The sequence below is a fragment of the Carica papaya genome, chromosome 2 (genome assembly GCF_054855325.1).
Source record: "Carica papaya isolate Zhongbai chromosome 2, ASM5485532v1, whole genome shotgun sequence".
In the NCBI taxonomy this organism is placed as follows: domain Eukaryota; kingdom Viridiplantae; phylum Streptophyta; class Magnoliopsida; order Brassicales; family Caricaceae; genus Carica; species Carica papaya.
Window position 1 is genome coordinate 9,513,067 of NC_142310.1, and position 70,011 is coordinate 9,583,077.

At 37.9% G+C, this 70,011-nt stretch overlaps 7 protein-coding genes across 8 annotated transcripts in view; 5 read left to right on the forward strand and 2 right to left on the reverse strand.

Annotated features, from left to right (window-relative positions):
- The first annotated feature begins 1,602 nt into the window (after positions 1-1,602).
- Positions 1,603-14,402, forward strand: GN (sec7 domain-containing protein). The gene is made up of 3 exons (XM_088213230.1): positions 1,603-1,758; positions 8,673-9,499; positions 10,048-14,402. The coding sequence occupies exons 2-3, from the start codon at positions 8,765-8,767 to the stop codon at positions 13,717-13,719; spliced, it is 4,407 nt and encodes a 1,468-aa protein (XP_088069356.1). The 5' UTR covers positions 1,603-1,758; positions 8,673-8,764; the 3' UTR covers positions 13,720-14,402.
- A 3,360-nt stretch (positions 14,403-17,762) lies between these two features.
- Positions 17,763-20,486, forward strand: VTI1B (Vesicle transport v-SNARE family protein). Its single transcript, XM_088213232.1, has 5 exons — positions 17,763-18,006; positions 18,602-18,657; positions 18,766-18,954; positions 19,572-19,742; positions 20,022-20,486. The coding sequence occupies exons 1-5, from the start codon at positions 17,910-17,912 to the stop codon at positions 20,169-20,171; spliced, it is 663 nt and encodes a 220-aa protein (XP_088069358.1). The 5' UTR covers positions 17,763-17,909; the 3' UTR covers positions 20,172-20,486.
- Positions 20,487-21,255: 769 nt separating this feature from the next.
- LOC110823938 (plant/protein) lies at positions 21,256-26,279 on the forward strand. Its single transcript, XM_022054443.2, has 5 exons — positions 21,256-21,828; positions 25,069-25,168; positions 25,253-25,385; positions 25,811-25,906; positions 25,996-26,279. Exons 1-5 carry the CDS (start codon positions 21,453-21,455, stop codon positions 26,116-26,118), a joined length of 828 nt encoding a protein of 275 aa, XP_021910135.1. The 5' UTR covers positions 21,256-21,452; the 3' UTR covers positions 26,119-26,279.
- A 586-nt stretch (positions 26,280-26,865) lies between these two features.
- VIK (VH1-interacting kinase) lies at positions 26,866-33,192 on the forward strand. The gene is made up of 11 exons (XM_088213231.1): positions 26,866-27,318; positions 27,658-27,732; positions 28,425-28,541; positions 28,758-28,852; positions 29,174-29,294; positions 29,407-29,486; positions 30,672-30,731; positions 30,921-31,042; positions 31,138-31,223; positions 31,307-31,422; positions 32,883-33,192. The coding sequence occupies exons 1-11, from the start codon at positions 27,010-27,012 to the stop codon at positions 33,007-33,009; spliced, it is 1,308 nt and encodes a 435-aa protein (XP_088069357.1). The 5' UTR covers positions 26,866-27,009; the 3' UTR covers positions 33,010-33,192.
- A 617-nt stretch (positions 33,193-33,809) lies between these two features.
- On the reverse strand, positions 33,810-38,643 carry LOC110824232 (transmembrane emp24 domain-containing protein p24delta9-like). Its single transcript, XM_022054808.2, has 4 exons — positions 38,329-38,643; positions 38,033-38,242; positions 34,298-34,374; positions 33,810-34,157 (listed from the first exon to the last, which is right to left on the reverse strand). The coding sequence occupies exons 1-4, from the start codon at positions 38,539-38,541 to the stop codon at positions 34,013-34,015; spliced, it is 645 nt and encodes a 214-aa protein (XP_021910500.1). The 5' UTR covers positions 38,542-38,643; the 3' UTR covers positions 33,810-34,012.
- Positions 38,644-62,582: 23,939 nt separating this feature from the next.
- On the forward strand, positions 62,583-68,388 carry LOC110814541 (O-fucosyltransferase family protein). Of its 2 annotated transcripts, XM_022042037.2 has the most exons (8): positions 62,586-63,499; positions 65,361-65,428; positions 65,511-65,599; positions 65,684-65,846; positions 66,135-66,424; positions 66,915-67,119; positions 67,552-67,709; positions 67,839-68,388. In XM_022042037.2, exons 1-8 carry the CDS (start codon positions 63,244-63,246, stop codon positions 68,122-68,124), a joined length of 1,515 nt encoding a protein of 504 aa, XP_021897729.1. In that variant the 5' UTR covers positions 62,586-63,243; the 3' UTR covers positions 68,125-68,388. The 2 variants fall into 2 exon arrangements, with proteins under 2 accessions (XP_021897721.1, XP_021897729.1); XM_022042029.2 differs by having other exon boundaries at positions 62,583-63,499; positions 65,511-65,846.
- Positions 68,389-68,446: 58 nt separating this feature from the next.
- LSMT-L (Rubisco methyltransferase family protein) overlaps positions 68,447-70,011 on the reverse strand; it is a 3,642-nt gene continuing 2,077 nt past the window's right edge. Inside the window, exons 5-6 of the mRNA XM_022042048.2 lie at positions 69,371-69,775; positions 68,447-68,937 (exon numbers count right to left, since the gene is read on the reverse strand). Of these exons, the coding sequence (XP_021897740.1) occupies positions 68,722-68,937; positions 69,371-69,775 (621 nt within the window). The 3' untranslated portion in view covers positions 68,447-68,721. The remainder of the gene's footprint in view (positions 68,938-69,370; positions 69,776-70,011) is intronic.

Consider the following 70,011-nt stretch of genomic DNA (forward strand, 5'->3'; position numbering starts at 1 on the left):
GAAAAACAAGCCAAGGGGAAAATTTTACCTCGTTTGGCAGCCGAAAAGTCCTCCGGTGCGGCGGCGGGTGGCGGCAGCCGGTTCCTCCGGTGGTTGGGTCGTCTTCTCCGGCGAGGGTTCTGGCTGCTAGGGTTTGGGGTTGGGTGTGGATGTGATTATTTGTAACCCTCCCTTTTTAATCTGAGCCGTCCATCATGATTTAATATGGGCCGTTCGATCGCGATTAAATTAGAAATAAATCTGGGCTGTCCATCGCGATGCGATCTGGACCGTCCGTGCGTGATCAAATCTGCACCGTCCGCACGCGTGAGATCTGGGCCATCCATGCGCGCCTTTGATTTGGGCCGTCCGTGCGCGCGAGAACGGATCTGGGCCGTCCGTGCGCGCGGGAACGGATATGGGCCGTCCGATCGCGCGCACGCAGATCGCCCATGTGTCTCCGTCCCGCGTGGCTTCCCGCGTTAGCGTCCCTGCCACGCGGCGTGTCCTGGTTTGTCAGTGCTGCTGATCGGGCTGCTGATGTGGCACTATTTTTTTAAATTACGTTTTGACCCCCAGTTTTTGATTTTCTTTTTAAAAATACCCCCAGAATCCAAAATTTCACCTATTTTTCTCAAAATCAATTTTAATTAAATCTCAAAAATAATTTTACCTTATTTTATTATTATTATTATTTTTATTTCTATTAAATTAAATTAAATTAAAACTTTATAAATTAAATATTAAAATAGAATAAAATTAAACAAAATTTCAATAAAAATTAAAATAAAATAAAAATAAAAATAAAATAAAAATTTTGGTTGTTACATTATGACTTTATAAAGACTTGTGTTTTTGGTAAATAGTCGTTTGGTCTTGGTCATTGCGATCCCTTTTGTGAGGAAGCACCCATTCTTCCAAAGTTACGATACTATTTTATCGAGTTTTTTTTTTAAAAAACTTGTCTTATGTATTTGGATATTCTTTATCTACCCACTTGTGTCGGTTTTGGGTAGAGATACCATTTGTTGAAGGTGGTTTCAGTTTTTTTTGAGAATATAGCATGAGTTACTTCAGCGTTGATGCATTTATACTCGAATATTATCTCAAAGCATTTTTTCTATCTCTTCTTACCATGAAAAGATATTGACACCTTACTTTTTTGAATCAATAATAATCTTTTGACTAATCTAACCAACTCTACTGTGAGAAAAAAAAAAGTTAATTTAGTACAATATTTTATTTATCATCTAAAAAATCAAATAACCAAAAATTATCCATACAGTTATTATTCTTATTTTTTTAGAAATAATTTTGGTAATGCTTATAACAATCAGGAATTTGCATTTTCAATTTTTCTATTTGAACTTGAACCGATCAATAATTACATGGTTAAACGAAAGGGTCCAATTCACTAGACATGCGCAAGTCCAATCAACGTTTCATGTGATGTGGCCTGCGCTCTGCAGGGACCAACGTTTAAACATTATTAGTTTACTGGGGTAGATCTGTAATATATAAAAATAAAATGCCTTTCTGGAAATAGCAAAAACCTTTTTTTGCCGCGTATTTGTGAATTGCGATTAAAATACACAATTTTGTAGGGGTTCTTTTGTAAATTCTCTTCTGCGTTTAATTTCTTTCCTCTGCCTCCGTCTCGCGACTCCCTTTTGCTTTCCTCGCTCAGGCTCTCTCTCTCTCTCTCTCTCCTCTCTCTTTCTCTCTCTCTCTCTCATGTGAAGAAATTCTGAATAGATCTTCCAATCTGGATCCTCAAAGGTGAGTAATGCATTTCTCACGATCCCATCCCCACACTTCTCTCTTATCAATTTCGTTCTCTACGTTTAATGCGCTACTTTATCATTCTCTTTTTCAAATTCGTGTCTCCTAGATTTTGTTATAGACATTGCAAGTCCGTATTTTTTCCGGGAAATTTATGGAAAGAAAATATGGAAGAAAAAACAACTTGATTCTTGTGATTTTTGTATTATTTCCTCTGATTCTCAAAAAGTTGACCTGAACAAAGTCAAGAGCTGCACAGGGTTTAGTGCTTGTTTACAAGTTTGCTCCCCTTGGTATCGGCTAATGATATCCGTATATCCAATGTTTTAGTCAGTTTTTTTCTTCTTATGTTTCCGTAGCAATAAAATGATTGGTTAAATCTGATTTAGTTTGTATGTTAAATGTGCTCCGATCTTGTGTTTACGATGGGGTCGTAGTACTCATCCTGTGTTCAATTCATGGACTTAATACTATTAATCTTTTTGCGTTGCAGCTAGCATTACAGTTAAATGAAATGTAGCATGAAATGATAATGTAGAACTATGTCCTGCGAAACTGTTAAGTGTACTCTTGTTGACTTAATACTCCATTCCCATATGATGATTTTGAGTCTCTCATAGCATGAGATTACTATGAAGTTAAACTGATGGCCTTGTGGTTCTGGATTCTAGTACTCATTGACTGTTGTCCAGGGATGTTCAAATGAAATTACACTTGTTTCCACCCTAGTGCTCGAACCTTGTTATTGGTCTCTTTGGAACTCCAAAGATCTTTTAGTTTCTAAATTTACAACTGTATCAGCACTGGTGAATTGGGAAACTATTAGCAGCTTCATATATGTACTCTGCTGTGGACTTGTGTGACATAGTGAAAGAGAGAGAAGGTTCTAGAGAGGACTAGAGATAAGAGAAAAGAGAGATTTTTAGTGTTAGAATGAGAGAGGAGAAGAAGAGAGAAGGTGAGAAGAGAGCATTTAGAAATATTCTGGAGTCTGCTGATTAATTCAGGAAAAAGATGTAGGCAAATTACAGTATACTCATTACATGACTACTTTCTCTTAAATTCTCACTCTAGTATGGAAATGCAGAAAACTCTAGCAAGCAGAAAGGAAATCCTAATAGTACTACCTACAGCTGTAAAACTACCAGCCACGATAACAGAATTATTCCATTTCTGAATACCCAAACTTGGTATGCAAACTTAGCTCAGCATATACTTTTTCTTCTTTTTTTTCCGATAATAAACCTGGAGTTCCTGCCACCTTCTTCAGTGGTCTTTTTGCCATTTTGATCCAAGTCTTTTAGAGTCTTAACAACTCTCCCTTGGAAACTTCCTTGTCCTCGAGGAAAAATTTATGGAAATTGCTTATTTAGAAAATTGATGTCTTTCCAGGTAGTCTCTTCGGGTTCCCAGTTAGCCCACTGCATCAGACCTTGCTCTGTTTTCTGTTCTCCTTTCTGGATTGTTCTCTTTTGCAAAATTTGGAAGTTCCATTATGTCCAGTGCAGACAATTCATCACATTGAACATTGCTTTAGGGAATATATTTTTTCAAAAGAGAAACATGGAACATAGGTTGTATTCTAGCATGGTCAGGTAATTTCAGTTTGCGTGCAGTTGGGATGAGGGAGTGTCAATTCTGTGGTGTCCATGAAATGGGGAGGTGTCATACCCTAGAGAGCCTGAAAAGGGGGTTGTTCCCAAACTAGAATGATGACTGGTGTTATACCACCATTCTGCCAAACTTAATCATTTTGCCCACTGCTGCGGTTTTCAAAAAGACATGCAACAGGGATAGGATCCTAGACATTGATTCAGCCTCTCCATTTGACCATCTTTCTGGAGATGGTAAGCGGAGCTCAAAGGGAGTGTAGTGCCCCTAATCCTCGTAATTCTTGTCAAAACAAACTTGTGAATATATTGTCTCTATTGGTGACAAGAATCTTGGGTGTCCCATGCAGCTTGTGAACCTTATCAGTGTATGCTTTGGCTATTGGATATGCGGAGAGGGGGTGTCTAAGGGCAATGAAATGCCCATATTTTGTGAATTGATCCACTACCACCAGCATGGTATCTTTATTTCCTGATCTGGTTAGCTGCTTTATGAAGTTCATAGAGGCATGAGTCCAGGCTTGGTGAGGTATGGGCAGGGGCTGTTGGAAATCCTGGAGTTGCCACCCTTTTAGATTTTCAGTTTTGGTGTACTTCACATTCTTTAATCAATTCGGCTACCCCTTGTTTGTTATTAGGCTAGTAGAAATGCTGCTTAACTTTCTCATAGGTGCCTCTAACCCTGGAGTGACCTCCCACGGCTGAGCTGTGGCATTCTTAAAGTATTTTCTGTCTAAGATCAGCTTGTTCTTCGATGTAGGTTCTTCCATTATATCTTAAAATTCCCTGCTTAAGTCGATGAGGAGGATGGAAACTGGTGCTATCATCAATTCCTCTACTAACCGGGCAGCCCCCTTTTCTATCTTGTAACTAGTCATCATTTCAGTCAACCAAGCAGGAGTAACCTGTGTGGCTACTGCCTTTAATTCTGCCGCCTCCTGGCTGCTGTCCGCTTTGTCCAGCTCCTGCTTTGGCAGTTTATGCATGACAATGCATCGACCACCTTAATTTCTACACCTTTCTTGGACTGGATTGTGTAATCAAGCCCAACAACGTAACAACCCCATTATCATTGTACCATGTAATTACTCATTGTCTGGGAAATCTCTTGTGCGTTTTTTAAAAAAATCTATCTTGATGATAATGGAGCTCCTTCGAGATAGTGCCTCCATTTTGAGATGACATAGATTATGGCCAAAGCTCCTTCTCATAGATGGGGAGGGGACAAATTATGTTAGGCATAAGGCGCTTGTTGACAAAGGCAATAGGTCTGCCTTCATGCATCAGAATTACTTCCAATCCTTTCCACTTGCAGCTGCCTCCGACACAAAGGATTGGTTAAAATCAAGAAGTCTAAACACCGGGGCTGTGGTTGTTAGCTTGAGGTGGTCGAAAGCCTCCTCCCCCACATCAGACCACTGGAACCTGTTATTTTTTAGCATGTCAGTAAAGGGTCCGCAAATGGACCCATAATTTCACTCGAACTTATAGTAAATACTGTAAACCTGAGGAATCCCCTCAAGGCCTTAAGTGTCTTGGGCTGTGGCCATAAAGCAATTGTCTCTGTCTTCTAAGAGTCTATCCTCATCTCTTGGCCGGATATAATATGACCCAAACAGTCCACCTCTCCCATGCGAAATTTACACTTTGAATGCTTGGCAAAAAGCTGATTTTCTCTCAATGTCTTCACAACAATTTCAAGGTATTGATGATCCTCCATTGACTTACTATATACTAGTATGTGATTTTAAAAAAAAAATCAACACGAACTGCCTTAAATAATTCCAAAACAAATGGTTCGTTATAGCCTGCAAGGTGCGTGAGTATTGATCAAGCCAAGAGGTATGACCTTGAATACATAATGGCTTTGGTATGTTCAGAAGGCCATCTTGTGAACATCCTCCGCCTTCACTCATATTTGGTGGTGACCTACTCTCAACTCGATCTTGGAAAAGATAGTAGCCCCATTCAACTCATCTAACAAATCATCGATTATCAGGGTTGGAAACTTGTCTTTAATTGTAATTGTATTCAGTTCCTTATAATCCACACAGAATCGCCAAGTCCTATCATTCTTCTTTACCAAAGAACTAGGGATGCAAAGGGGTTACGACTGGTGCGGATGATTGAAATATCCATCATTTGCTTGACTTGTCATTCAATCTCCTTCTTTTGGAAATGTGGATATCAGCAGGCATGGGATGATTAAGGTCTCTCGCTGGTGGTAGGACCCTGTGGCTGTGTGAACACATTAGAAAACTGTTCAGCAGGTCAGTTAACCCCACGTTTTGCTACCTCTGTAGGCTGTTGGCTTCTGAATTCTCAACATTTTCTCCTTCTTCCAGACTGTTATCTCCCAACACAAAAAATTGCAGCTACATTTGACTTCCATTTCTTCCTTATCATTTTGTTCAGCCCGTTGCAACTTACCCTTCTTAGTTTGTTACTCTTGGCCTGACCCATCATTTTAATCTCTCTCCCATCCATAGTAAATGATATACAAGGCAGTGTAAAATCAAAGATAATGAGGCTGAACTCTCTCATCCTGCCTACTTCAAGTATCATATCATAACAATGAAGCTGTAAGATTCTCAAGTTGTAACTGAATATATAGCTCTGCATTTTCCAGTAAACTCCTGGCACATTCACCTTCACTAGTGACCTTTTGTCTATTGGTCACAACAACAGTAAGAATCTTCTGATTTACCATTTTGTTCATTTGGTGTTTAGCCACACTTGATCCAAGAAGGAATGTGTGCTGGTGCTATCTAGTAATATGACATTTTGCTTCTTCTGCAGCATCCCTTGTTTTCTTACCACCCGCAACCACCCCTTGAATAGCCTGCAAAGATATGGGTCCTGTGTCTTCTGCCTTTTCTGTCTCCACTCCCTCTTCCTTTTGCTCCTCCTTACACCCCTCAAAGGCCAAGACAGGCCTGTGTTTTACATTGGTCGCCTGGGAAGAATCTCTTCTCACATTTGAAGCGGGAAAGGATCTTTGTGGTCATTCAGGTTGGCTTTTTGGTGATGGTAGGGCCCAGTTTTCTGGTATGTTTGGCTTTTGGTGGCTGCGTCTGATGCAGGTAGGTATATGATGAGCTTGTTTTGGTTGAGTTATGGGGTTGTGGATTGGGTTTATGGTTGATTTTGAAGGATAGCTAGTGGATATTTTTGGATAAATTTTCTTGCATTGGGACCTTACTTCTGCAGCTTGTTCTTGAACTAAGGCCAGTTTGAAAGCTTGGTTTAAATTTCTATGTTTAAGGAGTTTGATCAATTGTTTAAGTTCATCCAATCTGTTTATAAACTGGAAAATGAAGTATTTTTCACTAAGGGTTGGGGTCTTCCTCGATACCAATGAGCATAGCTCTTCAAATCGTGCTTGGTATTCTAAAACAATCCCCTCTTGAGTGAGTTTGTAAAACTCTTCCAGAACATCAATATAGATTGCTTTTCCATACCTTCTACTAAGTTCTTAAACAAACTCTTTCTGACATTGAGGCTGATTCTGAGCTTGCCACCCTTGATACCAGACATCAGCCATTTCACCCAAAAACAGAGTCAGTAGCTTAACTTTCTGCTCTTCCGCAACCCCATGCACCTGAAATAATCCAGGCACCTCCTAATCCATTACTGCAGGTTTACACCATCAAAGATGGGTACTTGTATCCTTAGAAATGCTCTGTTTGAGTGACTCTGACTGGACTCTGGACCATTACCAGTCCTCCCTGCTCCCTTGTCCTTGGAGTGGGTACAATACCCTTGTGAGGCTGACTAAGTAAAGGGGAAGAAGATACCTGGGCTGGTGTTTCAAGGGGTTATAGCATGGTGCACACCATTTCCACTAAGCTTCAAAACATGCTTCCAGCCTCACCTGGTTCTGTTTTTGTGATTCTTTGAGCTCATCAGCATTCTGCTGCATAGTGTTATAAACTTTTTCCATGAAGTCCTTCAATTTCTGATCAAATCCTCGAAGAAGTCTTCCAATAGTTGGATTTGTTGATGCCCATCATGGCAGCCTTTCAGCTCTAGATGTCAAGGTGTCCTCAGAATCGGGAGGCTCTAGTACCAGGGTTTTAGGAGCTGCAGACATGTACTCCGCTGTGGACTTGTTTGAGATAGTGAAAGAGAGATAGAAGGTTTAGCGATGAGTAGAGAAGAGAGAAAAGAGATTTTTAGGGTTAGAATGAGAGAGGAGAAGAGAGAAGGTAAGAAGAGAGAATTTAGAAGGATTCTGGAGTCTGCTGATTAATCCAGAAAAAAGGTTGCAGGCAAATTGTGGTATTCCCATTACATGGCTACATCCTCTTAAATTCTCACTCTAGTACGGAAATACAGAAAAATCTAACATAGCATAACAGTAAGAATCCTAATAGTAAAGTTGTAAAACTCTACCAGCCACAATAATAGAATCGATCCTTTTATTTTTATTTTTTTGAAATAAAGAATCATTCCTTTTTTAAATACCCAAACCTGGTATGCCAGCTCAGCTCAGCAGATATTTTTCTCTCTTTTTTTTTTTCCTGATAATAAACCTGGAGTGCCTTGCCACCTCCCTCAGTAGTCTTTTTACCATCTGCATCCAAGTCTTTTAGGGTCTTAACAGAAACATGTAGCTTTTGGGGAGGGGGCAATAGAGAAAATGGTAGTTGCGGAACTTCTAAGTAATGGAAAAGTTCCGAGTTGGAAGGTAACAAGTGGCTTAGAGGGCAGTGTTATTGTTGGTAGGGTCTCGTAGTGTCCTGATAATGGATGACTGTTTTTTGCTACTTGGCCTTCTTGGCATTTGCAAGATGGTGTTGGGATCTTTCGCAGTTTCACTCCTTTGCATTTCTGACATGTTTCTTGTTGTACTCAACGAATCTTATTGGCTTAAGCATTGTTTACTAAGTTCTGAATGTTAAGTACAGTCATTATTGGGAGAAGAAAGATCCTTGAAAAGAAGTTGGAAAATAAAGATGACTTCAGATAAGTGACCTGTCATTTCTTGGAAAGAGCACATTTTTTGACCTAGGGTCTGACATGGGATACAGATCTCAAAGGAGAGAGAAAAGGTTTCTCTTAGTAATGTGCTTGCATTAGTATGAATATGCTTGTGGATAGGCATCATCACTCAGACATGTATTTGCTGCGTTACACTTCCATCTTTAGTTGCCTATCCTGTTTCTGTATGAATTAGAGGCAGTGTCTCAGGTTGCTCGTAATGTAGTTGTTCTTATTTACTAATGTTTTCTGTTGAGACTCAATTAGCTGTTTCTATATTCAAATTGCTGTTGATTATGTCTTTTTCCCACTGTTAAGGTTATGTTTCAGCCAGGTCTCTCTTACCCCAGGGGGTGACAGTTTGTAACTACATAAAGACCTTAGGCTTGATTCATAGAACATTATACAAGATGGGGCGTCTGAAGTTGCAATCTGGAATCAAGGCAATTGAGGAAGAGCCTGAGGACTTTGATGATACTAATTCTAACAGAGCTACTTTAGCATGCATGATCAATACAGAAGTTGGTGCTGTATTGGCAGTGATGAGGAGAAATGTAAGGTGGGGAGGACGTTACATGTCAGGTGATGATCAGCTAGAACACTCGTTGATTCAGTCTCTGAAGGTGTTACGGAAGCAAATTTTCTCATGGCAACATCAGTGGCATGCCATAAATCCAGCCTTGTACCTCCAGCCATTTCTAGATGTGATTCGATCAGATGAAACTGGTGCACCAATTACTGGTGTTGCTCTTTCATCCGTTTACAAGATTTTAACTCTTGATGTGATTGATCAAAATACTGTTAATGTGGAAGCTGCTATGCATCTGGTAGTTGATGCTGTGACTAGCTGCCGATTTGAGGTGACAGATCCTGCATCAGAAGAAGTTGTGCTGATGAAGATACTTCAGGTTCTACTGGCTTGTATGAAAAGTAAAGCGTCAGCTATGCTAAGTAATCAGCATGTCTGCACCATTGTGAACACTTGCTTCCGTATAGTCCATCAAGCAGGGAGTAAAGGTGAGTTGTTGCAGCGTCTAGCTCGCCATACAATGCATGAACTTGTTAGGTGTATTTTTCTGCACCTCGCTGATATCGACAATACAGAATGCGCATTGGTTAATAGAACTACTACTGTCAAACAAGAGGTATAGCTGATCTTCCTTTCCTCTTCAGCTTCTTTTTGGTTGCAACATCAACTGTTTTTGTCTTGATTATTTCTCTTAATATCTATGTAAGAAACAAAGTAGAGGTAGAAATATTGTTCTACATCCTGGCTTGGCATTCTCAGAAATTTGAATGAAGAGCTTCTTCATAATTAAATTTGCACTAGTTTTCTTTTTGTTTTTTTTTTAACTGAATAAAATCCCTCGATATGTATATTTTTTTCAATTTCATTTTCTGCTCTTGTTTATTGGGCAAGGTAATAGAGCATCCTTGAAACGGTTGCAGTGGCTTTAAACTTGAAGTCATCAATGATGGTGATATTGATGCTATTCGTAGAATGAATCTGACCTTGCCTACATGCCATCATATATTAACATTATTTGAATTTAAAAGTTAGTTTCTGATAATTAGCCATATTGATATATCTATGGGTGAAAGACCAGAAAGTTCAGAAACATATGCATGGACTGCTGGCAGCCAGCACAATTTTATTTATGTCTATTCTTAAAACAAATTGTTTCTTGTGCAGATTGGTGGGATTGATAACGATTATGCTTTTGGGAGTAAACAAATAGAGAATGGTAATGCTAACTCTGAATATGATGGTCAAAATTCCTCTGCAAACTTTGCATCTAATACTTCTTTGAGTCTGGCAGCCACTATGGTAGAAGATGGTACTATTGGGGCTGGAAGTGGACAGGAGGCTGTTTCGTTTGATTTGCATCTCATGACAGAACCTTATGGGGTTCCTTGTATGGTGGAGATATTTCACTTTTTGTGCTCTCTGCTTAATGTGGTTGAGCATATGGGAATGGGTCCTCGATCAAATACTGTAGCATTTGATGAAGATGTGCCACTTTTTGCTTTGGGCTTAATTAACTCGGCCATAGAGTTAGGTGGGCCCTCCATTCGACATCATCCAAGGTTATTGAATTTGATTCAAGATGAATTATTTCATAATTTGATGCAATTTGGCTTGTCAATGAGCCCACTTATTCTTTCAATGGTTTGTAGCATAGTTCTCAATTTATATCACCATCTGCGCACTGAACTTAAACTCCAGCTTGAGGCATTCTTTTCATGCGTAATTTTAAGGCTTGCCCAAGGCAGATATGGGGCTTCATATCAGCAGCAAGAAGTTGCAATGGAAGCTCTTGTTGACTTCTGCAGGCAGAAAACTTTTATGGTCGAGATGTATGCTAACTTAGATTGTGACATAACTTGCAGTAATGTGTTTGAAGACCTAGCTAATCTCTTATCCAAGAGTGCATTTCCAGTTAACTGCCCGTTGTCTGCAATGCACATACTTGCTTTGGATGGTCTGATTGCTGTAATTCAGGGAATGGCTGAGAGGATAGGCAATGGATCAGTGAGTTTGGAGCAAGTTCCAGTTAACCTTGAGGAGTATACACCATTCTGGATGGTGAAATGTGACAACTATAATGATCCTAGTCATTGGGTTCCATTTGTCCGACGAAGGAAGTATATCAAAAGAAGATTAATGATTGGAGCTGATCACTTCAATCGTGATCCCAAAAAAGGATTAGAGTTTCTCCAAGGAACACATCTTTTGCCTGACAAACTTGATCCCCAAAGTGTGGCTTGCTTTTTCAGGTACACTGCTGGTTTAGATAAGAACCTTGTCGGGGATTTCCTTGGAAACCATGATGAGTTCTGCGTTCAGGTTCTTCATGAATTTGCTGGGACATTTGATTTCCAAGACATGAATCTGGATACAGCACTTCGGTTATTCTTGGAAACATTTCGGTTGCCAGGAGAATCACAAAAAATACAAAGAGTTCTTGAGGCATTCTCCGAAAGATACTATGAGCAGTCACCGCAGATTCTGGCGAACAAAGACGCTGCTCTTTTGTTATCCTACTCACTTATAATGCTTAACACCGATCAACACAACATTCAAGTTAAAAAAAAGATGACAGAGGAGGATTTTATCCGGAATAATAGGCACATAAATGGAGGTAACGATCTACCTCGAGAATTCTTGTCAGAGCTTTACCACTCAATTTGCAAGAATGAGATCCGCACGACTCCAGAGCAGGGTGCTGGTTACCCTGAAATGACCCCCAGCCGATGGATTGATCTGATGCACAAATCTAAGAAAACTGCGCCATATATCATATCCAATTCTAGAGCCTACCTTGATCATGACATGTTTGCTATAATGTCAGGTCCAACAATTGCAGCCATTTCTGTTGTATTTGATCATGCTGAACATGAAGATGTTTACCAGACATGTATTGATGGATTCTTAGCTGTCGCAAAGATTTCAGCCTGCCATCATCTAGAAGATGTCCTGGATGACTTGGTTGTCTCTCTCTGTAAGTTCACAACCCTTTTGAACCCATCATCTGTTGAGGAGCCTGTGCTAGCCTTTGGTGATGACACGAAAGCTAGGATGGCAACTGTCACTGTCTTTACAATTGCAAATAGATATGGTGATTATATTCGTACGGGTTGGAGAAATATTTTGGACTGTATATTACGGTTGCATAAGCTTGGTCTTCTTCCAGCTCGTGTGGCCAGTGATGCAGCAGATGAATCTGAGCTCTCTGCTGATATTGGACATGGAAAGCCTATTACAAATTCTTTGTCTGCAGCTCATATGCCATCAATGGGAACTCCAAGGAGATCTTCTGGATTGATGGGCCGATTCAGTCAACTGTTATCACTGGACACAGAGGAGCCAAGATCACAACCTACTGAACAACAACTTGCTGCTCATCAACGAACTCTTCAGACAATTCAAAAATGTCATATTGATAGTATATTTACTGAAAGTAAGTTTCTGCAAGCTGAATCTTTATTGCAGCTTGCACGTGCACTCATTTGGGCTGCAGGGCGACCACAAAAAGGGAGTAGCACTCCGGAGGATGAGGATACTGCAGTTTTCTGCCTGGAATTGCTTATTGCAATTACCCTAAACAACCGAGATAGAATTGTGCTTCTGTGGCAGGGTGTTTATGAGCATATAGCTAATATTGTTCAGTCCACTGTCATGCCTTGTGCACTGGTAGAGAAGGCCGTTTTTGGTCTCCTCCGAATCTGCCAGAGGCTGCTTCCATATAAAGAGAATCTTGCTGATGAACTTTTGAGGTCACTGCAGCTTGTCTCAAAGCTGGATGCTCGTGTAGCTGATGCATACTGTGAACAAATTACTCTGGAAGTAAGTCGCCTAGTGAAAGCAAATGCTGCTCACATCAGGTCCCAAATGGGGTGGAGAACAATCACGTCTCTACTTTCTTTCACAGCTCGGCACCCTGAAGCTTCTGAAGCTGGATTTGATGCTTTGTTGTTCATCATGTTAGATGGAGCTCACTTGTTACCAGCCAATTATATTCTCTGCACAGATGCTGCAAGGCAGTTTGCTGAGTCTCGTGTTGGACAAGCAGAGCGGTCCGTCCGTGCCCTAGATCTTATGGCCGGTTCTGTTAACAGTTTGGAAAGGTGGGCCTGTGAAACAAAGGAAACAATGGGAGAGGAGGAAGTTGTTAAAATGTCGCAGGATATTGGGGAGATGTGGCTGAGGCTTGTACAAGGATTGAGAAAAGTTTGTTTGGACCAGAGAGAGGAGGTCAGGAACCATGCTCTTCTCTCATTGCAGAAGTGTTTGACAGGAGTTGATGGTATCCAACTTGCTCATGGTTTGTGGTTACAATGTTTTGATCTTGTTATCTTCACGGTGCTTGATGACTTGCTTGAAATTGCCCAGGGCCACTCTCAAAAAGATTACCGAAACATGGAAGGTACTCTTACCCTCGCTGTGAAGTTACTTTCAAAAGTGTTCTTGCAGTTACTCCCTGAACTGTCACAGTTAACAACCTTCTGCAAGCTATGGTTGGGTGTTCTCAGCCGAATGGAGAAATATATGAAGGTAAAGGTTAGAGGCAAAAAAAGTGAGAAACTTCAGGAGACAGTACCTGAGCTTCTTAAGAACATCTTGCTTGTGATGAAGACAAAGGGAGTGCTTGTACAAAGGAGTGCCCTCGGTGGAGATAGCTTGTGGGAACTGACATGGCTCCATGTGAATAATATCGCTCCATCTTTACAGGCTGAGGTGTTTCCTGACCAAGATATGGGGCAGTCACAGGTCAAGCTGGGTGAAACAGCTGGAAGTTTGGTGTCTGATTCTGGCCATTCAAGTGAAACAGTGGCCTCTGAAGGAGCTGGTTCAGCAGGTTAGGCTTCTGTAGAGTAATTCTGTTATTCAGAATCAGTTTGTTATGGCATGTTGTAATGAGAGTGTAGCCCGGAGTATCAGACTGCTCTTTCAAGGTATTTTATGCCCAGAAATTGGAGAAATAATGGCGTTCATGGTTGAGATTCATTAGATCCGGATATAGGTTGGAACAGCTAGGTGCAGATTGGCACAATTAAAGGAAGCTGAGAGATTGGGATTTTCCTGATGTTGGTGAAAGTTTCTAGATACTCCATTTTCATATTTTGGTTACCGTAGTTTTGCTGTGGAACCTTGTCGATGTGTATAGTAGTATTGTTAATGCCTGAGGAAAGGGGACGCCAATGGTTTTGTGGTCCTCCACGATCTCACGCAGTCTCAGCAGAGAAGGAATTAAAACTTTACTATTTTGAATATGCGAAAAGGGATAAATCATCAAAATCCCTGGAATTTAAGGCTATAAATTTGTATTTGCTTCTCAAATGATGTAAAGGACTCTGGAAGTGGAGGTTTGGAAAAGAAAGTTTCTCTGTGATTCTATTGATTCAAATGTTAAGTGTGTAACTAATTTTTCCAAGGTTTCATGACCTGGAACCTTAGGTGGAATTGAGCTCTTCCTGTCTCTCTTCTTGGAAGGACTGTAAATGCCTCGAAGAAATACAGCGGATTTTCAATTTTGTTGGGGGGAACATGGACTCTGCTGAGCTCTAACATATTACATCATTGTAATAGTCAAATCATAATTGATGATACTTTCTAAAATTCAAATATCAGCTTAATAATGATTTTCTAGTTGCAGTAATTCATTTTCACCTGCAAGTAAGTGGAGTTCACTAGTGAATTCGACTAGGAGACATACTATAAACTTATTAAAGCGAAGAGAGAGCACCCCCACGTTAGCGAAACCAATTTTGTGTTTCAATAGAGAATTTATAATTCATAATAATGAGTTACAGTTTTTTCTCTGTCAACAGAAGTTTCACTGATGCTCGATTCCTACAACATTAGCTTTTTTATGATCTTTGAGTAACACCATATTGAATTTCATTATTGTTTTTCAAAGGGAGAGAAATATATCAAAATTTATCTTGCGAGTAGAATCACAAAAAACAAATCTCTCTCATTAAATTATAATAAAGTTATGGACTTCACACTTATTAGAACCAATTTGAATCTTATTTATTGTTTTAGTGGATCAGTTCCTAAACTTGATGAGGGAAAATGTACAAATTTACAAAGGACGTTTAGAAAACATAACACCGTTATACTAGTTATTTGTGAAAATTACTCTTAACAAATTATTAGATTTCGAGAACTATATTGAAGTCCTATTTATTAGTGGTGGTTCTTTTAGGAGTCTGTTGATATTGATTTTAGGGTATACTCTTAATGGTTGATGTTTTAGATATATATGAAATATTATCCTTATAGATAGATAACTTGAGAGCTCAAGTGAGTTGAAAGATTGTAATGTTCCGATTGTAGGTTGCTAAATGAAGAAGTGATGAAAATAGAAGTCATGAAGAAGAAAGATGAGCATGTATTATTATTATTAGACGGGTCTTTGCCTAGAACCAACACGGAAATGCAATTTCCACTTTAAGGAGAAGAAAAGGAAATTAAAATTTATTAGGTTGTTTATGGTTAATTAACAATTATCTAAGTTATAATTTTTAATTGTTCATTATTTAAGACACATAAATGAAATTTAAGTTCATTTTCTTTCAAATCTTTCTATACATTCTCCATTTTTCTTCAAACCGTTCATTTTTCTTTCATTTTTTTCTTTTTTTTATGAAATCAAAATCTAGGAAAGTTAGGAAGAGAAAAAGGAAAATTAAATAATGATTTTTTAGAAAATGAGAAGACAAGAAAATTAAATTTAAGTTGTACTCTTGATGTGTATTCTATGGTTGCAACATTATTTTTTTATAAATGGTAATTAGGTGATAATTATAAAATAATCTTAATTAAAATTCAATGTAATTAATTATAAAAGAATCTTAATTAAAGAATAAGCAAATAATTGAATGTTTAATTTTAAAATTAAAAAATAAAATATCAATTCTAAAAATTATGGTACTGTATTCTATCCATAAACCAAATTAGGTTATTTACACAAGCAAAAGTATGCTTCTTGGAGCATATATTCTCTTATTAATATTTTGAAAGTCATAAATGATAATTTAATATTTTGTCTTCTAATAAATAATTTTTTAAAATATAAATATAAATATAGTCTATGTACTATTTATTTGTCTTTAGTTTAATCTCTATTTTAAATTTTTATTAATTTAGTTCCTATACTTTTCGAATAATATTCGAGTTGATCTCTTTTTTTTATTAATATCAAAAGTTGTTAACTTCAAGTTCTACATGTAGAATTTATGGATTCCTGAAATTTTTTGATGTGCTATTAGGTCTGTCAAATAAACACCTAATATTTTCTAATATGTTTTTAAGTCTCGTCAAATGTACATAACATTTGATATGGTAGAAAAAAATTTATGTGAACTGGTTCAAATGATTTCATATTACAAAAAAAACTCAAATAAATTGAAATGAGCAATACTACTCCATAGTTCTAAAACTGCTCTTTCAGCTTCATCTATATCTATTCTTGAAATTTCTAATTAATATTCTTTTTATACTACATCACTGGTTTGAACAAATTAATCTTATAATTCCTACTGAAGTGATGGTCAAGATCATAAATCACACTAACTAATTGAATTTTGGGCTTAGCAGAAAAGGCTCGAGCTTGTAAATCGGGGTAGTTGATAAACTAACCGATGACCAACTTGAGAAGGAATGCACCGCTGGTGATGGAGGAGCAAGAGAAACCCTAGTTCTTGCGAATGTAATGATTACTGGCTTGACTTGGTACAAGAGCCGTTGGATGGTCTTGTTGTCAACTTTCAAGTTGAGCTCTTGAGTGAGCCAGAAATTGTTGGTGATGCATGCCGATGGAAGTAAGATTCTCCATTTCGTACCCTCCACCTTTGCATTGCAGTCTTTGGGCTTTGAAATTAAAAGACGATGGTGTTTTAAGACAATGTTCGATTATTTTTTTTTTTAAGTGGGTTGATCTGCTCCATTTAGATCGGTTGTAGACATTTTGAAATTACCACTCATCTTGCTTGAATTTATGGTAGAACAAGATCTGAGATTTTGAACTTAGTTTTACAGAATCTCTATACATGGGAGAGAGGAGAAAAAAGGAATTAAAGATTAGAGATGTGACTAGTTTTTTTTAGATGAATAAATATGAACTGCTTAATGTGTAATTTTTTTTAATAGATTAGATATCATGTGACGTCTAATGTGGTTTAATAGTTTAGGAAAAGATGTCACATGTAAAAAAATATTACACATATTATTTAGAGTTAATAATATTAGATATTAATAATGAAAAAATATTAATTCAAATATTATTTGAAAGGACATGGACTAATTAATGCAAAATTAACGTAAATACCAAATAAAAAAAATAATATTATAAGAATTAAATTTGTATTTTAGTATGTTTTTTTTAAAATTTTGTAAATTTATTACATATAGACTAATAATATAATAAAAAATAATATACAAATAAAAATATGAAGGATCATAATTTAAATAAAATTCATAAATTTTTTGTAGAGAAAAAGATATAGTAATTATTGAATTATGTAATTTTTAGTAGTACAGTAAACAAGTTGATTAGTGATTCCATAGTAATTATTATTACCACAAATTCACAATTTACCCGTTATGACTATATAGAAGTTATTACTAAAATTTTAATTCACAATAATTAGGGACTTAAAACGCACCGTTTTATCTGCTACTGTTTCCCGGCTTTACCGACAAGTTACCGAACGGATGAAATCTATGTAGGATGTACGGACGTTCCTTTTGCTCTCTTTCCGCGAAGCTCACAGCAATTCTTCATCTTCCTCTTCTGCAACTCCCTTCTCTCTCTCTCTCTCTCTCTCTCTCTCTCAATCAATTCTGACCTAACTTTCACCCGCCTGCAATGCTTTTTTAAGAACCTTCCTTTTCCTTATTAACCATCTGCTTCTACGGACGGCCCCTACTCTTCTCCTTCATCAATCTTCAGTATTAACTAGAGCCCGCTGCCCGATTCCGTTTTCAGATCCTCTTCATATTGCTTTACTCTGTTTGGTGGCCGCCGATTCTACATCTCTAAGAAGATGAGCGATGTCTTCGAAGGTTACGAACGTCAGTACTGCGAGCTCTCCGCTAATCTCTCTAGAAAATGTAACTCGGCTTCCCTCCTTCCAGATGCAGGTGGAATTTCTCATAGTCCTTCTCTCTCTCTCTCTCTTACTTTCCTTTTTCGTATCTGGAAGATGTCTTTTGACTTCCTTTCCTTGTCACGCGATTCGTGGGTTTCATTTAGATTTCCTTCAGCTTGTTGCTTTTTCATCAAAAGTAATTTTCTTCTGTTGCGTGATTTAAGAGTCTGATGTAAATCTGGCAGTAATTCGTGACTGGTGATTTCGATTGCCGGTTCATGGAAGAATTTGTATCGGGGAAATCAGAATGAAGTCAAGTAAATACGACGCGTCAGTCAGGAGATTTGGGTATAATACAACTATTGAGTAGAAATTAGCAATCAGGGTGGGAGTCTATGTAAGCTGTCGGTTTTGCTCATAAAGTTGCTAGTACTGTTTCAATCTAGTATGGTTTCTTGAGTTTGTTTATATGGTTGGAATGGTGTTCTTGCTTTAAGAGTAACAACATTACCTGGGAGCTCTGTGCCTTCGTTAAGTACTTGGTTGTGATGGTGTTACGGGGCTTGCTTGTTTGTGGTTTTTATGCTTCTGAATGTTTAAGTAATGATTCTAACGGAATGGGATTATGTTTTGTTGTGATTTTGCAGAGAAGAAGGAGAAGGTTTCTGAAATAAAGTCAGGAATAGATGAGGCTGATGTTTTGGTATTATTCACAAACTTTCTTGCTTCTTTTGTGCAACGATTTTTTTCTTTGGATTTGTTGGATGGGATTTGTAAGATGATATCTAATTTTCTATTCGGGTCTTGACAGATTCGAAAAATGGACCTTGAGGCAAGAAGTTTGCAGCCAAGTGTAAAGGCCATGCTTCTTGCTAAATTACGGGAGTATAAGTCTGACCTGAATCAGTTGAAGAGGGAATTCAAAAGAGTTTCATCACCTAATACTAACCAGGTTACACGGGAGGAGTTGCTAGAGGCCGGCATGGCGGATCCACATGCGGTATGTCTGGATTGTACTAATTTCTCTTTTTCTGAATAGAAGTTTATTTAATGAGGCACTGATACTTTGGATTTCCTTTATTCTGGCGTCTGGTTATTTCTACTGTTGTTTGATTTGTCCCTTTTATATCAGAATATGCTTACACAAGCCTCTCTTTGCAGTTTGATTTTCCTGCTGCTTTACTTATGTTAGCTTTACTTATTTCTTGGTAGCTTAGAAAGGAAAACAAATTCTTTTCTTTTAATTTCAAATGGTAACTAAGGTACTTGGAAGGATAACTTAATGGTCAAAAGCCATTTGATATTGTTCATCTTGTACTCTAAATAGGATCATACAACCATCTTCTCTCTGGTGCAGCACGTCCTGCTGATTTTATTCATATTATTATATTTTTGATGGTTTTGAAAGAAACTATAATTCTTCTCTTCTGTTTTAATTTGAAGTGACTGGCTAAGGTATTGTTAGAAATTAGTTTCTTTCTCACTTCCACCTAAATGATGAATTTGTGAACCACTTAAATGTGATGCTATTTGAATATTCACACAGCAGACACCATGCAGGTTGTCTCTTGTTTAATTTCTTCAAAAGGTTTTAGTGACTGGTAGAAGTTGGTATAGGTTTCTGCTGATCAAAGAGAAAGATTGACCATGTCAGTAGAGAGACTGAATCAGTCAGGTGATAGGATAAAGGAGAGTAGAAGAACCATGCTGGAGACAGAAGAACTTGGTGTCTCAATCCTGGAAGATCTACACCAACAGCGGCAAACTCTCTTACATGCCCATAACAAGGTAAACTTAAATAATTTAGTTTAATTTATTTGGGGTTGGAAAATTATGTAAGCATTTACTTGATGGTTACCTAGTGTTACTTTGGTCAGTACCCTTTTTCCCTGAAGACATAAAACGTGAGATGAGGTTGCTGTTGAAAAGGGGCTCTAGTGGATATCATTTTCATATTCCAGTGGACAATCTTATCTAAAGTCCTTAGAGAAGAGAGTAATGAATCTAAGCAATATTTGGGATGTTAACATATTGTTTTGTCTTACATCTTTCTTTCTTGTTCTACAGCTTCATGGGGTGGATGATGCCATTGACAAGAGTAAAAAAATCTTAAGTACCATGTCCCGGAGGATTACTAGGAACAAATGGATTGTTGCTTCAGTCATTGCGGCTCTTGTTTTTGCAATCATTCTCATCTTATTTTTCAAGCTTAAGTGACACACGGATTCATCTGGATATCAAACTAGTGATTCTTTCCCCTCTTTTCTCTTTACTATTTTCTTGATGTCCATGTTCTTGTATATAGGGTGATTAACATTGTGATGGGCATGTCCCCCATTTTAGGCCATATACGGTGTATCTGCACCCCTTGCTTGTTCTGTTGTAGCATCGTTCTAGAGATAGACGTTGGCCTGTATTTCTGTTACTGCATGTAGAACCATCTTATATGTCTACCCCACTTGATGGTGGCAAAAGTCGTGGGCAATGTATTGAAGCAAGTGAGAAATAAATGATTGGATTCATTGCATCAAATTTCATGTGGATCCCTGTATTCAATATTTGGATTTATTTCATTCCTTTTTATATCAATTTTTCATCTAAGAGGTCATGTTGGATTATTTGTTCAGGTTTTATACCACAGCAGAATAGAGAACGTTCTGTGGCATAGAAAAACAGAGATAGAAAAATGGTACAGAGCTCGTACTTATCTTCACGTATTTCTATATGTTTTTCCCCTATGATTGAAATCTATGAGTAGCACATGCAACACGTTTAAAACACACACTGATAAAGATTTATCTCGAAACAAGTTTTTTTTTTTTTTAATAAAAGTTTCCAAATAAAGCTTCCCATATTTACAATTAAGTCTTTTCATTAACATTAACATATGAGTAGCACTAAAAATATACGGCTAAACATTTGATAATTGATAATTTTTAAAAGTCTACAACCAAACTTGATAAGCATGAGTTTCAAACGAGATGGTTCAATGCACTTATTAATTTAATTTATCCCATAAATAGAAGTAAAGGAAAAAAAAACATTGCAAATTAATATAAGATAATAATTAAATTTTTATACAAAGAATTAAGGGTTTAAGTTAAAAAATAATTAAATTGAAATAGTCTTATTTTGTATTTTTCTAAGTTTTGTTCTTTAGACCGAACACAAACTGAACATTTTGTTAATTGTATTTAATTAATTATTTATGAGAGAAAAAAAAAAAAAAAAAAAAAAAAAATTTAAGAGGCTGCTGTGTTTGACCTGAACTCTTGAGGTCCCACCGCATGCAAAAAAAAAAAAAAAAATCCGAGATTCACATTCCAGATTCACAAAGCCATTTTTCCTTCTTCTTCCTTTGCTTGCTTGTTACCGCCCGGGCCCTGTTACACACTTCTTCACGCCTTCCCAAACAAACACCTTCTTCTTCTTCTGCATATTCAGTTGGGTGATCAAGACGAGGAAGCTACTATTACTGTTTACCTACAGTTGATAATCATGGATTCCTTGCCATCAGTCTCACCTTCCATAGTCCTGCCTCGCAGTACCCACCTCTTCTCTTCGCGACGCCGCCATCTCTCCCTCTCTTCTTCCCGTTCCATCACTGCTCTCTTCCTTCCCCGCTACTCCTCCTTGTTTCGCTCGCCTACTAGGAGGGTATCCCCGCAAGTCGTTAATTGCAAATTTAGCGGCCAGGAAGATGCCAGACAAGACGACGGAGAAGATGATAATGGAAATGAGGATATGGAAAGGGCTCTCCACTTGGACGGTACCATTCCGGGGACTCCTGATGAGTTCGTGAAGAGGGTCTCCTCCCGTGCTTACGATATGCGCAGGCATCTGCAACAGAGCTTCGATTCCAGCAGCTATGACGGTATCTATAAGTTTCCATTCTTGTTGCGATCGCTTCTTTATGTTGTACTGAATTTAATCTGCTGAATGCTAAGTAAGTGATATTCTCCTAGTTTTGTGGATAAATTACATGTTCTTATGAAATTTTTATAGGGTCTGGCCAACATCTTCAGTTGAAACCTAGTTTTTTTTCATCTTCAGTGTTATGCTCACTTAGATTTTGCAAATATTTCTGGTTTTAGATAATTTATTTGGGGATCATTAATATCCCAACTGGAACTGATTCATGTGATCTGGCTCATTTTCTCTTTCCACTCATGGATGCTATGGTGTAGTTTAAAGTCATGCTTTTCATGTTTTAGCTGTGATTGAATCTTGATCTTCACAGCTGTAGCACTAAGTTCTACATATTTCTCAACATTCACTTGAGGGCTCGTCTTCAGTATTATATAAGTAATAAATCAGGTTTTTTTCTATCAGCTTAAATTTTGGAACAGTTGATCATCCAATTCATTAATTTCACATAGTACAGTAGCTGGAAAGTCTGGGGATTAAACTTTAGGAGTCTCATGTAACAGCCCCGGAAATTCATAATGGAATGTATATTAAAAATATCAAATGCGAAAGCGAAGTCAAAAATTCGATTAACATCCCTTACACTAAAATAAAAAACGTGCTCACAATATAAAAGATCAAACTATCTAAAGGAGAAACTTGAAAGTAAAAGCTACAAATATGGCTATGGAGTCTTTAGGCGTCCCCTTCGTCGTCCTCCTGCGGAACTGGCTCGGGAACAAGATCTTCCTGATCTGAAATGATTAAATAAGAAATGAGCTACACTAGCCTAGTAAAGACATCACGATATCTCACCGTCACGGAGGTAAAGGTGGGTAGAAAACACAAAAAGACCAATGCAGCATAATTTACAACAAAACCTTTTATCAATAATAAATCCTTCACCATCCACTTATTTCGATAGAATCCATAAAATAGTGTACGAAAGCAATAACATTATCATCATCATGAAATCATATATAAACTGTATAACGTAATACTTATCAAGTCTTTCGAAATTCAATCGTTACACAATATATTTTCCTCATTTACCAGCCCACTAGTATCCATGGGGATCCATAGGGGTCCCGCTACCCGTTAACCCTTAACACTTGAAATCGTATTTCAGGGCCGTCCCCATACCCCGTCCGGTATGGGCGTCAAAACACATAAGATCTCCATACCCCGTCCGGTATGGGAGACCACAATCCCGGTAGGGTTCCCTACGGACCCGGTCCGTCCACCATCTCCCAGGATATCTAGTCAGACTGACCACATTATACAATTACCCATTTACATAATCTTTCATTCTTTTTTTTTTTCCTCAGTCAGTATCATCAATCACATACAAATAAGTAAAACGGTAATTTATGTCAAACAAACAACATACAGCATCAATATCCCAGTCATTCAATCCATAATCAATAAAACAGTAAAATATGCACACGAAACTATAAAATGAAAACATCAAATCTCATACTGCATTTAAAACTGTAAACAGGCCAAATAACAGTTAACCGACAAACACACTAGACTCGGGCTCCATTAGCGATCTTAAGCAATTTCACACATTCGTTGATTCATGAAATACTGTTTTATCATTTATTGAACTTTAAGACCGTGATAGGAAATAGAGTGAAGGGTCCTTACACGTTTCGGGGTCCGAACACGGCTTCACAGTGCGCCTACAGGCTGTCCCCAATTTTTCCTGAAATTTTCCCGGGGAATTGAAACGCATTACTGGTACCTGCACGTGTTCCAAAAAATCTCAAATTAGGCCCAGGGCCCCTTTCGGCCAATATCGCAACTCCGGCACGGCGGCTCCGCCGTGCTCCGGCGACGACGACGCCGCTTGCGGCGGCGGTTCGCCTCGAGTTGGCCGTTTTTGGCCGAATTCGGCCACACTCGCATTGGTTCCTGCGATAAAACAACCCTACGACCCTCGGGGGGCCGAAAATTTACAGAAAACCGAAGCTTACCGGTGGCGGTGCTCTCGGGTGCGGTGGCTCTCCGGTGAAGTTTGTGTTTTGGTGATTCGGCTCCGATCAACCTGTAGAGAAAAGAATGGTGATCACGGTGATATAAAAATTGCATTAAACGGAGGCCGGGAAGGGCCTCATCGGAGGCAAAAACCGAGGAGGGGCGCGGCGGCGCCGCTGGCTTTCGGCCGTGTTTTCCGGCCGTTTGGTCGGGATTTTGGCTCCGATTTGGCCACTGGGGAAATCAGCGTGGAAAAACGAGTCGGGGTATGAAATTTACCTCGATCGGCGGTCGGAAATCCCTCCGGTGCGGCGGCGGGTGGCGGCAGCTGGCTTCTGGTTCGTCTTCTCCGGCGAGGGCAGGCGACTAGGGTTTGGGGTCTGGTGTGGGGGTCTTATTTATACCTTTTTGCCTTTTGATCTCAGCCGTCCATTTTGATTTAATCTGAGCCGTCCGTACAATTAAATCTGGGCCGTCCGTGCGCGCGATTGATCTGGGCCGTCCGATAGCGCATGCGGATCGCCAACGTGGCCCGTCCCCGGTCGACATGGTTTTGCCACGTGGCAGGTCCTGGTTGGCCAGAACTGCTGACTGGGTCTGCTGACGTGGCGCGCGCGTTTTTTTTTTTTTTTTTTTTTTTCTTTCTTCTTCTTCTTCTTCCATTTCCCGGGCGCTACATCTCATCTCTATGTTTCTACTCACCCTTTTGTGTTCTTAATTATATATAATGCTTTGTAGATTTATTGATCGTGCGTTAAGCTTCTGTCCAACTTTCACATGTAATAGTATTTTGGAACATAATAAAAATTAAGTTCATATTTAGCTTGAATGTAATAAAATTTAACTTCATATATAGCTTTCTTGTGAGGTTATATGTTCAATAAGTTACAAACACTTTGGGATCTTATTAGCTAAAAACTTTTAGGGTAGTTGGTCTTGCCCGCTAATTTCATGAATGGGCAAGTAGAGGAAGCTATGAAAATTCTAAAGTAGAGAGATTGCACAGTTCTCTTTTCCCCTTTCTTTTTCTTCATTCACTTTAGCAGGGAGCACTCTAATGCTAGTATCTGTTTCTATTCCTTGGCATGTTGAACTATTTCTGGGTTCGGTTTGTTTGATGATATTGTATGATATGTTAATCTTAAGGCATAGGATTCTAGAGATAAATCGTATCATATTTATTTTCCTCCATAAAAAGCTTCACAAATTTCTTCTATTGTAATTTCAGTATTGGACGCCAACCCATGGAGAGAAGCTTCCAAGCCTGTATATGTACTAACTCAAAGAGAGAACCAGTTGTGCACAATGAAAACACGAAGAAATCGCAGGTCTGATTTGCATCTGATTTTTCCCCTCCTTAACTTAGGCTGTTTTTACCATCACTTGGACCTAAGGTTTGGGTTTTTTTATAGTGAAGTTGAAAGGGAGCTTGGGTTACTGTTTTCTAAAGGAGGGAAGCGAAGATCTGAATATGGCAACCAGGCTAAACAGTCTAGAGGAACGAAGTTCCAAATGCTTGTGGAGGACATTAGGGATGGAGTACTTGTAAGTATTTACTTGTTTGCCAGCAAAACCATTATTTGTTGAGATTTCAGCTGTGAGATAGTTCCACTTCTGCATGCACTATTTGTTAAAAATTCCTTAGGATAGAACAATTTCTCCTGAGCAAAAGTGTTGAACTTTATTGCTAGTGGATTAATTGTACCACCTTTCAATTTCTATATCAGATACTTTTACTACATCACCACGTCTTAACCACCCAAAAAAGGGTGGTATAGTGGTAGGAAGCCGCTAGAGCTGCTTGTGCTCTGGTGTTTTCCTGCCATTATGCTTTGGTTATGGTGACCTTGAGATGATCACACCAATGAGTCCCTCCAATAAGGAGTTGCCTATTACTCTCTTTACAAGGTTAATTCTGGACCTAATTGAACCACAATAGATCTCCTGAAACCATCTCTCTCTTGCTGCAGGTATTTGAAGACGAGAAGGAAGCTGCACGATACTGTGACTTACTGCAGGGAGGAGGTCAAGGTTGTGAGGGTGTCGCAGAGATTGAAGCTTCATCAGTAAGCTACCAAGTTATATGTCATTAAAATGATGCTTTTGATATTGAATTGAAGAAATGGGTGTGACTATATAATTTGTTTTGGCGCAGGTGTTTGATCTTTGCCAGAAGATGAGGGCACTTGCAGTGCTGTTTCGTAGGGGAAGGACACCTCCATTGCCTCGGAGTCTAGAGCTCAGCTTGAGAGCCCGTAAGCGGTCTCTCGAAGACTAAATGAAGCTGACTTATATCTAACACAGGAAAGAAAGATGAAAAGAAAGAAAGAAAGAAAAGAGATGCATTTGCTTCAAATTGGATCCCATTATTAGTGTAATTTATAAATTCATTTCAGACAAACTAATAAATATCTAAAAAGAAGAAAGAAATTGCAGCAATTGATTTAAGTATATTTACACGTCCTATTATTTTTATCATGTTCATTTGCCATTTGCCATTTGCCTTTTGTTTTAATTCATTATTAGAAATACAATTATTTATTCCGATTTTATAGTTATCTTGTAATTATGTTCAAATTTAATCACGCATTAGAATATAATATTTGGTGTTATTCTTAAATGACAGTTGATTTAATTTATTATTTAAATTTTAAAATAGGAGTGTAATATTCCAAAATGCTAGTGGATGATTTTAGAAGGCAATTATATTTTTATTCACAAGAAAAACAAGTTGGGTTTGCTTGCTACCCAGCGGGTCCCACGCTGGACCCCACAATCTTGACAATATCATGGAGGAACTAAGTATTAGATAATCTTGATTTTAGATATTTGTATGACTAGATCCATATAATACGGCCCCACAACGTCACACGTCATACTTGCACCAAATTAAAAATCTGAAAAAGAAAAAAAAATAGGAAACTAGTTTAGGCGCATCCATCACGGGCGAGGAGAGTAGACAAAAAATCAGATGAAGAATCTGATTCAGTTTAAAAAGTAACCGGAAGTTAACAAACACGCCAAGCTTCCATTACCTCTCTCCCTTCTTCCTTTTCCATTTCTTACTCCCAACTGTCCATAACCTATCCCCAACCAGAATCTTCTCTCTGCAGCTTCTTACGGATAATTTTGGATTCAATTTGCTACGGATCCGATCATTTTTTCATCCATGAGCTCGGGTTCCTCACCGTGCAGAGGAGGGGATTCGGGGCCCCCTTCCAAGGGATCCTCCGCCTCTGATAAGCAGAAAGAGAAGGCTAGGGTCAGCAGGACTTCTCTCATACTCTGGCACGCTCATCAAAACGACGCCGCCGCCGTCCGCAAGCTCCTCGAGGAAGATCGCTCCCTTGTTCAAGCTAGGGACTATGATATGCGCACTTCCCTCCATGTCGCCTCTCTCCATGGCTGGATCGATGTTGCAAAGTGCTTGCTCGAATACGGCGCCGATGTCAACGCCCAAGATCGCTGGAAGAATACGGTATTTCATCATCTTTCTTTAATTGATTCATCTCCTTTATTCCTCACTAAATTTCTCCTTTGTCCTCTATATGCAATAGCTAAATCTATCTCCTCTGTGTCTGTATTTTCCCATTCCATTGCTTGCTGTACCTTTACCTTTCTTCTTTGCTGTGGTTGGATTTTGGAAATAAGCGAGCAATTTATTGGATTGGCTATTCCGCTCTACGCCTAATTTGCATTTTTAGTTATTTCAAGTGCAAATTCTACTTCGATCACTAGACTTTCCCTCTCTCTTTTATCTGGAAAATTCAATCAGATAGCTTACTGCGACCATTTGCATTTCCGCCTTTCATGACAGCCGCTTGCTGATGCTGAAGGAGCCAAGAAACACGCCATGATTGAGTTGTTGAAATCATATGGTGGCTTATCTTTTGTAAGTCTGCTTCTTGATTTACTTCTCTTCGTTCTATATCTGAAAAATTATATATCTTGCAAGTTATGTGACTTAGAAATTGGGGCTTCTGTTGCTTTTGGTTTGTCCTTTCTTTCTTTACACAATTTCTTCTGTCATTATATGCTTCCTATATAGCTTCCTTGACTCTTAACATGCTAAAACATTTCACCGATCAATGTAAATGAAAGTTCAGAATCCTTTTGATCTAGTATTCATTTTGCTCCTTCACAGAGGATGTTGCACACTGAACATATATTGTGTCCTAATAACTCATTATATTATTTCTAGCATCTTTTATATGGACACGTCACCTGGTAATTAGCAGTTTTGCTGAGCAACTAACTTCTGTGGTGCCACTTCTTAGTAACTTAATCTTGTGTTCATTGTAGTTGCCATCGTTGTCTGGAAGATGTGATACTAGAGTGGGTTACCATATCAAAATGTTGATAATTGTTGATACACGTTAACATGATGGCACTTTTATTTGCAATTTTCGCTACTTCCCTTAAGAACAGAACTGTAGACTCATTTTTAGGTGTTAACAGTCATGTCACTTGTTGTGTTCTTTTATTGTTTGTACAGCCTAGGCTATATGACTATGCATTTTTGTGAAGATCCTTTTGTACCTTCTGAATTTTGCATTCTAAATTTCTAGCTGATTGCTGTTGCAGGGGCAAAATGGAAGCCATTTTGAACCAAAGCCTGTTCCGCCCCCTCTTCCAAACAAGTGTGACTGGGAAATTGACCCTTCTGAACTTGATTTCTCGAACTCAAATATTATTGGGAAGGTTTACCACTAAGTCTTTCATTCTCAATCTCAGTAAATAAAGAGCAAGCTTAGTTTTTTGGAATATCTTTATTAAATTGAACCAGGGTTTAGACAAATGCTTTTCTTTTCTTTTCTTTTTTTTTAATCTGCGATTGGAATTTAATTCAACTAGCTTATTTTGTGTTACATCTATCTGCCAAATATGTTTTTACTCATTTTTAGCTGATTCTTTTAGGGGTCTTTTGGTGAAATTTTAAAAGCATATTGGCGAGGAACTCCAGTCGCCATCAAACGGATACTTCCATCTTTGTCAGATGATAGATTGGTGATGTATGTCTATTAAGCTTCCTAAATTTTTCATACTTGCAATTTAGTTGTCTTCACTGTAACATCATAAACTGCCTTTTTTTTTTGAGTGCATAAACTGCTATTTTCACTGTAGCAGTAGGTTACTCTGGAAATTTTTGGCTCTTAGTTCACTTTCAAAGTATTTACCCATAACAAAGGACGGCTTTCTCTTCTCATGTGCTTGCACCCTGCCATTTTCAGGAAAACACTCCACTTATTGTTTTAGCTATGATCATATTCTTCTGCCTACCTCTATTCACTCTATTTAGAATGTAAAATCCTCACATTTCTTTCGCGATTCAGTCAGGACTTCAGGCATGAGGTTAATTTGCTAGTGAAGCTTCGCCACCCTAATATAGTCCAATTTCTGGGAGCTGTAACTGAGAAGAAGCCCCTTATGCTAATTACAGAATACTTACGAGGGGTATCTAAATGCATGTTTCTTTATCTTCTAAGTTTGCTAATTCACTTCTTTGTAATCTTTGAAGCCACTTTGTAGCATTTATTTTAGTTGTAGCATGTTCTTGTTGTTATAGGGTGATCTTCATCAGTATCTGAAGGAAAAAGGTGCACTTGGCCCATCAACAGCCATCAACTTTGCATTGGATATTGCAAGGTATATAAAATTTCTTGATATTCTCTTTTATCATTAGTCATATAATGCGTATTTCTTGCATGGATGGTTGTTGAAGTATTATTAATTTTTACGATACCGAGTAAAGAAAAGGGGAAAATAAGGGGAAAAAACACAATAAGAATTTTTTGACAAACTCTGTGGATCATAATAACATTGTTTGATAATTTAATGAATAATGATCACTTTAGTGCCAAAATTGGTGTATGAAACTTGTTTCTTTTGCTGCAAAGTTCTTGTAATTAGTAAAGATGACCAATTATTTTTAAAAAGTTTAAGTTGATAGGAAACAACCATATTTGTTATTTATTGAGCATATTACAGTTTCACCTCTTATTATTTGACCATTTTGCTGTTGAAACTTTGTGGTCTTTTTAATCATTTTATATAAAACTGTTAGTTTCTTAGGTTATTATCGTGCAATATTTTGGTTCCCCCATAGCCTTTATTCAGTCTTCAACTTTCACATATTTATGTTTAGAAGCGAGACACATGCACATTTTTTTTAACAGTTTTACATAAATGACAGAAAAACTAAACTACAAATTACTGAATTGTCATAAAAAAATACCTTGCTTGAACTATAATAAGACTAAATCAGTAAGTAAAAGATACTTATTATTATTTATAGTTTAATGCATCCCTTCACATTCAAACTCACTATCGGCCAAAAGTAATAAAAAGGGATAGGTCTACAGAATTGAAATAGGGTGTAGCTAGGACTTAAACTCTTAAAGTCAAAATCTAATACCATATGAACACTAGTCCCAAATGTTTAAATTAATAGAAAGTATCTTACATTATTAATTATATTTTAACATTTTTGAAGGCATGTAATATAATATTGAAAAATTACATTGTTGTTGGACAACAATGGAGCTGCACTTTCCTTTTTATATACATTTTAGGACGCATTGTTCCTTGGCTGACGTTTAGGTTTTTCCCTTTTTCTTTGTTCACTTGTGATCTGGCTGATCAGAGGTCCCATTGGTTTGGTTATTGTCCTGGTTGTAATGCTGCATTTGGGGTTTGTTCGGTTTACTGATGTTTCTGTTTCATGGGTTTTAGAGATACCTTTTTCTTTGGGTTAAGGGTGGGGAAGATATATATGGAACCCCAGTCGAATGTCACCATAACACATATCTTTTTTTTTCACTGATGTTGCAGAGGTATGGCATATCTTCATAATGAACCCAATGTCATTATTCACAGAGACCTTAAGCCGAGGTTAGTTTATTTGTTTGGCTATAAATAAACTAACAAATAAACTTATTGTTCTACTCATTAATCAGTTCACCGAGTGTATAATTTTAATATAACCTTAGACTATTTGGTACGACAAAAATTGTTTGCAACACAATGTCAGCTGCATTGTTCTGCATACGTAAATTCCTCTGTTGTTGGTGAAAATTTCAGGAATGTTCTTTTGGTCAACTCCAGTGCAGACCATTTGAAAGTTGGAGATTTTGGATTAAGCAAGCTCATCAAAGTTCAGAATTCTCATGATGTGTACAAAATGACTGGCGAGACTGGAAGTTGTGAGTGTCCATCATAAATTGTTTGAAGTGGTATATGATCTTGTTATACTCAATTTTCCCTTTCTTTCTTTTTTTTTTCTGGAACGAAACACAAGACCGATATATGGCTCCTGAAGTTTTCAAGCACCGGAGATATGATAAGAAGGTTGATGTTTTCTCTTTCGCGATGATACTCTATGAGGTAGTATTGTTTCTATTACTAACAAAATTAAAGTTTGAAGAATCTCGAACACTTTCTAATACTTTATATTATCAACTGCACAGATGCTTGAAGGGGAGCCACCGCTTGCAAATTATGAGCCTTATGAAGCAGCCAAATATGTGGCAGAGGGACACAGGCCTCAATTTCGTTCCAAAGGATATGCCCCTGAACTAAGAGAGTAAGCCATCTCTGAATTTCCTATTCTTGTTTTTTTTTTTGGAGGAAAGATGCTAGTTTTTGCCAGTTATCTCTTAAAATGTTTAGTTGGCCTCTTCTTGTGGGTGGATTACGTGCAAGTGTTATTGTCATTTCTGGTGTGTTCATCTCAGAAAATTGGCCAAAAATTGATTATCCATGTTACAGGATCAAAATGCGAATTTGCCCCTGGATTGCCACTTGGCATTAGCTCCCCCACCCTAACCTTACAACAACTATTTGCTATGTTTGCAAGAAGCCTAGAACATCCGTCCACAATGCTCCAACCAAAATTTTGGCAACGCAAACAGCTGCCTCTACGAACATCCTACATTCACTGTGAAGTCTACAACCTCTTGCTCGGGAGGAGCCTTCCTGAAGAAAGCTAGTGATTTGACAACTTACAACTCAAATCACCTCTCTGTAAAGATTGTCTACCAGCACCTCACTTAACCTAGTTTTCCTCCATGTCCCATTACCGTTTAGCAACAATCATTACCATCCAAATGAGCTGTCCTTTGAATATACTCTAACCTTCTGGCCACTTCATAAGGAATTGAAAAGGTAGGACATCAAATATATTGGGAGACTAGAAAAGGTACTCCTGTATAAGTCCTTGTCCCCTTATTGGAATGATAATGTTTCTGAAAACATGGATCTCAAATGTTAGTCCCTGAAATTGCAACCAAATGTAAGCTCAAATAAGCCATAGAAAGAAACCGACTAACATACTGACACAATAGCTAGGAGTCAAATTTAGGTAGTATGCTTTCAGCTCATACAGGCCTTAGTTGAGGATTAATCTCTGCCTCTTGACTCATTTATCTTGAAATCCGCTTTTGGTTATAATCATTGGTAAATTAGTTAGGTACTGTCAACAAGGTATAACCAAAATTATAATGAGCCTTTTAGTGTTGTCTCCTGTAAATTTATCTACTGTCACCTTGGATTAACAAAGTTACACAAAAACAGAGTGCTCAAGTCAGTTAGATGGAATGCTGGTCTTTTTAGATTTGTAACTTCAATATGGATGTCAAATGTAGATTTGTAATTTGATAATTACTCTCCTGCCCCTGCACACCCTTCGAAGCCATATTTTGTGACTTGATACCCACAACCTAATTCTATGGCCACGTCAGAATCTCCCAAGATGCTGTTGGGACCAATTTCAGAGGTATCTTACAGTAGTTGAGCTGTGTACTATTTTCCCCTATTCTATCATAAGTTGCATTCTATCAGGTCTTTGCATTTGTAATTACAATTGTTTAAATGGAAAATGGTTTACTGAAGTTTTGATTGTATGGTAAGGGAGAATCAAAAGTTGGTGTTGTGTCAGTTAAATGAAAGAGATTATCTGCATGAATGTAGCCGTTAGATGAGATAAAGGCTGTATAATTTAACTATTAGGGTTTTCTTGCTGACATTTTCTTTGTGTGTTTCTAGCCTCACAGTCAAGTGTTGGGATGCTGACATGAATCAAAGACCTTCATTCCTGGATATTCTGAAGAGGCTTGAAAAGATCAAGGAAAATCTTCCGGGAGATCACCCCTGGAACATATTCACTACATGATAATGAAAAGAAATGAAGACAAATGCCGTGTGTGCTCTCTTTGCTTGTCATATCATGAACTCACAATTGTGCAGATATTGTGGATAGAGCCAACTGATTAAAGCTTGTGAAAGTAATGGCTATTATTTGATTTCACTCTACTTTATTCATCTTGTCAGTATGAAGAGAGTAGGTAAACCTGTAGTTTATTCGTCCTCTACATTTCTGTTTTCTTCATCTTAGAGCAATGAGTTTCATTCACATTGACTTGTATAAAAATGTCTCATTGTTTGAAGAAAATTTGTCTATGAACTTTATTTTTTTTTAAGATCAAATGTTTGATAGAGTAAGCATTGACAATAAATAGATTCGGATTTGTCTTTTTCTCACGAATGCCAATTTGTATCATGAACTAGCTTTGATCTTGGAGAAGGCACTCCTTTTTGGGTATTCACCTTGTTGTAAGCAGTTGATGTTTTACCTGTTCGGTCATGCATTTGCAGGAACAGTTGCTTTCAAATTAGACAAACGTGGATGAGGACATCGAAAATTGAAGTTTCTCTTTTTATTTATTGGGACTTCTTTAGGTCACAAATTTTAAGATCTAAGTTTTTTCTCAATCTGGGTTATTTTTCTTGAAAAAGAAGGGTTATTTTTATTAAAAAAGAAGGATTATTTCTATGTAACTCTTTTTGAACTCTATACTTTAAACTATCGAAAGATAAAATTACATTACAAGATACCAAAAAATTTGATTTTGAAATTTAGAGATATATTACTTTAATTCCATATAGAATTCCTCTCCAGATAATTTCTATAGATCTCCAAAAGTGGACTTACGAATTAAAAAAAAAAACATTAATCAAGTACCTAAAACAAAGTACTGAATATAATTCAGAAAATCCCTATCATACTTGCTACCAGACAATTATTTTCTTTTCCAAGTAGATTTTCAATAATCTAATTTACAAAAGCAAAGACAAGCGAAATTGTTCACATTGTTAAAAGAATAAAAAAATATATATTAAATGAGCTTCTTTTTCTCGAAGAAGGTCTTCAAGTGCCATATTTGCAAGCCGGCAACAGACAAGCAAACAAAAAGTGAAAGGAAACTCAACCAAGCCATTCTGGAGTTGGTACTTCGGTTCAGTTCTTGCATTTCTTCTTCCCTAGAACCAGCACCGAGAATGACTCAATATGTTAACATTTTTTTAAAGATCAATATACCATACCCAACCAGAAAATCATTGATGGAAAAAAAATCATCTCTCTTAATCATGAAAGAAGAGAGATTCTATTCCTTTTTTACCTTTCCCGGAGATAAAACATCTCTTCATGAATGGAAGCGACCATATCCTGCAGCTTCTTAAGCTCAATTTCCATTACCTGATTAAAATTATAATAAAAGCATTAGATCCTTTCTTTAAACAATCCTCAAATGTAACTATTAATACTATTTCCACGTAGATGTTTGTCTGTGTAATGCGAGAAGAGTTGCTTCAAACGTAAAAAAACATTGCATTCCTCTCAGATGATTGGTAACATAACAGCAACAATGTGCAAATAGCAGCATCCTATTGATACACAATTTATGAGAAATCAAGAATCTACCTACTGGCCTCCTTATGTATGCTATGTATCTCAATGAAATATCAACAATATGAATGGTGAACAAAAAAATCCACCAGTTAACAAGTGATCTTTCTATGTAGTAGAAAAGAATTGACTACATCAAGCATATATTTCCAACTCCCAATAGAAGCTTTGCAAGTTGTTGTACGCTTATGCTTCCATGTAGTTAATATTATCAAGAATTCCATTTTCGGCCATCTAAAGAACAGAAACCAGACCCCAAGTCCCTCCTCTCCCCACCAAAAAAAAAGCTGTTGCCACTCATAGGATTTCAGAACCATAACCAATAGGTTCGGAGAAACTCTTACAAAAATTAGAATTAAAATTTTAGGGAGTCAAATTTGTATGCTTAATCATATTTGAGCAGACAGCTACTGGTTGCAAGGTAGAACTAAAAATGAAAAGTCATCCCAACAGCACGTACACACCAAGGTGCTGGCAGGTTCTATAATTTCTGCAAGGGGATTTAGTTCTGTACTTCTCTTGTTGGGTGATTAGGCCGGTTCTTACCCCATAGCAACCAGAAGATCAGTACAAAAAAGGATAATGCTTTTCTCCAAAAAAGAGTTGTTGTCCCATATTAGCAGGCTTATTCCATCTTAGTGTCTGTCTGGAATAGCCATTGCTGTTAAGAAAAACTGAGACCCAATGAGAATTTGTGCATAGCTTCTGGTCTTTGACATCAAAAAAGAAGGTTGTAATAACGAAACGGACATGCGAGAATTTGGTAACTATAAACGAATATGTCATCAAGGTTTTCCGCAACAAACTGGTCAAGCTAATATGCTGCCGTAAAACATAAAGTAAAAGAAAGGAATCGAACTGAATTGTTAAGCCAAATGAGATCAGTCAAGTTTCGTGCTTCTTACTTTAGAAACTTTAGAAAGATTGCAGCGTTGGGAAAGAACTTCTCCTTTTCTATGAATCTACAACTCTTTCTAAATCAACTGCTCCTCCAGAGTGACTGGTAATACCACTTAAGGGCAAATAGACCATAATTGATTCAATAGACGGTTATCCATAATCCAGTCTGCAAGATATTTTCAATTAGGAATTATACATATCATGCCACTAGCTCATCGGACAATTTTTGACACTCATCTGCCTCAACTTGTAAGGCCAAGGACCATTCAAAAATGGAGATTGTGTGGATCTAGATTTGACACTGGCGCCACCATTAGTAGGAAGCCAGCAAGTGCCTTTAGTTGCTGTGCCTGGGATAATTTTGCTTCGTGAAGAAAAAGTAGCAAGGAATTAGCTCTTTTCCTCTTTCTTTGTCACAAGCATGAGTAGGACTTACAGTCTTGGGGAAGTTACCCAGGACTCTAGGTCAGAAGATGCCTCCTTATCAATTGAGTGACATAAAGAACCAGCCTTTTCCCAGTCCGAGGAAGCCCAACGAGGAAGGTCTTAGTGGTTTCTCATTGGGTCAATAATGCTAATCGAAATAAAATATAAATAAATAAACATGGCCATGGTATATTGGGCCTGACAGACCTGAGGCAAAAGAAAAGAGAAGTCATAAAAAGAAAGGTTATTTCATGCAGTGCATGATGGGCAGTAGTCATATATGTTTGGTAGGTAGACGTCACTTTATCTGAGGGCTCAAGAATGATCCAAGTGCGGCCGTTAGGCACCCTTAGATGAAAGAGTGGTCTTTCAGGAGTGGTCATTGCATTCACCACCTCCCATTGAGGTTGAGTAAAGAATTGAAGCTAGCAGTCTCTCAAGTTCACCGCCGATGCCCGGTGCCAAAGAATCCATGGAATTGACTTTTTCGTTGCATTACGAGTCCAAAAAATTAGCCTTATGAATGGATCTTACATGGGGGGCATTCAAAGAAGCTATGCACCTTTACTGAGTGTTAATGAAAGCAAGCCCTTTAATCAAATCTCATCTACTTCAAAGTGGGGCGGTCTCATATTTTTTTATCTTCTTGTAAACCCTCAGAATTTTTTTTTTGGTTGTGCAACCCAGAGAGAATGATGACTTTCTGGGCCAACCAACCCGGATCTGCTCACAAACCAGGAGATCTGGAGGCTGCATGTGCCTGCCCATCATCAGGGAGTAAATATTATAAGCGCACACAGCCGTCAGGAAACCCCTTTACCAAGGGATGACGTGGTCTCCAACCAGATAGGCTAATTGCAGTCTTGTAGATGACAGCGGAGCTCCTCCATTGGGAAGAGCTGTTGGTTGGGGCACAAACTCATGGCTGATGTTGGTTGTCTAAATCTGCCTCTTCCACTTCTTGCTATAGTCAGTAATTCCCTCTAATCTCTCGCATGCTTTTTTTGAGTGCTAGTTACCAAATGCTGCTATCTACCCACCAGCTGGAAGAATCATTCGGCCACTTGGCTGGTGCTCCTTTCTCAAACTAGAACTACTCTGAACGTTAGGGAAGATAAGAGATTGATAAACATCAGAACTCGAGCCAACATAAATAGTCTTGAAGAGTACTGGTCAGATAAAAGAAGCACTGTTTTAGGTTTGAAAGCTCAGGACAGGGCAACAGGGGCATAGATAGGAATGCTGGACAAAACTATAATCCTCGAGCCATTCTGCTAATTTTGAGGCCTGATATTCATTACATTAGTCTTCAATTACATAATTTTCAGTCAACTCTCAGATGAAATGTTTCCTACTTCCTATTTGCACCTGACTTTTCCTGCCACAGAAACTGTACATTGCATACCCGCAAGTATGCTTATTTTCTATTGGCAACATGCAAGATCATCACTTATATATGGGAATTTCGTTCATCTCCCGATGACTCCTAAATCAATGAACCCAAAAGTCTAGGCAGGTAACCACATTGGGTCTTGCAAAAGTATCCATTCCCGATATATATCCTTGCTAATTTTGGTCCTTACCTAAAAAGGAACGACAAATTCCTTTTGCTGTAGTAACCAAGCGAAAAGCAGAATTGTGTCCTTGGTGGCAACATCTAGATTGACACACCCAAAACATGGCATTATCCAAACCTTTTTACTATTATATACTACTGATAAATATGATACAGAGTGCAAATATGCAATTCCTACAGCTAATATAAACAAAATATCGACCGAGTTAACATTGTATGGAGTCAATGAAACAAAAACCACGAAATCTCTGAGTCCTTAACCTTCAAAATATCAAAATTCTAGCCTCTTCTTTGACCAGGACCGCTTAAGAGATTTCAATCATGGATCACGTTTGGCTAACAAGTTCCCTAACCCAATTATCGTTATTTTCCGACATACCTTTATCCTATCCTTCTAAGTCCGAAGTTTTGGATCCTCTTAGGCACTAGCTTGAGCGCTTGATTTCACTTAAAACAAAAAGTAACACTCAACAATTCCAAAAAAATCCATTAGAAAAAGACTACAAAATAAACATACTAGCAAGTAACTAAGCGGGAAGAACTTACATCAACTTGGCCCTTTTTGGCAACATTAGACCAGTCCTTGGCTTGTACACCAGTCTTCCAGTCAAAATCAACAGTCAACGTGATATCCGGTTTCTGATCAAGGACCCAAAAGCAGGCCATATAATCCCCATCCTCCGGCGCCGTGAATGCGAACTGCCCAGATTCCACATGATCCGCTTGGTGATAGGTGTTCCCCTGTGTCGATGTGACCTAGATACACACATGCGTATATATACACTTTAACAGAAGGGAAAACGAAAAAAGAGATGGGTGAATCGATGGAGTGAAAAACGTACCCTGACGGTGAGCTTATGGGTCTGGGGCAAGACGGTGCCTTCGTTGGGGTTGACTATGCTGTACTTGCCTACAGTCATGGAGTTGGTCTTCATATCTTCGGCGATGCACTTGGTATGACCCGATTGCAGTTCGAAGCGGAGTGAATGCGTCGCAGGGGATAGAACCCCTAGGATTGCGAGAAGAAGCAGCAGTTGGCTCGACCGAAGAATCATAGTTGAAGCTCGCAACAGGGAAAGAGAGGGAGAGAGAGGGTTTCGTGGATGCTTTCAGCCAAAGATCGAAGCGAAGCGAAGGTAAGGTAGTGATCGGGGTTCACGTGTGCAGGTAAGTAAGAGACGAAAGAGGTCAAACGTGGGACACGTGTTTCTTTTTTATTGGGTCAGCCACGTAGTTTACAGCCTCCAACGTAGCTGACTAGACTTGACACCGCCGTAATAGATTTAAATCCTAATTTGTAGGCCTTCTGTAATTTTTTTTTTTAACTTTAAAAGGTTCAACGTATATTACTTATTGTTTGTAACTTAATAATAAATAATTATAATTCAAAATTCATAATTTAATAACTAATAACTAAATAATATATATAAAGTTTCTGTGTAATTTTAAAACATGTAAATAAATTTATATTATATTTTTGTTTCTAAATTAATCTTTTTAAAATCGTTATTTAGTTAGTATTAAAATTTTATAATATTCAATGCAATGTGTTAATAATTTTATAAAAAAAATTTGTGTAATATTCACATTGGCTAAAAATAAAAAGTTACAAAACATGAAGCTCCTATTGGCAAAACCGAGATGGAATGAAGAAGTGCTTGGATCCCCTTCTTTCTCTTCCATCTCTTTCTTTCACCCCATTGTCTCTCCCTTCTCATTTTGTCTCTCTTTCCTATTTCAGAACCAACGTTTGGTGTTTTGTTTCTTTAAATGTTTATGGTTACCCACATTGAAGACAAGGAGAAAGAGGCATAACTAACAGCTTTCATGCAAAATTCACTCATATAGCCAATAGTTTTGCGTCAACAAAATTTAATTTTGTTTTACGTGTTATAATAGAAATTAAGATATAGATGAATTTTTACTTGATGAACTAGAAAGCTCAGATGGTGCATAAAGAGAAGTTGAAACAAGAAGATTATGATGAACAAGTGTTGAAGGCCTCAACTGTTGATCATAATGCGAATTCAAAAGCAAATAGAAGAAGAAATTAAAGATAAGACAATTGGAGGAATCAATAATAACAATTACATTCTCAAATGAGAGGACGGGGAAGAGGTAGAAATCATTTAGCCACTTCTTGAGTTAGCAGTCAAATCAATGTGAACGTCATCGATACCATATGTATGGATAATATTAAACTGAATATAAAATTAACCTATTTAATGAAAATTTAAAAAAAAATTACAAAAAAGTATTTATCTTTATTAATAGTTTGTTATGCTAAAGAAGAAATCAACAAGAACTTATGATATTTAAAAAATGATTGCAATAATCATATGTGTAGCGATGTTTTTTCTTTATCTTAACCATGTTAATCAAATATGTTTTTTGATAAAATTAATAAAATGATATTTTTACCAAGGTTATCTTAATTTATGTGATTTTAAGGATACTTTAATAGGAAAAATGTTTTCTTTAGTCTTCCAAGTTTTTTAAACTCTTCAAATATTTATGAAGAATGCATTGTTAGCAAACAACATCAAAAACCATTCTCAGAACGCATAATGTAAAAAGTAAGAAAGTTATTAGAGATTACACACTTTGAAATTTATGAACAATCAATCTTGTGTCTAATAGAGGTAAAAGATATATTATCACTTTCACTGATGATTTAAATTGAAAAACCTTAGTATGTTTTTTTACCAGAGAAGTCTGAAGCTTTTAAAGCTTTTAAAAGCTATAAAGTTATAGGTGAGAAAAAACAGGAAGTCCATACAAGTATTATGCACATATCATGGAGGAATAAAGTTCACATGAATTTGTGGATTTTTGTAAAAAACATAACATCAAATGACAACTAACTACGATCTACGCTCTACAATAAAGTGGTATATGTAAAAAAAAGAATTTCGTAATCTTGAATATGGTGAGAAATTAATTACTAAGGAGTAAAGTTCTAAAGAAAATTTGATCAGAAGCTATCAATTGGTACATTCACATTTTTCATATAAACCTAATTCTAATAGTTCAAAATATAATCCTAGAAAAAGCATGAAGTGATAAAAGACCATATGTTAGTTATTTTTAAAATCTTAAGTGTGTTGCTTATGTTCCAATACCAAATGAAAAAAATGAAAAGATTAGATAAAAAAGGAGAAAATGCATTTTTGTTAGTGTTTATATTATCCTAAAGCTTACAAATTATGTAATTCTAACACTATAAAAATGGTATTATTATTAAATTATAACAAAATATTGTTATAATAAATAATAATAAAATGATAAATATGGATAAATTGCATTGTAAGTTACAATTATAAGAACAAAAATCTTTGTAAGATTAATTTTTTAACCAAATAGATCATATAATACATTTAACTTTAGATTATGGTAAAATAAAATAAGTTTAGGCCAACTAATGCAATAATGCTCATATTAATGCCATAATATGTCCAACATGTTTATAATCTTTTTTGTCAAGATTAAATTGTTAGAATATTTATTGAGTCGTATTTTTCAAGAGAAAAATATGATGATTTATAGATATTGATGTGAGTGAGGAGAGGGAAAAAAATTTCTTTAAAGAGAGAATTAGCCAAAAGGGAAGACTTCTTCCTAAATCATATAATATCTTAAAAGAAGAAAAAATCAAATTTCATTCCTTAAAGAACTAAATCTTAGGAAAGATATGTGTGATATCTTTGCTCCTTTAATGACTAGCCTTAATTAACCATATTTACTTCTACTAATTCCTTCATAATTAATCAAAATATTCTCATTTAAAAGAAGAATCTTATTTAGCTTATTCTAGTCAAAATCTTCTTAATTTTCATTATTTTCTCATTCAAAACAAAATTTATTTATTTATTTATAATTTCTACCATTAATTTAGGATATTTATTTACTTGTAATGCACATGATTATAAATAAGTTTTTGTAATCATTTAAGTTTTAGAATAATAAAACTATAAAGTTTTAGTTTTTAACTAGTTAGGTTTCGTCAACCGTCTTATTGAGTGAGAATTGATTTAACTTATTAAGAAAACTTTTTGTGGCGTTTTATCAATATCTTTTGAATTGATTTTTACTTATAAAGATTTCGTTTTGTGGTGTTTAATCAATTCAAGTTATTATCCCAATTACCTTGGTTGATATTCATGTATTGAATATGGGTCAAGTAAAGATAATTTGTTGAGGGTTTTATGATTCTGAATAATAATGTTATATTCGAAATTTTTGATAAAGTTGATTGATCACAGGTTCTACATCAGAAATCAAGATTCACATTCAAATCATAAATTGTAAATTCATAAAATTGTAATTCTTTTTTCTCATTCTAACATACAATATAATACCCAATTCTGAAATTTGGTTCGGAATTAATTTTAATATTTTAAATATGTAAAAAAACTATTTTTAAATTAATTTATTTTAATTTTTTGTTGAATTTATGAAAAAAAATAGGTTATGGATAAAATTAAAACACATTCGACCACCAAAAAAGGTAAAAATTCTTTTATCCATTTAGAATTTGATTCCGAGTACTCCCATAGTTAAATCAAAGCAAAAGGAATGGCGGGTGAGCTAGAAATTACGGGCAAAGCCCGACAGCGCTGCCGTAGGCAAAACCCGAACCTCCTCCGATGAGCCCCTTCCTGTAACGGCCCCAAAAATTCAAGATGAAGATGTATGCATTAAAAATTCTAAGTGCGGAAGCGAAATAAAAATTTTGATCAACATCCCTTACACAATAGCCATAAACGTATTCAACGTATGAAAGAATAAGCTAATTAAAAGAAATACTCGAAATAAAAAAAAAACTATAAATAGAACTATAAAGTCTTTAGGCGTCTAATTCACCGTCTTCCTGCGGAACGGGCTCGGGAACCACGTCTTCCTGATCTGAAATGGTTAAGTAAGAATGAGCTACACTAACCCAGTAAAGACATCGCACTATCTCACTGCCACAGAAGTAAAGGTTGGTAGAAAACAAAAACTACCAATGGAGCATAATTTACAACAAACTCATTTATTAATAATAAAAACCTTTACTGTCCACTTACCTCGGTGAGATTCGTGAAAATATTATATAAAAATAATAACATTATAACCATCATAAAATCATATACACTTTGTAACATGACACATGTTATACTTTTGTATTTCAATAATCAGACAACAGATTTTCCCTTTTACCAACCTACTAGTATCCGTTGGGATCCATAGGGGGTCATCGCTACACGTGAACAATTAACATTAATAATATGATTCCAGGGCCGTCCCCATACCCCGTCCGGTATGGGCGCCAAAACCATGAACCTCAATACCCCGTCTGGTATGAGGGTAAAACGGGTCGTCCCCATACCCTGTTCGGTATGGGGACCAAAACCATAAACCTCAATACCCCGTCTGGTACGAGGGTGAAACGGGCCGTCCCTATACCCCGTCCGGTATGGGCGCCAAAACACATAAGGTATCCATAACCCGTCCGATATGAGAGACCACGTTCCCGGTAGGGTTCCCTACAGATCCGGTCCGTCCACCATCTCCCAAGATATCTAGTCAGGCTGTTCACATTATCTATTTATCAATTCACATAACTTTTTTTCCATTTTTCTTGGTCTCAATTTTTCAATCATACACAAATACGTAAACCAATACTGAACACCAAACAAAATAACACAACATCGGGTTCACCATAATTCAAACCATAATAAAAGAAACCATGATTCATGCATACGAGACTATAAAATAAATACATCAAACACCATACTGTATTTAAAACTGAAACATAGATCAAACAACAACTGACCGAAAAATACATCAGGTTCGGGCTCCATTAGTAACCTTAATTAAGTATACACATGTATTAATTCATGAAATGCCGTTTTATTATTTATTGAGCTTTAATACCGTGATAGGAAATAGGGTGAGAAATTCTTACTTGTTTCGGGGTCTGAAATCGGCTCTACAGTGCGCCTACGGGCTGTCCCTAAATTCCATAAATTTTTTCCAGAAAACTGAAACGCACTACCGGTACCTGCACGTGTCCCAAAAAAAATCCAAATAAGACCCAGGGCCCTTTTTCAGCCAATATCAGAATTCCAGCACGGTGGCTCCGCCGTGCTCCGGTGACGGCACCGCCGCCCGCGACGGTGATCCGCCTCGAATTGGCTGTTTTTGGCCAAATTCGGCCAAACTTGCATTGGTTCTTGCGATAAAACAACCCTAGGGCCCTCGGTGGGCCAAAAATCACAAAAAACTGAAACTTACTAGCGGCGAAGCTCTCGGGTGCGGTGGCTTCTTCGGCGCGAGTCTCGGTTTGATGTTTTGCTCCGGTCAACATGTAGAGAAAAGGACAGTGATCATGGTAGTGTAAAAATTGTATCAAACGGGAACCAGAAAGGGCCTCATCGGAGACAAAAATCAAGGGAAGCCGCGGCTGTGCCGTTGGACTTTGGCGGTGTTTTTCGGTCGATTGGCCGGTAGTTTGGCTCCAATTTGGCCATAGGCGAATTCAGCATCGAAAAACGAGCCAAGAAGAGAAAATTTACTTCGTTTGGAAGTCGAAAAACCCTCCGGTGCAGCGGCGGGTGGCGGCGGTCGGCTTCCTCCGGCGACTGGTTGTTCTTCTCCGGCGAGGGCACTGGCGGCTAGGGTTTGGGGTCGGGTGTGGGTGAGGTTATTTATAACCTTCCCCTTTTAATCTCAGTCGTCCATCACGGTTTAATCTGGACCGTCCGGTCACGATTAAAATAGAAATAAATATGGACCGTCCATCGCGATGCGATATAGGCCATCCGTGCGTGATTCAATCTGGGTCGTCTGCACACATGAGATCTGGGACGTCCGTGCACGTGAGATCTGGGCCGTCCGCACGCGTGAGATCTGGACCGTTCGATCGCGTGCACGCGGATCGCTCACGTGGCTCGCGTGGTCTCTCGCGTTAACTTCCTTGCCACGCAGCGTGTCTTGGTTAGCCGGGGCTGCTGACTGTGCTGCTGACGTGGCACAACTTTCTTAAATTGCGTTTTGACCCCTGATTTCTGATTTTCCTCTCAAAAACACCCCCAGAATCTAAATTTTCACTACTTTTTTCCAAAATCAATTTCAATTAAATTCCAAAAATAATTTTACCCTATTTTATCATTATTATTATTATTTTTATTTTTATTAAATTAAATTAAATTAAGCTAAACACATAATTATTACAAAATAAATTAACCATTAAAATAAAATAAAATCCAAAAAAAAAAAGATTCCAATACCTAAAAATAAAAAATTTATTTTTTTGAGTGTTACAACTCTCCCCCCCCCCCTTAAAGAAATTTGGTCCCCCAAATTTGCTTCTCGCTCTTGGTCGAACAAATGGTGATATTGGGCTCTAAAGTTTGATTCTATCTCCCAGGTAGCCTCCCTTGGCGTGTGGTTCTGCCACACGACCTTTACAAATGATATTTTCTGGTTGTGGAGTATCCTGCTCTTTCGGTCCGTGATACCGACTGATACTTCCTCATAAGATAAATCCTCTCGGAGTGGAAGCGATTCATGAGTCAAGACATGAGAGGGGTCTGGGTTGTACTTACGTAGCATGGATACGTGGAACACATTGTGAACCTTGGAGAGCTCTGGAGGCAGTGCTAGTCTATAGACGGCAGTACCAATCCTGTCTAAGATTTCAAAAGGCCCAATAAACCGGGGGTTCAGTTTTCCTCTCATACCGAACCTACTAATTCCCTTGAAATGAGTGACCTTAAGAAACACCCGGTCGCCTTTCTCAAACGTTAGATCTCTTCTACCTACTCTGAGCTGTCTGAATGTTCTTTCTGATTTTAACTATTTTAGACATGGTCTCCTCTACCAACTCCGGGCCGAACAATCTTCTATCGCCTACTTCTTCCTAACAAATCGGTGATCTGTATGGGAGCCCATATAACGCCTCATACGGAGCTATACCGATGCTCTTTTGGTAGCCGTTGTTGTAAGCAAACTCTATCAGGGGTAGATGGTCGTCCCAATGGCCCCCAGAGTCAAGGACACAAGCTCGGAGCATATCCTCAAGTGTACGGATTGTCCTTTCTGATTGTCCATCAGTCTAAGGATGGAAGGCAATACTAAGAGATAGCTTTATTCTCATGGCTTGCTGAAAGCTACTCCAAAACTGAGAAGTGAACCTGCGCTCCCTGTCGGATACACTGTCACTAAAACTCCGTGTAATCTGACTATTTTCTGGATATACATTCTTGCCAACTTGTCCAAGGGGTCGGTCATTCTGATGGCCAAGAAGTGGGAAGATTTGGTAAGCCGGTCAATGATTACCCAGATGACGTCATGTCCTGAACGTGCCTTGGGTAATCCCGTTACGAAGTCCATGGTGATGTGTTCCCACTTCCACTCCAGAATCGGTAACGGCTGAAGTAGCCCACCTGGGCGTTGATGCGCTGCCTTGACCTGCTGATATACCAAGCATTTGGATACAAAGTCGACTATGTCTCTCTTCATCCCATTCCATCAAAACCAGGGTCGCATGCCTTGGTACATTTTGGTGCTTCCTAGATGCATGGCAAATTTCGAGCTATGGGACTCTGTCATGATGTCTCTCTTTAACTCACTGTCATCTAGGATACACACCCTGTCTTGGAAACGGAGTAATGCATCGGCAGAAATTTGGAATTCTGAGCTCACTCACTGTTTTGCATCCTTCTTACGAGCTACAAGGGCGGGGTCGACTGACTGGGCTTCCGTTATTCTCTGGATTAACTCGGGCTGGATTGTCAGGCGGCCCAAACATGTGACTCTCCTCAAGTTCTGAAGTCAAACCTGTTGTGTGGCCCTAATTTGTCTGCATTCTGAAACCATCAAATGGGCTAAGATACCTGCACTTTTCCTGCTGAGAGCATCTGCTACCACGTTGCCCTTACCCGGATGGTATAAGATATCACAATCATAGTCCTTAAGGAGTTTCATCCACCTTCTCTAACGCATGTTAAGATCCTTTTGAGTGAATATGTGTTTCAAACTCTTATAATCAGTATAGATCTGAAAGGTCTCTTCGTATAAGGAGTGGCACAAGATTTTTAAGGCGTGTATGATTGCGGCAAGCTCTAAGTCATGGGTGGGATAATTCTTCTCATGATTCGTTAACTGCTTGGACCCATATGCTATGACATTTCCATGCTGCATCAGGACACAACTCAGGCCTAGATAGGAGGCATCACTATAAACTGTATATTCCCCTGATCCACTCGGTAAAGCCAGTACGGGTGTTGTAGTCAACCGCTTCTTTAATTTTGAAAAACTTCTTTCGCAGTCCTCATTCCACTCAAATTTGGCATTCTTCTTTGTGAGTCGGGTTAGAGGAGCTGTTAGGCTGAAGAATCATTCAACAAACCTGCGGTAATAACCTGCCATCCCCAGGAAACTCCGGATTTCCTCAACTGATGTCAACTTCTCCCAGCCAAGTACCGCTTCAACCTTTTCGGGATTTACTGATACTCCTTCCTTCGATATGATGTGTCCTAGGAAGGCGGTCTGCTCAAGCCAGAATTCACATTTACTCAACTTTGCATATAACTTCTTGTTTCTGAGGACCTGCAAAACTTGGGCAAGATGGTGAGCACATCTTCTCTACTTTTGAGTAGACTAAGATGTCATCGATGAACACGATAACAAATTGATCTAAGAACTCTCTGAAGACTCTGTTCATCAGATCCATAAAGATTGCCGGGGTGTTGGTTAGCCCGAATGGCATGACCAGAAACTCATAGTGTCCGTACCTAGTTCGAAAGGCCGTCTTGGGGATGTCTTCTGTTTTTATCTTCACCTGATGGCAACCTGATCGCAGGTCTATTTTAGAGAAGACCTATGCACCCTGCAGCTGATCGAAGAGGTCATCAATTCTGGAAAGGGGATATTTGTTCTTGATCGTAACCTTGTTCAATCCTCTGTAATCAATACACAGTCTCAACGTTCCATCTCCCTTCCTTGCAAAAGTGACTCCAGCACCCCAAGGGGACACACTGTGTCTAATAAAATCACTGTCTTGCAATTCACTAATCTGTTTCCTCAACTCTTCCATCTCAATACGGCTCATGCGGTAATGAGCAACCGAAATAAGCTGGGTGCCTGGCTGTAAGTCTATAGTGAACTCGACTTCTCTATCCACTAGCAGTCCGGGTAGTTCGTCCGAAAATACATCTGGAAAGTCTCGGACTACTGGAATCTCTTGGATACAAATTTCTTTCTTGGGCTTGCCCTATACCACGTCCAGGTCAGCGTCGACATCCTGTTGGGTAAGGTTGTAAACCCTGCCCTGAAAAGGAGGTCTTCCTTGGTTCTGGTTCCTCGGGCACTTTCTCGCATAGTGTTAGGCACTACCCACATATGCGACAGGTATTGTTGAGGCGGTAGCATGGTCGATCCCCGTGATCTCTGGCTCAGTGCTGCCAGATCTTTCCACGTACTGCCCTTGGAGCCTGAGGAGGGGCCTGGATCACTAGTCTGGGTCTCTTATTTGGTTGGACCGGCGCAATAGGTGCTGGTCTACGGGGTGGAGCTGAGGGTCGATGACTCCCTGTTGACTGAGGACGGGTATTGAAACTCCTCTCCACAATCTGTGCCTTTGCTTGAACGGCTGAGTATGTCTTGAGCTCCAGTACGAATAAGTGTTGCTTGATTTTTGGGCGGAGGCCCCATTGGAATCTCCTGGCCTTCTTGTCTTCATCCATCAATGTCTTCGGGGAGTATCGGCCCAGCTCTAGGAACTTACGAGCATATTCCGATACCGTCATGTTTTCCTGGACCAGTTGAACAAACTCCATCTCTTTCAGGTGTCGGATGTGCTCAGGGAGATACTCTGCATGGAAGACTGCTAAGAACTACTCCCAAGTGGCTGGGGCACTGGTTCATGCTGCGGCGGTGGTGCTGGGTGGTACTGTGGTGGAGCAGGCTCGTGCCGGGGTGGCTCGGGATCCGCTTGCTGTTAGCGGTGGCTCAACTTGTGGTAGTGGGGGAGGTTCTGGTAACTCCCTTCTCTCCTCTCGACCTTGCTGGGCGGTCATGATCCTTTCCAGCATTTCAAATATTCTGTCCACATCTTTCCGAAGCGAATAATCCCGAGCTACTCGGTTTAGTGGGGGTCTTCCTCTCCTCATTTCTTTGCACTTATTTTTCACACGGAAGAGTTGAGTAACGATTTATCGGTGGGTCTTTCTTTAAGCATTATTGTGTAAGGGATGAGTCCGAGGAACGCGGCTCTAATACCAACTGTAATGGCCCCGGAAATTCAAGATGAAGATGTATGTATTAAAAATTCTAAGTGCGGAAGTGAAATAAAAATTTTGATCAACATCCCTTACACAATAGCCATAAATGTATTCAACGTATGAAAGAATAAGCTAATTAAAAGAAATACTCGAAATAAAAAAAATTATAAATAGAACTATAAAGTCTTTAGGCATCTAACTCCCCGTTTTCCTGCGGAACGGGCTCGGGAACCACGTCTTCCTGATCTGAAATGGTTAAGTAAGGAATGAGCTACACTAGCTTAGTAAAAACATCACACTATCTCATTGCCACAGAAGTAAAGGTTGGTAGAAAACAAAAACGACCAATTGAGCATAATTTACAACAAACTTATTTATTAATAATAAAAACCTTTATTGTCCACTTACCTCGGTGAGATTCGTGAAAATATCATATAGAAATAATATACACTTTGTAACATAACACATGTTATACTTTTGTACTTCAATAATCAGACAACAAATTTTCTCTTTTACCAGCCTACTAGTATCCGTGAGGATCCATAGGAGGTCCCCGCTACACGTGAACCATTAACATTAATAATCTGATTTCAGGGCCGTCCCCATACCCTGTCCGGTATGGACGCCAAAACTATGAACCTCAATACCCCGTCCAGTATGAGGGTGAAACGGACCGTCCCCATACCCCGTCCGGTATGGGCACCAAAACCATAAACCTCAATACCCTGTATGGTATGGGCGCCAAAACACATAAGGTCTCCATACCCCGTCCGATATGAGAGACCACGTTCCCGATAGGGTTCCCTACGGATCCGGTCCATCCACCATCTCACAGGATATCTAGTCAGGCTGTCCACATTATCCATTTATCAATTCACATAACTTTTTTCCCATTTTCCTTGGTTTCAATTTTTCAATCATACACAAATACGTAAACCAATACTGAACACCAAATAAAACAACACAACATCGGGTTTACCATAATTCAAACCATAATAAAAGAAACCATGATTCATACATACGAGACCATAAAATAAATGCATCAAATACCATACTGCATTTAAAATGAAACATAAATCAAACAACAACAGACCGAAAAATACATCAGGTTCGGGCTCCATTAGTAACCTTAATTAATTATACACATGTATTAATTCATGAAATGCCATTTTATTATTTATTGGGCTTTAATACCGTGATAGAAAATAGGGTCAGAAATCCTTACTTATTTCGGGGTCTGAAATCGGCTCTACAGTGCGCTTACGGGCTCTCCCTAAATTCCCTGAATTTTTCTCGAAAAACTGAAACGCACTACCGGTACCTACACGTGTCCAAAAAAAAAAACACAAATCAGACCCAGGGCTCTTTTTAGGCCAATATCGGAATTCCGGCACGGTGGCTCCGCCGTGCTCCGACGATGGCACTGCCGCCCGCGGCGGCGATCCGCCTCGAATTGGCCGTTTTCGGCCGAATTCAGCCAAACTTGCATTGGTTCCTGCGATAAAACAACCCTAGGGCCCTTGGTGGGCCAAACAATTACGAAAAATTGAGATTTACCGGCGGTAGAGCTCTCGGGTGCGGCGGCTTCTCCGGCGCGAGTCGCGGTTTGATGTTTTGCTCCGGTCAACCTATAAAGAAAAGGACGGTGATCACAATGGTGTAAAAATTGCATCAAACGGGAACCGAAAAGGGCCTCATCGAAGGCAAAAATCGAGGGAAGCCGCGACGGCGCCGCTGGACTTTGGCGATGTTTTCCGACTGATTGACCGATGATTTGGCTCCGATTTGGCCATAGGTGGATTCAGCATCGAAAAACAAGCCAAGGGGAGAAAATTTACCTCGTTTGGCGGTCGAAAAACCCTCTAGTGCGGCAGCGGGTGGCGGCGGCCGACTTCCTCCGGTGACTGGTTCTTCTTCTTCGGCGAGGGCACTGGCAGCTAGGGTTTGGGGTTGGGTGTGGGTGAGGTTATTTGTAACCTTTCCCTTTTAATTTCAGCCGTCCATCACGGTTTAATATGGATCGTCCGATCGCGATTAAAATACAAATAAATCTGGACCGTCCATCGCGATGCGATCTGGGTCGTCCGCTCGCATGAGATCTGGGCCGTCCGTGCGCATGAGATCTAGACCGTCCGCACGCATGAGATCTTGACCGTTCGATTGCGTGCACGCAGATCGCTCACGTGGCTCCGTCCCACGTCAGCTTCCTTGCTACGCGGCGTGTTCTGTTTGGCCGGAGCTGCTGACGTGGCACAACTTTTCTAAATTGCGTTTTGACCCTCGGTTTTTGATTTTCTTTTCAAAAACACCCCCAGAATCTAAATTTTCACTCCTTTTTTCCAAAATCAATTTCAATTAAATCCCAAAAATAATTTTACCCTATTTTATCCTTATTATTATTATTATTATTTATTAAATTAAATTAAATTAAGCTAAACACATAATTATTACAAAATAAATTAAGCATTAAAATAAAATAAAATCCAAAAAAAAAAGATTCCAATACCCAAAAATAAAAAATTTATTTTTTTGGGTGTTACAACTTCCCATTTCCCATTTCGTGCTATTTTTCCATCGTTGTGATCACTATTCTATTTTCTATAGGTTGATCGAAGAAAAAATCTCAGCTGCGAAGGTGACCCGATAGAACCACCGCACTCGGAAAACCCCACTGCCAGTAGGTTTCTATTTTTAGATTTTTTTTGGCCAACCAAGGCCTTTTAACGTATTTTTTCACAGGGATACATATAAAGTCAGTCTAACTCGGCCAAAATGGGCCAAAAAGGGCTAGACCGAGGCAAACTGTCGTCACTGGTGGTGGTGCCGTCGTTGAAGCACGGCGGTGCTGTCGTGCCGGAACTGCAAAATTGGCTGAAAATTTTTTTTTCACCGATTTTGGATTCCTAGAGTATTTTTAGGTACGTGACAAGTGTGTTGAATTTTTAGAGATAATTCAGGAAATCTGGCGGCTAGCAGTAGGTGCAGTAAAAAGTTCAGTATTTCATACACGGATTTGAGTAAGGATCCCTCACCCTTTTCTCTGTTGCAGAAAGTTGAGGCTTAATAATTAATAAATTTGCATTTTTATGAAAAATCAGAGAATTTTAAAAATAATTATAGGTCACTAGTGGAGCCGGAACCGGTTAGTTCACAGTCATTTCGATTTTCTATTTATTTTTCTGTATTACCTTTATTTGTTTACTATTATACTGTGCATAACTCAATTGATGGTCTTTAGGATTTTTCAGTTATTTTGTTATTTGTTTCCCCTGTATTGCGTGCCGGTATTCCTATCATTAGTTATTTTACTGTGTTAAACTATATTGTTGTCTAAATGAACTGTGAGTATAAAATGAGATATGATTATTGTATGGTTGATTGTTATGCTGATAGAAATTTGTATGGGAAAGACTTACTGGATACCCGGAAAAGGGCGGACTGGCCTGGTACATAAAGAACCCTACTATGAATGTTACATCAGTCGGATGGGGCTGGGAAGTTCCTTACCAATAAGGTTTGAGAGATATGATTCGCCTTCAAACCAGACAAGGTATCGAGGCAGTGGAATGTTTGACGCCCATTACCGGATGGGGTATGAGGATGGTCGGTTAATTATTTAATTGGATATTGGGTTCACAAGTAGGAGGACATCCCTATGGACCCCTAGGGGTACCGGTAAGTAGGTAAAAATATAAAATAATCGTTCTTGTTATCTTCTATGTGATAAATAATAGTACATGAATATGAGTTTTCATAAGTTATTGTTAGGAAAGACTTGTTACACAAAACGGAATAAATGACTTTCTTTATAGTAAATGAATTTACATTAAATTAAAGGCTCAATTGATTATTTTTCTAACTTTTACCAATCTTCAGTTTTCCGTATTTGTGATTAGTGTGATATTCTTATTGAGTTAGTGTAGTTAACCCATTATTAACTATTTCATATCAAGATGACCAAGATTCAGATTCAGTCAACAAGGATATTGTGAATAGTTCACCACCGGAACTCCCTTCAAGAGCTAGTGAAGATCGTTCTAAGATTGCTTAATTATTTGCCTTTCATTTATTTCTTTGATTTTTGTTTGTTCTTTTAGAAGAGACATTCCCGTAGCCATATTGGGCATTCTAAATTATTATGTAAGGAATGAAAACCCTAACTCTATTATTTTGCTTTCACATTTAATTTATACTTTATTTTAATTTAAGTTTCGGGTTTTTACAGTTGGTATTAGAGCCGCGTTTCTCAGAACTATTCCTTACACAAAAATATAAAGAAACACAAAAAAAAATGAATTGTCACTCAACCATTCCTTGTGAAATACAAGTACAGATAGATAGGAGAGGAAGACACCCACTAAACTGAGCAGTCCGAGAGGGTTCGCTTCGAGAGGATGTTGACCGACTATTTAAAATGTTGGAGAGACTTATCGTTGCCCAGCAGGCCTGAGAGGCAATGAAGGAGCTACCTAACCCTCCTTCGCTACCACAGTTTGAGCCACCCCTGTAGTGGGAGGATCCTAAGCCATCCCAATATAATCCTGCTCTTCTATAGTACCATCCGACACACCACAGTATAATTCAATGCCCCCATCGCATCACCCGGCACCACTATAGTACAATTTAGTGCCTCCACCGTATCAGCCAGTACCACTACAGGGCCATCCGGTCCCTCCCCCGCACAATCCAGTCTCTCTTCCACGGTACTTAGTTCCACCCATGATGGACCCAAACTACATTGAAAGGTACAAAAGAGTAAACTTATTTACTTTTGCAGGGGCATCCTCATTTGAAAAGATTGAGTATTGGTTAGTTGAGACAGAGAAGGCTTTCATGACTCTTGGAGTGGTTCCCGAACAGGGAATTATATTTACCACCTACATATTGGTGGGAGAGGCAGGTCACTGGTAGCAGCTCAAGCATGCCACCCTGCCCGTTCCAGTCAATTAGGAACAGTTCCTGATAGTCTTCAATGTAGAGCACCTCCCAGAGCATCTCCTACATCTGAAGAAAATGGAGTTTGCACACCTAGTTCAGGGTGATATGATTGTGTCAGAGTATACCTGAAAGTTTCTAGAGTTAGGTCGGTTTTCCCCTGAGAGCATGATGGATAAAGGCAGAAAGGTAAGGAAGTTCGAGTGGGGCCTCCGTCCAAAGATTAGACAGCAGCTTTATGTGTTTGAGCTCATTACTCATTCAACAATTCTGGCCAATGTACAACTAGTGGAGAGGAACCTTTGTATTTTTTCTCAAGCAGTGGGAAACTTCAGGCCCCCGGTTTCACACTGCAGAACGACACTTACTACACCTGTTCAACATAACAAGAGATCTAAGCAAGTGACTCAGGCTCCTCCTCAGATTTCAGTAACAGGATGTGGTAGGACTTGCTAGCACTGTGGTAAGGATCATGGGGATCGACTTTACTATCGTCTCAATAATACTTACCGTATGTATGGGAGTGACCAACATTATGCGAGAGAGTACCCGAGGAATCAGAACCATACCAAACCTCCTATGTAGGACAGAACTTACAACCTCACTCAGTAAGATGCTGAAGTCAACCCAGACGTAATACAGGGTATGTACATTATCTGTAATTATCTTGCACATATTTTAATTGATACTAGTGTCTCACATTCATTTGTCTCACATACTTTTACACTAAAATTAAATGTATTACCTGAAAGACTTAATTCTGTGTTGTTTGTGTTTACTCTTGGGAGTAGAACACTACTAGGGGAGGTTATATACAGAGCTTGTATCATAGATATAACATATAGAAAATTGAGTGTGGACCTAATAGAGATTGACATGGAGAACTTTGATGTAATCCTATGAATGAACTAGCTAGCAGTGTATCACGTCACCGTAGATTATTTTTACAAGAAACTTGTATTCAACCATTCTAATGAAGAGTCATTTACAAATTAATAAAAATTTTAAACATTATACCCTTATGGAAATTTTTCTATTATAAAGTGGTTTAACTCGGCTATTTTTTCTAACTAGACAAACTTAAGAAAGAAATTTGCATTCGAGAGATTCTGGTAGTTCGAGAATTCTCATATATTTTTTCTGATGAACTACCCAGACTGCTAGTGGATAGAGACTGCTAGTGGATAGAGACATTGAATTCACCGTAGATCTTCAGCTAGGTAACCAACGTATATCAGTTGCCCCTTACCGCATGAGTCGTGTTGAGCTAGAAGAGCTGCAGAAATAGATAAATGAATTGCAGGATAGTGGATTCATCCGACATAGTGTGTCCCCTTAGGGTATTGGAGTCACATTTGAAAGGAATGAGGATGAGACTTTAAGGTTATGTATTGATTACAGGAGACTGAATATAGTCACAATCAAGAACAAGTACCCCCTCCCCAGGATCAATGACCTTTTTGATCAGTTGTAAGATGTTCAGGTCTTCTCTAAAATATACATGCATTCAGGTTACCATCAGGTAAAGATCAAAACAGAAGACATTCCCAAAATAACTTTTCGAATCAGGTACGGACACTATGAGTTTCTGGTCATACCATTTATACTAACCAGCACACCAACCATCTTTATGGATTTGATGAACATGATTTTAAGACAATTTCTAGATCAGTTCATCATTATATTTATCGATGATATTCTAATCTATTTAAAAAGTAAAGAGGAACACGCTCACCATCTGATTCAAGTTTTGTAGGTTCTTAGAGAAAATGAGTTGTATACAAACTTGAGTAAGTGTGGGTTCTGCCTCGAGCAGACTATCTTCATAGAGCACATCATATTAAGGGATGGAGTGTCAGTGAATTCTGAAAAAGTTGAGCCAGTACTTGGTTGAGAGAAATTGACATCGGTCAAGAAAATTCATAACTTTATGGGAATGATAGGTTATTATCACAGGTTTGTAGAAGGAATTTCTAGCCCATCTGCTGCTTTGATTTGGCTCACAGGGAAGAACATCAAGTTTGAGCGAAATGAGAACTGTGAAAGGAGCTTATCAGAATTAAAAAAGCGGTTGACTATTGCACTTGTGTTGGCCTTGTCGAGTGGGACATATGTATATACAGTTTATAGTGATGCCTCCTACTTGGGGTTGAGTTGTGTTATGATACAGCATAAGAAAGTCATAGCCTATGGGTCCAGGCAGTTGAAGAGTCATGAGAAAAAATACCCCACCTACGACTTAGAACTAGCTGCGATTATCTATACCTTGAAGACTTGACACAATTACTTGTATGTGGAGACTTTTCAGATCTATATCGACCATAAGAGATTGAAACATATATTCACTCAAAAGGATCTCAATATGCATCAGAGATGATGGATAGAACTACTAAAGGACTACGATTCCAATGTTTTATCTCACTCGGGTAAATGTAATGTAGTAACCGACGCACTCAACAGAAAAGGTGCAGATATGTTAGCTCACTTAATAGTTTCAGAATGCAGGGTAATAGGGGCCACACAACATATATGGCTTCAGGACCTAAAGAGAGTTACATGTTTAACCCATATGATTGTTCAACCTTAGTTGATCCAGAGAATAAAAGAAGCTCAATCTGCAGATTCCATCTTAATAGCTCTTAGGAAAAATGTAAAATAGGAAATAAATTCAGAATTTCGGGTCTCTACTGATGGGTTGCTCAGTTTTTAGGATAAGATGTGTGTTCCATGTGACAGTGAGCTGAAAAGGGACATTATGACAAGGGCTCATAGCTCAAAGTTTGTCATGCATTCCGGAAGTACTAAAATATATCAAAGTATGTGACATCGGTTTTGGTAGAATGGGATGAAAAGAGAGGTAGCCAACTTTGTTTCCAAGTGTCTAGTGTGTCAGTAGGTCAAGGCAGAACATCAACATCTAGGCAGCGACCTACTTCAACTATTATCAATTCTGAAGTGGAAGTGAGAATACATCATAGTGGATTTCGTGATAAGATTGCCTAGAGCACGCTCGAGACATGATGCCATTTGGGTAATTATTGACCGGCTCACTAAGTTTTCTCACTTCTTGACCATCAAGATGACCGACCCCTTGGACAGGCTAACAAGAATGTATATCCAGGAGATAGTCAGGTTATATAGAATGCTAGTGATAGTAGTATTCAACAGGGAACCCAGGTTCACTTTTCGGTTCTGATTTAATTTTTAGCAAGCCATAAGAATGAAACTGTCTCTTAGTGCCACATTCCACCATTAGACTGATGGACAATCAGAAAGAACAATTCGCACGCTGGAGGATATGTTATGAGTTTGTTTTTTTGACTTCGGGGACTAGTAGAATGATCATTTACTCTCAATAGAGTTCGCCTACAATAACAATTACCAAACAAGTATCGACATGGCTCCATACGAGGCGTTATATGGCTGTCCATACAGATTATCGATCTGTTGAGAAAAGGTGAGTGATAGGAAATTGTTTATCCCAGATCTTGTGGATGAGACTACAACCAAAATAGTTAAGATCAAGAAGAACATTCAGACAGCTCAGAGCAGGTAGAAGAGTTATGCAGATATCCGAATGAGGAATTTAGAATTTGAAAAGGTGATCGAGTGTTCCTCAAGGTCACCCCTTTCAAGGGAATCAGTAGGTTTGGCAAAAGGAGAAAACTAAGTCCCCGGTTTATTGGGCCATTTAAGATATTAGACATAATTAGTACCGCCGGCTGCAGACTAGCATTACCTCTAGAACTATTTAGAGTTCATAATGTGTTTCGTGTGTCCACGCTATGCAAGTACAACTTGGACCCCTATCACATTTTGGCCCACGAACCCCTTTCACTCCAAGAGAATTTGTTCTATGAGGAGGTACCAGTGACCATTGTAGACTAAAATAGCAGAGTACTCTGCAACCGAGAAATTTCCTTCGTTAAGATCCTATGGCAGAATCACACACAGAGAGAGGCTACGTGGGAGGTAGAATCAGACTTTAGAGCCTAATATCCCCAATTGTTTGATTGAGTGAGAGGGAGACAAATTTGATGGACCAAATTTCAAAGGAGAGAGAGTTGTAATACCTGTGTCCAAAATTTAGCTCAGGATTAATTTTAACATTTTAAATATATAAAAAAATTATTTTAAAATTAATCTATTTTAATTTTTTGTTGAATTTATGGAAAAAAAAAGGTTATGGATGAAATTGAAAATAATTTTGAAAAAAATGGGTGAAAATTTGGGTTCGAAGGGTATTTTTTTAAAAAAAATCAGAAACTGATGGCGAGAGTGCAAATAAAAAAAATTTTACCACGTAGGATTGCCAGTCAGCAACCTCGACGAACCGAAGCATGCTGTGTGGCAAGGCACGCTGACGCAGGATGCCACGCGGACGGTCCGCGTGCCCCACAACCGAACGACCCAAGATTGATCCTGCACGCGTGGACGACCTGGATTTGTTCCCCTTTTAAATGCTATTGGATGGTCGAGATCAAATTACAATGAACGGTCCAGATTCATTTTCTCTTTAAATGCGATCGGACAGTTGAGATCAAACACGATGAACAACCCATATTAACGCAATATGGGTATAAATATTTTGCATCATACTGAATCCAAACCCTAGCCGCCAACCTCCCATCGGAGAAGAAGAACCAGTCGCCGGAGAAGAGAGCCGACCGCCAATCGCCGCCGCACCGGAGCCATCTCTGACTGTCAAAAAAGGTAAAAATTCTTCTATGAACTTAGAATTTGATTACGAGCACCCCCATGGCCAAATCGGAGCAAAAAGAATGGCGGGTGGGTCGAAAACTACGGACAAAACCTAGCAGCGCCGCCACAGGCAAAACCTGCAACCTCTTTCGATGAGCTCCTTTTCGTTTCCCATTTTGTGCAATTTTTCCACCGCTGTGATCACCGTTCTGTTTTCTAAAAGTTGATTAAAGAAAAACTCCCAGTTGCGAAGGTGAGCCGACAAAGCCGCCGCACCCAAAAAACTCCACCGCTAGTAAGTTTTTCGTTTTTTAATTTTTTCAACCAACCGATGCCCCTTAACGTGTTTTTTCACAGGGATATGTATAAAACCAGTCAAAACCGGCCAAAATGGGTCGTAAACAGACAGGCCAAGGCAAACTGTCATCGCGGGCGGTGGTGTCGTCGCTAGAGCACGACGATGCCGCTGTGCCAAAACTCTAAAATATGTTGGAAAGGATATTTTCACCAATTTTGGATTCATAGGGTATTTTTAGGCACGTGACAAGTGTTTTAGATTCCGTATAGATAATTCAGGAAATTCGGGGACTGCCAGTAAGGCAGTATAAAGTTTAGTATTTCAGATACCAATTTGGATAAGGATTCCTCACCATTTTCTCTGTTACGGTAAATTGAGGCTTAATAATTAATAATTGTGCGTTTTTATAAAAAAATTAGAGAATGTTAAATATAATTACAGATCACTAGTGGAGACGGAATTGGTTAGTTCACAGTTATTTTGGTTTCCTATTTATTTTTCTGTATTGCCTATATTTATTTACTATTATACTATACATAACTCAATTGATGGTCTCTAGGGTCTTTTTGGTTATTTTGTTATTTATTTTTCCTGTATTGCGTGCTGGTATTCCGGTTATTGGTTATTTAGCTGTGTTAAACTATATTATTATCTAAATGAACTGTGAGTATAAAATAAGATATGGTTATTACATAGTTAATTGTTATGCTGATAGAAATATGTATGGAAAATGCTTACTAGGTACCCAGGATAGAGCGGACGGGACCGGTACATAGGAAACACTATCGTGAATGTTACCTCAGTCAAACGGGGCTAAGAAGTCCCTTACCAATAAGGTTTAAAAATATGGTTCGTCTTCATACCAGACGGAGTATCGAGATGGTGGAATGTTTGGTACCCATTATCGAATGGGGTATGAGAACTACCAGTTAATTGTTTAATTGGATATTATGTTCACGAGTAGGAGGACATCCCTATGGACCCCATGAGTACTAGTATCTTCTATGTGATAAATAATAGTGCATGAATATGAGTTTTCATAAATTATTGTTGGGAAAGACTTGTTACACGAAATGGAATAAGTGACTTTCTTTATAGTAAATGAATTTACATTAAATTAATGGCTCAATTGGTTGTTTTTTCCTATTTTTACCAATATTTAGGTTTCCATATTTGTTATTAGTGTGATATTTTTATTGGGGTAGTATAGTTCACCCATTCATTAACTATTTCAGATCAAGAGAACTAAGATACAGATCCCAATCAACAAGAAAGTTATGAATAGTTCACCATTCGGACTCCCTTCAAGAGCTAGCGAAGGTCGTCCCATGATTGCTTAGTTATTTGTCTTTCATTTATTTTTTTTATTTTTGTTTATTCTTTTAGAAGAGACATTCTCATAACCATATTAGGCATTCTAAATAATTGTGTAAGGAATGAAAATTCTAACTCTTTTATTTCACTTCTACATTTAATTTATGATTTTATTTTCATTTAAGTTTCGAGCCTTTACATACAAAGTTTAGGTTTACAACAACTACCTAAAAATAACTAGGAGTATATACCATACAATCTTTTATGTTTAAATGTTATAAATTTATATATTATTTATCAATTGCCTTCTTTATGTCCAGATATTCATATGCTAAAACTTTTACCAAGACAATTTAATTTCAGTATTATTTTGATTAAATAATTTGTAAAATTTTGAATTAGATAGCTTTAATTCAGACAGAACTTTTAATAAAACAATTACTACAATTGCAACACATATTTTGATTTTTAATTAGAAAATTAGTATAAATAATTTTAACTTCTTAAATTATACAATTAGTATAATTTTTAATAAATTATATAAATTTCATTAAAAATTTTTAATTAAGGAATTGAAGTAATGACATATTTAATTAAAAAAAGAAGCATAATAGTCTCGTTGTCCATGCAATTCTCTCTGTCTCTCTAAAAGGTGAGGTTTTAGGCCAGCCCTTTGGAAGTATTAACAAAACGCAGAAACTACTCATGTCCTAACCCAACCCACCGACTCCAATTAGCCCAAGCAAAACAAGAATGAGGATGGGAGGAGGATATTGTAAATACTCTATTAGTATTATATAGATTTTTATCTTTTATAAATAAAATAAAATAAAATTCTAGTATTAGAGACTCTCTCAAATGTGAGGACATTTGTAGGTGGTAAAAGATAAAAAATAAATAAATTATAGACATTATGGTGATTTAGCACTTAGTTATTGATAAAAATGAGTAGTTAAAAGAAATTAATATGTACTTCAAGTAATGTTATCTACTTAGAATTTTATTTTTTATTTTTAAAAAAATTAAAGTAAATTATTTAAAAAAACAATAAAAAAATTATAACTAAATTTAGCGTAATCGGTCTCAACTAATCTTTTAATTAAAGAATTTGAACTTATACTAAAATGGGATACAACCAGAAATAAATTTTTTTACGTGTTCAATATAAATTAATTTTATTCCGCTTCTTTTCTTGAGCAATCTTTCTTTTAGGCAGATGTTTTTTATATTGTGATAAATTTTCTTTAAACGATGGAAAAAAATTTTAATAATTTAGCATATTAAATATAAATATATATTTTAAAGATAATTTTGAACAGATTGGAGGACTCCTCTGGTTAGATCACGTCCATCTCCCTCCCTCCCTCCCTCCATCGACGGTGAGTCTATTAGTCCCACAGTCTCAAGTGTCAGTCTAAATTTCTCCAAACAACTACTAGAGAAGTGTTCACTTCATCTCTCCCTACTCTTCAAAATTATGTTGAAGTCACCTTTCTCCTTAGAACCCTTTGAATTCACCCCCGGTAAAGTTTTAAATATCTATTAATTGTTGTTGGAAAACACTAGAAATTCATCTCTACCCCAATAAAATTTACTTCATAGAAGACACATAGCTATTAGGCTAGAATTTAACATTACATCTTCAAAATAATTTAAATTGTTTTTAATTATATTTATTAAAGTAAAAGTAAACAGCAATGACATAATATTTTATTAATAACATAATTATTAATTTATTCTTCTCCATCATAGCGTGGGCAAACTGCGTCCCACTTTGGCAATACCGTTTGTTTATGCTTTATGGTCTACTTGAGCCTAACATTTTGAAATATATATACATATATGAATCGAAAGGCAAACCCAACTTTTCTTGAAAGGAAAAAGCGTGTATGTAATCTATATATTAGTTCATTTGGAATGATAGAAATTTGACCCTTGGGTGCATGCAAAATTAGTATTGAATCTTTTATATATGATTAAGGTTTAGTTTTGCAGGGCTGACTCTTTAATCTTTACCGAAAATAATAATAATTAGTAAATTGTTTTGCCTTTATTTTTTAAACCTTATTATTTTTTTGATGAGCAAACTAATTATAAATGCAATATAAATGAATAATTAAATCGATTCAGAAAACTTTAAAAACCTGTCGGTTAGAGATAGTAAATAGTAACTATGGTTGAATTCACTCTCTAAAACTAATAAATATTTCTTTATTCCAAACTGGTGGGTTTTTCTTTTTCTTTTTTTCTTTTTCAATTATATACTTTATTTAATAATTTTTCTTTTTTTACCATTCGTTATATTGATATACTACTTTTTAATTAAAAAATTACTTGATATACTATAAATAATTCTCATACATAATTTGAGAAACATAATAAACAAAAGTTTACATAAAAATGGCATTTGATGAAAATGACATTTATTATGGTGAATAACAAGAAAATCATCCCATGCAACTCAATCGAGTAAAAGGTCAAATGTGTCCTTACCTATCTTTTTTATTTAAAGAAAAAAAAAAAAAAGGAAGGAAGAGAAATGTTAAACTGTAAACAAGAGCAACCATAGCAAAATCATAGGAAAGATCGGAGCCGTCCGATCGAGTCGATTCCTAGGATCTTCCAAGCGACCCAAAAACTCCTTCCATCTCCTCCTAAAACTGCAAATTTCAAACCTTGACAAAGAAGCAATTTAATTATTAAAGGATTTTCCTTGAAACAGCCGGAAAATGTCATCATGGTAGCAGTATTTTGCACCAAAGTGAGCGCAGATTAACAAGGAAGAATTTCAAAAGAACCGTTTGACGGTTGTGTTTGCTTGGTCACAATCTATTTCTCTATTTCTTCTCCTCCTCTCAACTCTCCCCTCGTGATCGCTACCGGCTTTCTCAATCTACTCTTTTTTTTTTTTTTTTAAAAAAAAAAACCCCCTTAAAAGATTTTTTTTTTTTTTTTCTTTTTCTGGATCCCTAAAAAGCCTCAGTTTTGGAGACAAATTTCTGGCTTTGCTTTCAATTTTTATAGCTATCGAGTCGCATTATTGTCTCTCTGCTCTGCGTTGAAGAAGCAAAGATTGTTGGCTTAGCTCCTTTTGAGCTTCCCGCTTGGTCGATTATTGTACGTGTATTTTTATGTATTTACGGAATTTATCCCAAAATCGAACTGGTTAATCGTGATGTTATCCAAATCGGTGTAAAAGCGATCATTCTCAATGAAGCGGCAATGAGGTGCGTGGAAGTGAAATGGAGGTTAGATCTGAGAGTGTACCGGGGAGATGCGATAAGCTTCAAGCTCCGGTGATCCCTAAAACTCGCTTGCAGGTTTGGTTCATTAGAGTGTGTTCGAGCATTTTGCTATGGACCTGTTTGGTTCAGCTCGTCGCCGTTGGGGAGCTATGGCATCCTCGTTTGCTCGTCACGTTAACCAGTCAGATATCGCGATTTGCCCGTCTAGAACAGCCTCTGCCCGTGCAATCGCCGCCGCCTCTTCTTCCAGCAAGTAAGTCTTTTTGTTTCGGAAACGTCTTTCATAGTGTCTTTTGAGCTGTTTATTTGGAGCCAAGTTGATGAAATTGGTTGAATTAGGTTGCTTTCTGTGCACTAATGCTTGGTCTTTCCTAGTAATTGTGGGATGGTAGGGTAAATGGGATCTTTCGTTTTGGAGTATATGTGAGTAATGCTGAGAGCCTTGATTACTTTTGACGTTGGATATAACGGGCATGGTGAAGGCTTCTGGAGAGTAGTGTGGTTGTTTAAGGGATAAGATCAACAATTATGTTTGGTTGTTATCTGTTTTAAGCTAAATCATTGTAGTTTTAGTTATTCAGTCAATACTTATACGGGAGTATTTACTGTTGACAAACAAACAATTTTTAAGTAAAATGGCTTCTAGGGAAATATGCTATCAGTATGCTGAAGGCATACGTTATCTCAAATGACTAAAGTGACTGGGTAAGAGCTTGGCACGTAACTGTGGAAATTTGATACAAAAAGAAGCTGGTCTTTTGAAATTGGAATTTATTAATCTCCAGTACATTTGTCCATACAACAATGCTAAAGATTCTTTGATACACCTTTCTGTTGCTGTATTTGTAAACTAAACAGCCCAGCAGATTTATGAAAATACAGGTGAAATCCAATTCTTACTTTAGCACTGACTTGGATATGGAGGGCTTTTTATCAGTTAACTGAAAACTGACTTGCCTGCGAGAAAGCCATGCATCTCAAGCATGATCTTGTTACTGGCTTGCCAATCAACTAGTTTATTTTGACAATTTTTTTTAACGAAATTGACAAGTAGGTTGTTGATCATTATAGAAGCGTCAAAGTAAACAACTTTGCAGCTTCTGACTGTCATCTCTCCAGTTGCCAACATAATATATAATCATTTGCCATATTGTAAATGCGCAAATCCTTGATCAGCATAGTTTGCTTTTGTTGTCATTCAAAGAAAAAGATTTGCCGTTGTTGTCCTTGTAGCCAGTTTATGTCACTTTAACCCTATTTATGAGGTTAATCCTTTATGACATCTACTATATAGAAATTTATGAAAAATAAACTCTAATTTCAAAATCCATTTAATTGGAAGTACTTTACTTTAGTTATACCTAAATTACTAATGAGAAGTCACTCAGTTGCATTACACATAAACAACATAGTCTGTTAGATTGTTACTGTTATATCCTCATTTACTGAAACGTTTCATTTTTATATTCTGACCCTGCAGAAGAACTCATGCACTAGATCAAATAGGCCATTCTAGTTGTCTCTTTACATTTCAAAGTGCTAAAATTTTCTCGTTTCTTGATCTTCTTTCTTTTTGACAGTTTTATTATCGTGGTATGCCTCTATCTTTCCAAATAGATGTTATCTTGGGGTCTCTGCCCTACATTTTTGTTTTCTTATATCTTCGGATATCTTTTCTATTCTCTTCTAAAATTATTACGTCAAAGCATTAACATCTTTAAAACTTGTTTTTACGGGTCCATTTTTCTCTTGAAGTTTCAACTTGTCGTGTTTTATATATATACATGCTTCTTTTTTTTGTTGTTTCTTGGAGGAATTATGTCCATGCTTTCTGAGGCTATTTTTAGAATAAATCTATAAATTTTGTGGAATTTATTTGAAACTTTACATTTGATTCAATTAGGGATGATGTAAGTTCCATTAGAAAAAAAAATTGATGGATTTTGGAATGCGTCATTATAGGACTTAACCATTTTCTGATTGAACTATGTGGATTTGCAAATAAATTCCACAAAAAATCTGGATTTATTCCAACAATAACCTAACTGGCTGACATGTTTTAGATTTTAGTTTTGCTTCGGGTGAAATGGATATTAACAATTGAAACTTTGCAGGAAACTATTCCAGTAACGGTTTTCTCAGAGTGTCATGCAATGGGGGCTTGAATCAAATGCGTGCTGCGGTTTGTATTTGTTCCTTTGTTCCTTTGCTTGGCTTCTATTTTCCTATCTTAAGCCACTAAGTAATTCAATTACATTTTTCAGATCTGTGATATGGTGACTGTTGCTCGTCTTTTGAATCTCACTTTGGTTGTTCCAGAGCTTGATAAAACATCTTTCTGGGCCGATCCTAGGCATGTTTGTTTTTCTGAATTTTTTGTCCTTATTTCCTCACTTTGTACTCTTCAAAAAATTTTGAGCGATCATTCTTTCTGCAGTGATTTTGAGGACATATTTGATGTAAGACATTTCATCGATTCTTTAAGAGATGAGGTTCGGATTGTCAAGCGGCTGCCAAAGAGGTTTAATAGGAAATATGGATATGAGCCACTTGAAATGCCACCTATTAGCTGGTCAGATGAAAAATACTATTTGCAACAGGTTTGTCTGAAATAATTAGTTTTGAGAAAAACATTCTGCATGTGTTCTGGGAGGGGGGGAAGGAGGGGCATGCATAGCTTGGGGAACAAGAGGGAAACACCACAATAACTACTGAGCCATTGACCGCTTGAACCTCACCCTCACAGAAGAGGGTGTGGATGTAACTATTTGAGCCAATGCTTATTGATTTTGGATTGTCCTGATTGAATAACTTCACTGTTACAGCGTGTAGGCAGTAGGTGTGCATTCTCGTGTTGCACATATTAATCTATTGTTTGACTTGTACAGATACTACCTCTTTTCACCAAACACAAAGTTTTACACTTCAACAAAACCGATACACGCCTGGCAAACAATGGTCTTCCCCTTGATTTGCAGAAACTCAGGTGCCGTGTAAATTTTCAGGGACTGAAATTCACTCCTCAAATTGAAGCTTTGGGGTATAAATTGGTCCATATTCTTCAAGCAAAAGGACCTTTTGTGGCTTTGCATCTAAGGTATGAGATGGACATGTTGGCGTTCTCGGGTTGCACTCATGGCTGCACTGAGGCAGAAGCTGAGGAGCTAAAAAGGATGAGGTGGGTTAAACACTGATATGTCATCTTTTTAAATCTTTTAAAAGTATAATGGATGGTTTTCCTTATCCAGGTTATTGAGAAAATCCTTTTTTAGAGAAGGTTTCCACTTTTTATTTAGTAGGTGCTAGAGATACGGGAGAGTGATGTATAAAGCTAGAAAGCGTAGCCAAAGACCATAAAGTTGTTAAATCTTGTCTAAAAAGGATACTGAACGATTGATAATTCAACATTGATAAGCAGCAATAACTAAATTTATCCCAAATGGTCCAAATACTTGTCCACCTGTAGCCTTGTAGGCCAAATGAATAATGAAATGCCACTGTCTACTTATCTCGATTTAATCTATTATGGCGATGGCTTCTTTCTTAAGGGAGGCTGGATCCAGGGAGCAAAAACTGGTGTATAATTCATTCAGACATTATACATCTATTCTGAATTTTTTAAAGTACTTTAAAAATATTGACTGTATGGTTTTGCCTCATTCTTTCAGGTACGCATACCCTTGGTGGAGGGAGAAAGAGATAGTGTCCGAAGAGAGAAGAGCACAAGGTTTATGTCCTCTAACCCCAGAAGAGACAACATTAATTTTGCAAGCATTGGGTTTTGATAAAGATACACAGATTTATATTGCATCTGGTGAAATTTATGGCAGTGAGAGGAGGCTAGCAGCACTAAGAGCCGTATATCCAAGAATTGTGAGTTTGTTGCTATTTGTTTTCTTGTTACTTGTAATTTAGTGAATCTGCAACTTGCATTTTAAATATGTTTGTCAACTCTAGCACCTTGATATCGGCTTTTTCCCAAACTCTGATACCATAATTATTTGATTAAGAAAACTGGTCGATTCTGTGATATTGAATCTTTTCTCCATTAATTCCTGTTGCCCTAGCGGTTATGCCCTTCAGATAGATCTGCCACATGACATTGGCAAATAACCACGTGAAGGATAAACTGCCTTTATTGTTTAAATTGTTTCTCAGTGAACTTCCTCCTAACAAATGTGTGAACCTGATGCATCAGATGCAAGTTTAACCCAATTATGCATACATATACTTGTCTAGAACATCAATTTCTTATGCACATTGCATAATATTCATCCAGATTTCAGTACTTCTTTATAATTGCAGGTGAAAAAAGAAATGTTGTTGGATTCGGTAGAACTGCAGCTATTCCAGAATCATTCATCTCAAATGGCAGCTCTAGATTTTATGGTATCAATAGCGAGCAATGCTTTCATCCCCACATATTACGGAAATATGGCAAAACTTGTGGAAGGTCACCGCAGGTAGTTACACCTCTTCTACAATGAAATTTTCTTTCTTTTTCTCCTTAAGGAATCTCTTAATGAAGACAACAATACTGGCTGTACCAACAGAAAAGTTAAAGAGAATGTTCCTAATTACATCCCCTGCAGGTACCTAGGGTTTAAGAAGACCATACTACTAGATAGGAAAAGACTTGTAGAATTGGTTGATATGCATCAGAATGGTACACTCTCATGGGACAGGTTTGCAGCTGCTGTGCGTAAAGCACATGACAGAAGAATGGGGCAACCTACTCGACGGATAGTTATTGCCGACAAACCTAAAGAGGAAGATTATTTCTATGCTAACCCTCAAGAATGCCTTTGTGAAGGAACAAACTGTGATAAGTTACTTGGCCCCAGAAATTTGATTGAAATACAGCCATTGCATGGATGAGCTGAACTCCATTACAAATGGTTTCCCATGCAATTGTACCACTCGTATACACGGAACAATTCCAAGTTGCTTCTATAACAGAAGGTTCTGCTACGCATGCAAACCCCCAAGAACTTTGAGCTCCCATTGGAGCATCAAATGATCTTATTTTTTCCTTTCGTCCATTTTTTTTGTTGATAGTTTTTAATTTCCCCCCTTGTTACTTTCTGTCTGAGTAACTACCACGTAAGTTAACAATCAAAGGTACATGTGTTATAGCTTCAAGTTGTTCCACTGCTCCAAGGTGACAGATTCAAATTATCCTTCGTTTTCAAAATGATAATTAAGCTTAAGCTGATAAATATATTGATAGCCAAGATTGCTGCACTATGACAAACTTTTTTGTTACAGTAATTAGAGGAAAAACAATGGCAAGATAAGTTCCTCTTCTAACCTGATAATATAGTTGATATCAACATAAGTCGCCTGAATCCAGGAAAAAAAAAATTCCTACAACTTGTTTTACTAATGCTCAAGCCAGCTTTGACATGGAGGTGTATCAGCAAATTGAGTGCATACATATCATCCCATTGAAGAAGGCAAAAGCAAATAAAGTTCCTACTTGGGCTCCCAGAATATGATTTCACCTTGCTCCCCAACCAGACCAAGGTCCTTGAGACGCCTTTCTTGGTAGTATTCTAAAATATCCAGCTCAGATTCCCTCTCCTTGAAGATCTCATCAATCTGTTGCAACACCCTCTTTTCCCCAATTCTTATTCTAAGTGCAATTTCGGTTCTCGAATTAAGCTTTCCTCCTTCCAGCAACTTCTCATCCTGTAATTACCAATTGAATTTAATAAATTAAGGCACCAGGATATGTGAGCATAAATATTCCCTTCAATTCTTGAAGAGATCCAAGGAGCTGAAAGGGTTAGATGAATACAAAGTTTCAGGCATTATAACATAGAATCCTAAATAGAAACCGTGAAGGGTAAACCGATAAATAATAAATTGAAATGTGGTAGGTAGAAGGTGGTATGATTGAACTAACTATATAACCAGTGATTAAGCTAGTCATAACAAAGATCCATGTAGCAGAAATTAGAGTTGTTAGTAAAAAAGCACAAAAAATAGAAACAGTTGACGCAATAATTCACTTCACTAATTCAGCTTCCCATGGGAACTCAGCTCTGTGATATATTTGGGTATGTGCATGATTTGAAATCTTCAAGTACGTATACGCAGATGTGCAAGTTAAATGTTTTACCTCTTCAATGGTGGTATGATAACCAGAAAGTGCTGATTTGCAAGCTCCTCGGACAACTCGACAGATCAGTTCTTCATTGTCACGGCTTACAGGCAAATCGAGATGTCCCCAGATTGTGTTTCTAAAAATAGACTCCAGGAGGAAAGCATCAGTTCCCCCAAGTGCTACCAGTCTCAGGTACGGAAGCATTGCAGGTGGAAGATCTTGGCCCAAAACAATGTCAAAGTAAGCAACCTCCCCCACACCATTGGACTCAGCAATGTCAAGCTTATCTCCAAAAAAGGGATCGGACTCTGAGATCTCCAATGTTAAGGTATATGCATTGCGATCTGCTTTTTGTTCGACAAGCCCGTAATCCAGAGCTAACTCAGCATTACTTTTATTCATATCGTAGTGGATGAAAACCTGTTGAAAAATCCTGAGTAGGTCATATCATGTAAACATATTGAATTCAACAAGATCATAATTCATTTAAGCTGACTTAGGGGCCATGTCCTTTATCAAAATATACTAATGCCAAGTTTGTGAATTTCTAGTGTTGATGAGGTGATTGCTTTGATCTCATCATAACATTCTCTGAGCATATAAACCTGAAGTTCAGTTTACACAGCAAGAAGTAACCATATCACATGTCTCAGACA

What these genes read in the sequence shown, in the direction of transcription:
- GN (XM_088213230.1), top strand. Translation starts at nt 8,765, where the DNA reads ATGGGGCGTCTGAAGTTGCAATCTGGAATCAAGGCAATTGAGGAAGAG. An exon ending in CTACTACTGTCAAACAAGAG is followed by an intron (nt 9,500 to 10,047) that starts GTATAGCTGATC and finishes TTTCTTGTGCAG; the next exon opens with ATTGGTGGGATTGATAACGA.
- VTI1B (XM_088213232.1), top strand. Translation starts at nt 17,910, where the DNA reads ATGAGCGATGTCTTCGAAGGTTACGAACGTCAGTACTGCGAGCTCTCC. An exon ending in GCATGGCGGATCCACATGCG is followed by an intron (nt 18,955 to 19,571) that starts GTATGTCTGGAT and finishes AAGTTGGTATAG; the next exon opens with GTTTCTGCTGATCAAAGAGA. An exon ending in TCTTACATGCCCATAACAAG is followed by an intron (nt 19,743 to 20,021) that starts GTAAACTTAAAT and finishes CTTGTTCTACAG; the next exon opens with CTTCATGGGGTGGATGATGC.
- LOC110823938 (XM_022054443.2), top strand. Translation starts at nt 21,453, where the DNA reads ATGGATTCCTTGCCATCAGTCTCACCTTCCATAGTCCTGCCTCGCAGT. An exon ending in AAAACACGAAGAAATCGCAG is followed by an intron (nt 25,169 to 25,252) that starts GTCTGATTTGCA and finishes GTTTTTTTATAG; the next exon opens with TGAAGTTGAAAGGGAGCTTG. An exon ending in ACATTAGGGATGGAGTACTT is followed by an intron (nt 25,386 to 25,810) that starts GTAAGTATTTAC and finishes CTCTTGCTGCAG; the next exon opens with GTATTTGAAGACGAGAAGGA.
- VIK (XM_088213231.1), top strand. Translation starts at nt 27,010, where the DNA reads ATGAGCTCGGGTTCCTCACCGTGCAGAGGAGGGGATTCGGGGCCCCCT. An exon ending in TCAGATGATAGATTGGTGAT is followed by an intron (nt 28,853 to 29,173) that starts GTATGTCTATTA and finishes TTCGCGATTCAG; the next exon opens with TCAGGACTTCAGGCATGAGG. An exon ending in GACTGGCGAGACTGGAAGTT is followed by an intron (nt 31,043 to 31,137) that starts GTGAGTGTCCAT and finishes ACGAAACACAAG; the next exon opens with ACCGATATATGGCTCCTGAA.
- LOC110824232 (XM_022054808.2), bottom strand. Translation starts at nt 38,541, where the DNA reads ATGATTCTTCGGTCGAGCCAACTGCTGCTTCTTCTCGCAATCCTAGGG. An exon ending in CCCATAAGCTCACCGTCAGG is followed by an intron (nt 38,243 to 38,328) that starts GTACGTTTTTCA and finishes GTGTGTATCTAG; the next exon opens with GTCACATCGACACAGGGGAA. An exon ending in ATGTTTTATCTCCGGGAAAG is followed by an intron (nt 34,158 to 34,297) that starts GTAAAAAAGGAA and finishes TGCTGGTTCTAG; the next exon opens with GGAAGAAGAAATGCAAGAAC.
- LOC110814541 (XM_022042029.2), top strand. Translation starts at nt 63,244, where the DNA reads ATGGAGGTTAGATCTGAGAGTGTACCGGGGAGATGCGATAAGCTTCAA. An exon ending in GCCGCCTCTTCTTCCAGCAA is followed by an intron (nt 63,500 to 65,360) that starts GTAAGTCTTTTT and finishes GAAACTTTGCAG; the next exon opens with GAAACTATTCCAGTAACGGT. An exon ending in CTTGTGGAAGGTCACCGCAG is followed by an intron (nt 67,710 to 67,838) that starts GTAGTTACACCT and finishes CATCCCCTGCAG; the next exon opens with GTACCTAGGGTTTAAGAAGA.